Source organism: Solea senegalensis, linkage group LG8, assembly GCF_019176455.1.
Source record: "Solea senegalensis isolate Sse05_10M linkage group LG8, IFAPA_SoseM_1, whole genome shotgun sequence".
Classification (NCBI taxonomy): domain Eukaryota; kingdom Metazoa; phylum Chordata; class Actinopteri; order Pleuronectiformes; family Soleidae; genus Solea; species Solea senegalensis.
Genome location: NC_058028.1, coordinates 18,288,619 through 18,354,168, shown reverse-complemented (window position 1 = coordinate 18,354,168; position 65,550 = coordinate 18,288,619). Strand labels below are relative to the sequence as shown.

Sequence of the window (65,550 nt, the reverse complement as noted above, 5' to 3'; positions counted from 1 at the left end):
CACATCATGTTGGTGGAGGCTGCCTTGTTTGCACTTCTTCAGTCTGACTGCTAATTTTAGTTTCAGTGAAGTGGATTCAGTTCCAAAAGAAAATTGAAAGAAAAACTCTTTTTAATGGCATTTACAAAAGGAATATTCAATCCATTTTGATTCATATCATACATTATTTGATTCATATCATACATTATTATCTCAGGACCTGACAATTATGACAGAGAAACCCACTTGACCCACTCTCTTGTCAAACCCACTTGACATGAGAGGAGTGAAAAAAACTCCCTTTTAACCGGAAGAAATCTCTGGGAACCAGAATCCAATAGAGACTAGGAACATTATAATAATAATAATAATAATAATAATAATAATAATAATAATAATAATATAATAACAATTGTCATCATGATCATCTCTTCATCATCTTGTCCATGGTGTGTCATCATGTCTCTCGCCTCAACGCCATCTGAGATTAGTTCCAGCTCCTCATGTTACCCTCAGAAAACGACAAGCCATAGATTAAGGATGGATGAGGATAATAATAAAGTTAGCTGTAATGAGTAGCTATATAATATATAGTAATAGTTATAGGTATAACAAAGAGGGGGTATAGAGGAAGCTCACAAACATTACTATTTTAATGTTAAAGTAACTTGCTATATGTAGTAAAGTATAAAGTAACTTATTATACTACCTTAGTAAGTCACCCAACAATATACATATACTGCAGTTACTGTATGTGTGCATTCACATTTCTCAAGCAAACGTACGTCTACAGACTTGCATTTCAACATCATAGTGTTTTAAGCACCTGTGGTGTTTTATAGGAAACAAAGGTGATGATAAGCACTTCCTGTTTGTGAATGTGGTTTGGTTTAGGCACCTGTGTAGGAATGGATCAAAAAGCGTCAACATCCTCTCCATGCACAAACAGAATGTCCCCATGAAAACAGTCAAATCCATAAAAACACAAACATTTTGGTCTTGGATTGCCATCAATCTGGTGTTCCAAAATGCTGTATTCAAATGCTAATATGACACATAAGAAACCATTTGACCATTTTATTTTATTCTTTTACTTATTTTATTTCTGGCAGACCAAAATACAACCACCCACTTAAGTTCACCTCAAACATCAAAATCTACCTGGAAACTGTTGTGTAATGAATTAGATGGGCAATCAAAAAGGCTTTGCATTTGGTCTTTGGTTTGTGGTCAACACACAGCCCTGTTCTTGTTTCTGTGAAACAGGAACCACTCAGTTTAGAAAAGGTGGTAAGGAAGAGTGCAGACACCTTCAGCAACAGCTCCCCCAGGCTTAGAATGCAGAAACTTTCCGTAAACAACAGCAGTCGCATTCTGTACACAGCAGAGCTCACAGTGCTGGTGTTGAAGGCAAACAGTATTATCCCTCTAACCCTTCTGTCTGGAAATTACCTGGAGTTTTCTGTCAGTTGATGGCTACAGTTTTTTATCACCTCAATACAAGAGAAAACTGGGCAGCTATAATTACATTCCACCTAATGGCTTGTTTGTTGAATGAAACTGTCAGTGTAACAACATTACTTGGATGCTGGATGGTCCATTATCTGTGTGTCAGAGGTGGATTCATGCTTATGAATCAGAGCTGAGACACCCAGGTCTTTTTCATGGCTGACATTTTCTCAGGTCACAGTAGGAAATGCACACCATCGACTTAGTGACGGCTGACTTCCATTTGGGTTTCCTCAGTTTCAGGCTCCATGTGTCATATTCTCTGTGTTTACAAGACAAGTCCATGTGAATGCCCTCTCCCCTCATGATGTACGCACAACATCGTGAGTTTGAATGTTTCTAAAAGCGCTGCGTTCATGAGCTGAGACCTTTTTTGGTTTGGCTGATTAAAAAATGGGGACACTCAAGGAAGTTCACGTCCTGTATCTTTACTTGTCTGGACTGGATAATTGTGTAATTTGTCTCACTTCTTTTGCCCGTATGCCTTGGTTTATGTTTATGTTTCAAATGCTGGCTTTTGTCATTGCCTATAGCAACAATGTTCTTATGCGTCCGGGTAAAAGTAGAACACTGCTAACCCCTGTTGGTCAAGAAAAGAACCTACAGCTTACAATAAATGGATAGACTGAAGTTATCACAGCAGGAGACGGAGCAAAACATATGCACTATTTAATTATTTAATTTAATCAGGAATTGAAGGCAAACAGGTACAGTTTGAACTTGGATAATCTAGACCTCTGTTGACTGTCACTAAGATCGCAACGGTTAACTTGCAAATCTGGAATAGAGTCATTTAGTCTATCCTGTCCCTCATAAGCATGTTTTGAAAAGCTGTTGACAACTACCTGGCTTAATTTAGCATATTTTCGTAGGGAGACTCGGGGCTGGGTAAGAGTATTATTTGGGAAATTCTAATTATACTAGAAACTGTCTTGTTGTAACAAGAACAAGAAATCTGAGAGATATTTTGTCCCCCCCATGGCAGTTGATGTATAATGATTTCAAAAAGAAAAATTTAAGAATTCCAGTGTCTTTGTTAGCAGGAATATACTGACAATAGCTGTCGCGGCTGCTGTGTGTTTTAACACATGCTGGATTAAGAAAAGTATGTTTTGCATAGGACTGCAACTAATGGTTATTTTCATAATCTGTCGATAATTTAGAGTGTTTGGTCTGGGAAATGTCAGAAAATGTTCAAAAACGTTCATCAGTGTTTGTCAAACCTGGAAATGGTGGCCAAAAACTAAAACGATTCAGTTTTAATGATTCCTTTGTTTTACTGAGCAAAGAATTCCAGAAAATATTCACATTTCAACATTTGTTTTAATTATTAAAAAAAATAAATAAATACTCGAACTGATTAATCACCTATATAAATAGTTTAAGATTTGTTTGCTTGTTTATTTCGAATAAGTAGTACGATGCTTCCTGATTATAACTAAACAAATTCTTTGTACAACATACTATAGAAATGAAATTGAGGAAGCAAAATAATAAAACACAGGAAATAAAAGAAAGTAAATGACATATTTGAAAAGGAGTGAGACAAAGCACAGCTTGTTAGCTAAGAAAAAGAATATACAGTATATGCATATATATAAATATATACATATGCACATAGGCTTCTCTGCCTTTCATCACCATGCCATATCAATTGAGGAGTAATGAATGATAATCACCAATAATCATTAATGTCCATTTAGTAATTGATTAATAACCGAATAATCATTGCAGCCTACATCAGCGGAACATCCAGTGACTGTGGAGAAGTTCTTCCCCTCAAGCTGAGCCCAAGTGTGCGTATCTTCTGTATACCACTTGGTGGCAGTGTTGCCTAGATAAAAAAGAGATTCTTAGGCCCTAAAGGTTCTAACTGTCAATGTCTCACTGTGTTGCAACAGACTGGGTCATGGAAATTCTCAGGAAATTCTCAGAAGAGAGTCTATACAGCTGCCAGTGTGGTATGTGAAGATGTTAAGTATTACAAATGATCACGTTTATCTGTGTTTACAGTACTGCTGTTTAAGGATAATGACGGGGATTATGTGCGAGACATGCTGCACAACATTTTTGTCTAGTCGCTGAAACATACAGATAAAATGTGCATCGTAGAAAATCATTAAAATAACGAATTGGTCTGTGTGTAAAGGGCATTTACAGTCATGAGAGGTCGTACTGTCACCAGTAACTGGAGCATGGATACGAGATTCCTGACGGGTCAGACGAAAATTGAAAAAGGATCGACTGAGAGAACTTGAGTCAGGATCAGACACGGGTATTTCAAGTTATTTTAGTGGAACATAGAGTTAAATAGGGCAAATGCAAATGGCCTGGTTGTTTATATTGAAAGTGTGGTGTACACATTTAATAAATAGATGTATAACAAGTAAAAGTGATTGATTTAGTGTTTCTGTTCAGAAGTGGGCACACTGAACAAAACACACAGGATATTGAAGCCATCTACTGTGGCTGCTATCCATTTCTTCCACAACGACTCAAAATTAACCAAGATGCTTGGATTATTTAGATGTTATCAGTGACTACAGTTCAACAAGAGTTAAATCAGATTAGCCGATGGTCGTTAACGGCAAGTCTGAGATTCTTTTAGACTCTTAGGTTCTGTCATTTGTCGTAACCATAAATAAACGCCAACAACCACACGTGTGTGACAGGCGGACAAAAAATACAAGACACATGTCTGGTTCAGGTCAGGTTTGGTCAGATGTTCTCTCGGGCTTGGACGATTCAGACAGAGAAATGTGTCCATCCAACCTCATCCATCCCCCCTCCAATGTCTTTAAATAAGCGTGTACAGATGCAGAACTGGGAAAAAAAATAACCTACCCTTTGTACAGCGAAGCAAACCAACATACAAATGAAGATAAACCTTTGGGCTCGTTGCCGTGCAGCCTGCTATCATGGATCCGTTGTGTCGTAAAAGTGCACCTGTCTGCACTGAAGCTTCCATGCGAGATGCTCGGCCCGATAAATATGTGTTTTTAAACGTATCTTAATCCTGCTCCCGTCTCACGGGACATGAACCCCGATGTCTCTTTTTGTAAACATGTTTGTATGAACGCGTGCCCAGACCTGCTATCTAAACAAACACACACACACACAGGGAGGGAGTGGATCTTTGTTTTCTCTGCTGAGCATGAGTTTAACAGAGCATTTCAGGATTTTTCGTCTTGTTGTTTTGGTTTTCTGAGCCACATCTTTACAGGTTTTTACCCTCACTGCACTCTTCAGCACTGTTTCCAGCAGCAGGCTTGTTTCTATGAGACGTTCTCAGCATCAAATGATTCACAGGCAGTGTTAAGACTACTACTACTTGGTGGGCACAGTGGAGCATTTAGCTTCTAGCCTTCTAGAGAGACAGCAGAGCTCAGAGGAGGCTGAATACTGGACTTTGAGATTTTCAACAATAGCTTCGTACATCTCGCGATTATGTGAAGACAGACTTGATGAAAACACGTCATTGGTCCAAAATTAAACCACACATTTAAATGTTATGTCTCTAAAATCCAGACATTAGGTTAAATAAAATATACCAACAAAACAGAAATGGTAAACGAATCGATTACAGAATTAATGATCAACTATTTGGATAACTGATTGATCATCGGTTTGATGTTTTTCTCCCATATTTTTCAGCTTCTTAAATATTAATATTTGCTGGTTTCTTTGCTCCATGTAAGAAATAAATCATGAACACTGAATAGTTTTGGTTTGTGGACAAAACAAGACCATTTCTAAAAAAACACTGATCAACATTTTACATTTTACACACCAAACGATAACTCGATTGATCGATTATGGAAATAATCCGTACAGCAGTTGCAGCCTTAGTTGACATAGCTGTAAGGAAATACCTGGCTGATATATTGGTTATATTTAACAGTAACAATTGGATGATTACTGATGAGGTAAAATACCAGTATGTGCTGACTGTTGTGCTCAAAACATCTCTGACAATAAAAATCATTCTCCTTCCTTTGTACTGCAATGAGGATTTTAGTGCCAAGCACACGTCGAGATGTTTTTTTACCGGGTGTGTATGTCCCTTTTGCATTTTCACTTCAAAAATGCGAAGCATGCGAGCCAATGAAATGCCCAAATTTTGTGGCCTAATTAAAGAAAGATGTTGAATTTGGCCTCCGGTGCCACAGTTAAGCCGGCTGATGTAGAGGCTTGTTGTGTGCTTTGTCTTTACTCTGGTGTCCCAGAAAAAAACAGAAAAATAATGTTGCTGTTTTCTGCAAACCACTGGAAATGTTCCATTTGTACATTCTGTACAGGAAAAAAAGAAAGAGGGGGAAAAAAAATGTTGGCTTAACAGACTTTTTCTTAAGTGACGTACTTCACACGTATTTGAGCCGGACGGCGAAGGAGGAGGAGGAGGAGTTATTAGTGCAAGATGTCCGCCAAGCAACTGTTCACAGTTCAAGACCAGTTTGAGACCAAATGTTGGAAAATGTAATAATGGCACTGTGTGTTGCGATGGAGAAGATAAGGAAGAAAAGCATGAATTCTTTCTTTTTATAGCCTCGTCCAGGTGAATTCTTTTAGCACTGGCCCATCGCTGGACGGTTATCACCCTCATTTCCTCGCTGCCACACTGTCACGATGAATTGCACGTCTGTATACGTGTAAATAACTTGTCTTTTGGTTGAGAAACATGAGCTTGCATGTCTTTTGTGGTTTACAGAAACATACAGTAGTGCAATGGCAACATGTGATCTTGCAGTTTTGAAGGGTCAGAGGTCGGGCAGCCGCGCGGCTTAACAACTCCCAGGCTTGATGTGAATTTCGATCGGGTCTAGCTCCCGTTCAGAGGCACGCCTCTCCGATAACACAGGTGACCAGCGTTTGACCTCAGTAATACACCAAAGCCGCCTCCCCGCGCTCCCGAATGCCACTCTGCATTCCAGAGGGAAAACTTGAAAAGAAGAAAAGTGCACTTAATTAATTGCCCCGACATATTTTCACAGACTTTCATGCAGCCAATTTAGTGGAAGACGTCAATCAGGTGGATTAGACTTGTTTATCTGTTAGCCTTGTACTGACAGTGAAAAATGATTAAAAGGGGAGATTATGTGACAGCAAATTTGTGTTGATATCATTAAACTTTCATCATGGACTGGGTTTAAAGCTCTAAATTGCTTATTAACTCGGCTTTTTGTGGCTGCTTGCCTATCAACACTTCAAATGAACCAGATTCAGAGCGGCAGCGGTAGCTCCCCCCACCCCCCCCCAACCCCTCTGAGAACCCACCCCACAACCCACCACACTCTGTGTTGTCGTGCTGCTGTGGAAATGTCTTCTGTATGACTGTGAGGAAAACATGTCCATGGATTATTGTCCGTCACACATACACAACCATGTAAGTTAATAAGTTAATTAAGTTAATACATATGATACAAAAAACAGATCTATAAAAGTGATTATTCTGGGTAGGTCTACAACGATTAATCGATTACTAAATGAATCGTCAACTATTTTGATGATCGATTAATATGAGTGTTTTTCCAATAATTAAACAAGTTTTTCTGATTTTGTAGCTCACAAAATGTGGATATTTTCTTCTTTCATTTATTTGCTCCATATAACAAAGAAATCATATTGGTTTGTAGACAAAAGAAGATGGTTGAGAACATAATTTTCGGAAATCTTATGGACCAAACAATTACTCGATTAATCAACTATGAAAATAATTGTCAATTTCAGGGTGAGAAAGGTTTTAACAACATTTCTTCTGTAATATTTGCCTTATATTAGATTTGTTTTTTGGAAGTTTTACCCGAAATATGTGTTTATATTATATCTTATATTGTTTTTATATAATTTCCATTGAGGTCATTGATAATTGGAAGTAAATGAACCTTTGTTGGTGGGGCTTAGGTTGCCTAATATGTCGAGCACTCATAATTTCAGTCCCACATTTCTGGTGTTTATAGTACACTTTGCTACTATTTGCTCTTTAAGATCAACAGCGGCCGGATTTTGAATCTCCTTTATGTTTATTGTAGCTGTGTTTTTACTTGATTTATCACTTATTGATCAAATAACATCCTGCTGCACCAAATGACCTTGTTGTTGTTGTTACAGTGGAAACACAGACGAGCAACGATTTGCGGGAACCTTTTTAAGATGCAGAATAAACACGTACGATTCCTAAATCTGTTTCTAGTTTCGAGACCTTTCTTTAATTGTTGAGCTATTAAAGAATGTGGTCGTGTTTTTACAATGAAGACGTGAGACTTTAAGAAGGAAAAACATCATAACACACTGCTGTTTATGAGACACAGGAAGCCGAAAAAGGGATGGAAACCACTAGTTTATCTGGGAGCATGTAGAGGATAGAGAAGCTCAAGTTCATTACATGATGTACCTCATGTATGCAAGCGATAAAGTATGTATATTTCATCACTGCTTTGTGTTCAAAGTACTAGAAACAAGGAAAACTGACTTGACGGGAGATACAGTGCTTTCATTCACGTAATCCCACCTTGGTTAACTTGTAATTAGCTCTGGCTGGTCTGTGTGAGGTGTAGTGAGCCTGCAGGCCAGGTATTCTACACCATGGGAATATCTCTTTGCCTTTGTTTGGACTGTCAACACATAATGTCATAATTTATTTTAAGACAAGAGCCGCTGCACACACACACACACACACAAGCACATGTACTCTGTGCTGGCTTCCTCCTCAGGATATATTCAGACACAATATAACATTCTCTGAAACATAAGAAAGAGTCACAAAGGGCTTTTGTTACACAGCACCTTGGTGACCATTATACAACAACACACAGCTCTGGGCTTAACAATGACTGAACAACTGATCACATTTCTCTGTGTGCAACACGGCTATGTGAACTGACGAGGCCTTTGTCCAGACTGTGCAACCAGACCTGAAGTGTCTTTCATATTAAGGAGCAGCTTGAAGCAGCAGAAAATTGGCATTGTATGTGGTTGTGTTACAGGGAGAGAGTTTCTGTACAGTTTCTTGTTTTTCACTCACATTTTCTTTTCAACAAGGAACGAGGAGATGTGCATCTTAAGCACTTTTCATTGTGATGACAGAAAATCACAACACTCACTTGCATAAACACAGTCGGGGAAAATATAAATGCGCTACTTTTGTGCTCACTTCCATTTCTCAGGTGTTACAGGGTGTATTTTTGGCTCTGTTTGGTCTCCATGAACGGAAACGGTTTAACGTTATTTGTATACTGTGTCCTCCAACTGTCATGCGATACTATCAGACCTGACTGAGGGAGCATTCGTGTGTATACAGTGGCAGAGCAGAGTACATCCCATCAAACTACTGAATGACAGGGTTTTCTCAGCAGTACAATTTGCTTTTGAAACTTTTTTGTGGGCATGTCTTTGTATTTTCAGTCATCCTCCAACCTGTTTGCAGCTGTCTTGCTTTATAGTGCAATGTCGCTATTGTCCCCACTGTTTTGGTATTAAAAGAATCACTTCCTGTGTGCAGCATGGACATTGAAACACAAACTACACAGCATGTTAGTTGCATATTTATGGCCATAAGACCATGCTCCCATGACACATGTCAGAAAACCAGTCAGTATCTGGTTTGTGACGCCTCTGCTTTGTATAGAGTTCATCAGACTATTGACTGTGGCATGTAGAATATTGCTCTACTTTGTTGGAATTGGAACCCTCTGTCATGCACGTCAATCCAAAGCATCTTAAACATGCCGAAGTGTGGTGGGTGTGCAGGCCCAGCACTTCCTCTCAAAATACGAGTACTGACCTCCCTGCAGGTCTTGGTCAGCAGCTGCCTGTACTTGTAACAAACATTTTCACCACCATCTCTGTATATGTAGGACTGATTTTACCCCTGAGAGCTCCAGGTGTGAAAGCATTGGATTTGCTCACTGTGCAGCTATTTCTGGAGATTTAATATGTCCCAAAATAACACTGACCAAAGAACTGGATATCATGTGCCAGGAATGAGAAAAAAGAAGAATTTCAGTTCTGGTTAATGGTTCCTATAATATGTTTAATTTCCTCTTTTTCTTTTTAAAAACCAACTTTATATATCTGCAAGACAAGATGTTTTTCTACCAGTTTTTGTACCAGTGTCAGATACAAGCTAGCACTTGTGTGGTGCTAACATCGGCAATGGGAATTAATAAGAACTGGATGTGATAAGCATATAAAGCAATAATACATTGATTTACTAAATTAATTGTCAACTATTCTGATGGTCGATTAATCAGTTTGAGTGTTTGTATTAATTATTAAATCAAGTTCACTGATTTTCCCGCTTCTTATATGTGAATATTTTCTGGTTTCTCCATATAACAAAGAAATCATTACATCGTCACATCATCGTTTCAAGATTTGGGAAACACAGATCAACATTTTCTGACATTTTATCAACTAAATTGCACTTACTATTCAACAGATGAATCATTTATGAAAATAAGCATTAGTCACGGCCCTATTGGAATTGATAAAATCCAAACAATGCCCAACCTTGTCCAATGACCTGAATCTTTGACCTTTGACCTGCTAAACATCACTGAGGGACAGTTGACAACTGGTAAAAGAAGACAAGGTTGGGTTTGGAGTCAAATGTGTTCCTGTGTCGGTGATCAGAGGGAGAAAAAGCTGGCTAAGGGCAGGAACTCTTATCATGTGCGCCGTGTCTCATGTGCATGCATAGATGTCATAGTATTAGCATAGTAATGGATGGGAAAAAAAGCAGGAGAACTAACGGGAGATATTTGACAGCTGATTCTCGGGGCCCAATTACAAGCATTCGCCTGCATTCTCCTTTACACAGGGGCTTTCTCATCTCACAGGCCTGTGCTCGGCTCGGCGCTGCTCGGCACAGTGGGCCTATCTTCAAACCGTCGGCCTGTTTAGAGCTGGAGATTGTGTGTGAGAGAGACGGTGTGAGGGTGAGAGAGAGAGCAGCTCTGCACTAATGAGGACAAGGAAAGAGACAGCTCGAATCCTCCCTGCTTCACCCCTGCAGCATAATGGTGGAATGTAAATAAGCTTTTCCATATTCTGACTGTGTGAGGGCAGGCGGGAGATCTGGAAGGTGTTCTAGAAAATCTTGACATTGCCTGTGCTTCTGTCCTTCTATCCCTGCACCTGTTTAACCTTCTACCCTTTGCTAGGAGATATAGGACAGTGGTGCTGCTACCCCACATCCTCCCAACAGAGACTTTTAACTAATGCATATTTATTTTGATATTTGGAGGCCTATATTTAGTACTTTTACGTATTTCATTAGACATATCTACCTTATACAATGTATTCAATGTTTTTTGTGCAATTTATTGACCAGAGCCATTTGTGTTGCTTCTCTGGTCAAACTTAAACTTTTATATCGTCTGAAAAACCACCTCATGAGAGCATAAAGAATGTTTCAGTGATATTTGAGAGGTTTTGAGATGTAGGTGTTTCCATGACCAGTTTTCAGTAGTGGAAACCCAACTAATAGCGCTCTACTACCGTTGTCTATCCATCGTTTATCTGTATGTACAATTTCTGAGAAAAACACATAATCCAGATTCCATCCCTGGCCTCGTTATCGAAGATGATATCTTGACCTTGAACCCTTGACTTTGATCAGCTTCAAAACTTTATCACCAGGACACAGAAAAAACAGCCCTCTTCCTCATTATGTGTTTTTCTCTTTCATTTTGGGGTTCTACATTGTTTAGCATGAAATTAAGGTCTCGAACATATGAACAACAAAGATTTTTTTAAATGCAATCTTCAAACTAAACTGATTGAATCTGTAGTTTTTAAGCGTGTAATCTATCTTAAAGCCATACAATATGAATGTGTTTGAAGCCAATTGAAAGGTTATACATTTCACTTAGATTAATAGATGGGTATACTGTATATAAAGCACATGCAGTATTTTGTCAAGCTTGGTTTCTTTATTGGACGAGAACTGTGAAGTGATGTTGACAATAATAATTTACAGTATATCATTTTGTAACAATCTATGCAAGCAGCTGCCTGTGTTGCCTATTGCAACCTACTATATAGCCCTCACCTCACCTACCCCCCCTTTTATGAGTGTGCGTAAACCCTCTTGTGGCCTTCAAGTAACAAAAGAACACAAGAGGCTCTCTCCGGATCCTGTGTTTGGTTTGTTCGGCTGCTGAATAGTGATATACTGTATTCCCTTTCGCTCTTTGTCAGCTGGGTTTGGCACCAGCGCCTCCTGTGGAAGATGGATGGATGGATTGATGGATACTGTATTCCACTTCTGCCAATAGATGGAAAATTTATAATTCTGTGTTAAAGGAAGCATATACATTTAAGCATTTTAAAATCCAATCCATGTACAGTATGTCTGAACGATTCTAAATGACAGTATTGGATTAACTATACAATATGAGCGACTTAAATTGCACAGATACAGATTTTGGCACATTGTAAGTCACTGCAACAGTACACGACAGAGCAAATGCAACACATGAATTCCATATGTGTGAACTTTTTGTTTGACTGAGATGAAATCTCATGAATCAGAATGTCAGCGTACATAAATCAGGCATCATGCTGATTCAGTAATTGCAAGAATATCAAAACAGGCTTCACATTTCACTCTGTGTACCATATTTGTGGTAGAGAGAGAAAGAAAGAGTGAATTAATGATCTGTTCATGTTAAGGTAAAAAAAAAATCATTGCAGCTGAACAACACACATCAAAACAGACACCCCTATTATTTCCTATGTACAACCCCCACAATAGTTGCAGCTACACCACTGTCCTACTTCCAGCATTGCTGCTTGGTGTTACCAGTGTTACATGGTGTTAAAAGTGTTGCTTGTATGGATAATTCAGGGTTTTTTCAGGTTGTGTTGTGGATGTGAGGTATTAACATCCACTACATTAAATGGACAAAAGTATTTGACAACACCTGTTGTCTCTGACTGAAGTCAGGTGTTTAAATCAGGCTTTGTTTGAGGCCCCTTATCTCCAATGAAGGACAATCTTAACGCTTCACCATACCAAGACATTTTGGACAATGCTATGCTTGCAACTGTATGGCAGCAGTTTGAGGAAGTTCCTTTTCTACTCCAACAGGACTGTGTCACAATGCACAATGCACAAAGCAAGGACTATAAAGACATGGGGTGGAAGAACTTGAATGGCCCACACACAACCCCATCTTTGGAATGAACTAGAACAGACATTGTGAGCCAGGTCTCATAAATGCTATTTCCGTAGTCATACTTCAAAATGTGTGGAAGCTGTTAAAGCTGCAAAAGTGGAGTACTGTATATGTATTTGAATATGTCATTACAGTCCCTGTTGGTGTAATGGTCATTCGCCCAAATACTTTTGTCCACATAGTCATCATCAACATTGACTTTGTCATGTTCACTGCAACTTGTTGCTGGTTTTTGAACAAAAGACTTGTCAAATAAAATCTATGCCTGCTTCAGTTTACAATATACCAAAGATATTTTTGCTACTTTAAACAGTTAGAAAGCCCTTTTTTTGTGTTGAAACTAGAGTCTGTATATCACTCACTCTCCCACACCAAAGTTTTTAGCTTGTGAGGGACACAGGGGCTGCTGGTCTTCTGGGGTCCCGTTTGGTAGGTTTGTGTCACTTAGGGAAATCCAGACAAAGGATTTCAAACATTGACGTTGCAAGGTAACACAGTTAACCTACTGTTGATGGCAGTATAGTGAACGTCTAACTCCCGTGTACCATGATGTCCATATCCATGATTCACTATGGTGTATTCACTTAAGTATGAGACAAAGGAAAGTTGCACACTTCAGTTTCTGGGGTCTAGTGGTGAACAAATTGGCAAATATATTCTTCACATGTTTTAGACTTAACAGGCATTCGTATATTTTATTTAGTTTCATGGCTAAAATACTCCCCCCCCCCTTTTCCCTGCTGCCAGCCATGTTATTGGTGAGAATTAGTCTGAATGAAAAATTAGTTTCTTTCTGCTTACAGCTGTAGCCTTAGAAAAAAACACAACTTTGATGAGTTTATTCCAGAAGATGGATCTCATCTGTTTCCATCCATCAGTAAAGAATGTTGATATTCACCCCTCACATGTTTTAAGTCTTGAAATTAAAATAAATCCTCGTCTCACGCAGCTATACATCTTGCTCTTGGAAAGCAGGGCCACTGTGGGCCAAAGGTAACATATTAAACCACTCTGAATTTGTCCTGAGATCCTTTAAGGATCTCAATCACACCAACAAAACCCCTTCTCTACGCCATCTCCCTTCACATTTTTCCAGTTTTTGGAAAAGGAAAGGCTCTTTGAGAGGAACCCAGAACAGCAGGGTGGTCTCTTTCAACATACAGTTGTGTCTTTCGACATACAGCTGTGTTGTGGGGTAAGCCAAGATCAACTCTATTGGGCCAAATCACATGCAGCATCTTCCCCTTCTCCATTTGAAGAGAAAGAAGAGCCCCTGCAGCCCCAGTGAGGAGAGAAATGATTGAGTCACCTGGGATCTTGGTAAAGAACAGAGGAAGAAGCCCCCACTGGACCACAGGTCAATATCAAATCAGACAACTACTCCTATTTACACACCATCACCCTAAGGCAACATCAAACTGACCCAGAAAGCAAAACCTGGAACAAAAGACTGGGGGAAAAACATATTGAGTGAAATTCAGACTTAGGGCTCTATTTTAACGAAAAAGGGGAAAAAGTACAGAGGCAAGTACAAGCTTATGGAGCAATTAATTTGAACACTTCTTTTGGCCCGAGGCTCGAGTGAAGCCATGGCTAGAACAAAGTTAAAAGGAGCTGCTCACCTTTTGTGCATTGCTCACTTTTCTGCTCTTGCTTTATGATGATGATTTTCTTGAACCTTAAAGTGCAGTCATCCAGAATGTGTCACTGTTTTTTTCTTTTATTATTGTGTGATGAGACCATTTTATTTGTATTTCAAGACACTGCATAGTACGACAGAAACCTTTACAGTAATTATAGAGAGACGAGAAACCCAACAGTTCACACAATGAGCAAGCACTAGGCATTGGTGGAGAAAAAAAAAAATTGTAATAGGATGAAATCTCTGACGGAATCTGCATCTGCCTCGACCGGTTGGGGTGAAAGGAATAATGGGGGACAGAGGAGAGGAAGGGGGAGAGACAGAAGAGAGCGACCAGAAGGACTGACTTGCCCAAGATCCCAAGGACAATCACTCGGCCAAATGCAGAGCGTGATGCAAATCAATAAAAGAGGACGCCATGGGCAAAGCCTCTGTTACAAGCTGCTCTCCAATCTTAAACTGCATTAACATTCTGTCCTTGAATTTGAGGGAATTGGTCCTGGAAATTCATTGAAAAGCTCTTGAAATTGATGTCAACCAAGGTGTGGGAACCCTGGAGAACAGACCATGGTCATTTGCCTCGACTTCCACAGGATATGTACACTGATCACAAGGGAGTGATGTTTTTCTGTCACCCAATCAGCTGACTGTTGTGGGGTGGAGCTGGTCTAACCGTATCATATCGTTTTACTGTCGAAAAGTTTAACTGTTGGGGCCTGTTATTTTGGTACTATTGCTAATGGAAGCGATGTAAGCAATTAAAAAAAACATACCCTACAGTACTACCAAACTGACCCGTTCTATATTTTGTGTGAGATGTGCGCCAAGGCTCATCTTCAGAATTAAGTTCCGTCTATTTTGCACACAGATAAAAAAAAAAAAATAGACACTGAAAATCGTGTGACAACAGTTTTATTCTAGTCTACATTTGACATGTTTTGTTAAATATGTTACTAACACAAAACTTAAGCTTGATCATCAGAACCCCAGTCACAGCAAACAGAAATGATCAGTTCTATGTCCTCTGCACTGTTAGCATTGTACATGTGGCCACATTAGCGCGCTGACTCTAATAAATCCAGGTTCTTAGCCATGTGTGTGCTTTTCCCTTTTCCCTACTTACAGTTATAATTATTTTGTAGGACAGCAGGCATTTTCACAAACCTCTGCAATCCAAGTCATTCAAACTGCACACTGAGGGTTATATGAAGAATAATGATAATGATTATTGCTGGAAATAAAATTCAAATCTTGTGGCGTGGTTGGCCAGTCCTCAAGTCACCGCGGGATTCAATGTGCTATTTTTATTATGCAATCCTCTGTATTCACACCAGGAATCTGACAACAAATACACAAACGCTGATGTTCCATATTCTTCTCAATACATAAATGTGATTTATGAAAGACCAACACATCCATTCCCCTCAAGTAGTTGAGCACATTTCCACTGCATTCTCCCCTTCGCTTGATTCACGTGAAAACATATAAATTGCACAAACAATAGGATATTTGGTCTTCCACTGCCGCGTGGAAATTGCTGGTATGATTTCTAACAGATTATATTTTATGAAACGCTGGGCTTTGGCTTCTGAGTGTCACATGTGTTCACAATTAACTGGGAGACGGAGGTCCGGCTGTGGTCGGCCTGTGGGGAGGGAAATCATGAGTTCATGATATTTAAGGGATTAAAGCTGCTGGATCCTCTGCGTGTGTGTGTGTGTCACAGACAGCGATATTGGGGAGATCCCATCTGTTAGTACATTTGAGTTTCTCCTTGTTCTCTAACAGGACTTGATGAACCCTATATTGCTGTAATTTACCAAATGGGCAGGAGCTCCACGTATTTTTTTCTCCATACCTCTGTTCATACATTGACATACATATACATTATTGACTATAGTATATTACTAAATATCAATTGTAAGTGTACATTATTTGAGTACATATTTATAAGTATGAGTTCTAGAAGTAACCATACTTTGGCCTGTATATCGACGTTCATTACATGGGATTATTTATGCGGGGTTATTAATGAGATGTTTGTGATGAATATTACATGCTATGATCACATGTGAATTTATATTTACATAATATCTACGATGATACACGTGATTCACACAAACACACACACACACACACTGACCCAGATAGCTGATCATCTAACTTGGGCCTTTTGGCGAGTTAAACCGTGTAATGCACATGCTCCACATATGGTCCTTATCTCTGTTTTTTGTATGACTATGAAATGTAATTAACGCTACTGCAACATTTTAGAAAGTGCAAAATTGGCCAGCCTAAATTTTGCGGTCAAACAGAAAGACGGACGTGTATCTATAGACCCCAGGTGATGGTCAAACACCTGCCCTTTTGACCTCTGACCAGTTAAGGACCGTTTTTGAAAGACTTTTTTCTATATTTCTTTATGGCCCACTCACACACAGACAAACACCGGTTTGCACAGCAATTCTTAGGACACTGACTTCCATAGCCTTTTATCTAACCACAATTCAAAATATAGGCCTAACTTAACTAGTTCTGAGGTTCTGCCTTATTATAGGACCAGATTTTGGTCTTCATGTTAATGTTTATGCCACAAAATGTCCTAAAGAGGTAACAAATACATGCACACACACAAAGACAAACAAATGTATACTACATTCCTGCAGTAGATTATATTTCCCTATGTCAGGATTTGTGTGAACAGCATTGTGCAGGATAAATTAATAATTGCCTGTTTTTCTTGTTTTATACAAATTACTTGTATTCAAACCAATAGAGGAGATATCAGATTTACCACAAAAGAGAATGACTGAAATGCATCCTGCCTATGTTTGTGACATGGGGCTTTTAGGCTGTGCATTGTTAAGCCAAAGCAGATGTTCAAAAAAAAAAACATACCCTTCTCCTGAGTGCCCTCACTGGCAGCCAAGGTTGGTTTGTATTGCGCCCCCGAAGGTCCAGAGTTACACAAAGCCAGAGCTGAAAGTGACTCTCAGAAAACAGAGGATCACCCTGAGGGGTGCAGTCATCTGGGATTACTGAGCTGAAGAGGCAGAATATCGTATTGCTATTCCCTTGACAGTTACTCTTTACTCATGTCAAAAGAGAGCTGTGTGTTAGAGCTACTTTAAGTCCTATCTGTTTCAGGTCCTTGACAGGACCATGAGACTGACATTTCATTAGATCCAGAGCCTTTAAATCACTGTACAAAGGTACAGTGTGTCAAATTTTGCAACATTTATTCGTGTAGGTTCACGTTGCAGCAGAACATCTCTTCCCTTCCACGTGTAGTGCACAGAACCAAAGAAGCCTCCAGTTAGCATCAAATCTATTTAGTTTGCCCATCGTGGGCTGTTGTAAAAACATGGTGGTCCAAAATTTCGACCTCCATAGAGGTGACCCTGCTCATGATATAAATAATAAGGTACAATTATTTTAAATAACCTCAAAGGAGCTAAATGAGTTTTGGAGCTTTTGACCCTTTTAATGTCACAGAAGAACTGCTATAAAAAATCTAGAAATGATCTGTTGAGAGACGCCATCACATTTTCAGACAGCATTAATACAATTCAATCACAACACAATAACATGGGAAACGAGTATAGCAGAGTTAATATAACAGGACAATAGGCTTTATATACACACACAATAACAGTCAGGGGGGAAACCTAAACACAGGACACATAATATTGGTAGATTTTGCTTCGAAACAGCACTGCTCTTCCTGTTAAAAACATAAACATGTTCCTCTGTGTGTGAAAAGAAGAAAAAAAAAAAAAAAAGAAGAATTTTCTTTACCCAGTGCCTGGCCCTGTTCCACAAGAGATGAATCCACAAGCACAAACCAAATCGTCAGAAAACCACAATGCAAATTTCCACTAAACCACAAGCTAAACAGCAAGATGCTGGTTGGCACAGCAGAGGGCCACAGCTGCCCCCAATGATGTACTGGGCCCTCACATGTACAGTATGTGGTGAAGGCTTCAACTAAATCATGGAGCAGTGTCATGTTTTGCCAAAGTTTTTTACTTTCATAGATTGCAAACCTTAAGTTGTATAGTTGAGCTGCCACCAATCCTTTCTCCTGCGGGTGAGAATTTAGCCTCATATACTTGCATAGCTCATTCACTTTCGAAAAGTTGAAATACGTTTTTCTTGTTTTTCTGAAGCGATTGTGAAAATGCTAAATCTCCCATGGTTTGCCAAAATATGCAACATTTTTCATGTGAGACCAGGCTGTGTACATCACAGATTTGGCTCAGTTGTTGATGTTTTTTGAATTTTTCTAACACTTCTCTCACTCCAGTTTGCAGTGAAAGTGGAACTATGCAGGATTTTTGCCCTAATTAAACAGCTTTGGAGTCATTGTAATGGTTAAATGGCTTGTTGTGGGGAGATTGGGGGCTGTCTCAACTCCTCCTACTGTCTGATAGCGGAAAACCAGCCTTGCAAGATCAGGGCCATTGACCTGGCATCCTTAAAATCAGAAGCACAAATTACTTTACAGCACTACACACACAGCCAGGTACCAGTTATAAGATCAAGGCAGCAATGGCGTTATTTTAGATGTTCATCATGGCAGAGCCGGCAAGAAAGAAGCAGAGAAAACCGTTGAGGAAACCAGTGTCTGACCGACCGAGGGGCCACACACGAGTAAACATCGGGCCGGCTTTTTCGGATGGCGAGAATTGAAGAACATAAAAGCATGCAAACAGGTGCTGACTGGCATGGACATGGCTCTGCGGCTTGTGTTCACCGGCTCAGTTGAAAACAAATGCACATGGCAAGGAGAGGGGAAGAGAGGTGTGGTAGCGTTAGCAGTGAGTTTTTACAACATTGAATATAAAGCGGTGGACAGCGCATGTATGGATGGATGTTTACGGCAGTGTCGGAAAAAATATGTACTCTGTAGCGGGAGCTCCATAGAGAAAAGGACGGAAAAGCAACCAGACTTGCAAAGTTCCGCTTTAAGGCAAATGTCAATTAGCACATTTCCCTATATCCTCTCTGATTTTCTCAGATACTGCAGCATCAGAGTGTTTGTCATGCACTTGTCTGTCTTTGCCGCTGGGAACCAATTTCTTTCCACACTCTCACACAGTCACTGAATAACTGAAAATCCCCGTCTAGATTTCCCTTATTCACATCAGTTGTTTCCTCAGACATTTGCAGCTTACACTCATCAAAAGAACCCATTTTCTGTTAGTCCGATTGCACATAAAGCAAAAGGCATTGCATAAAACTTCCCTCTTTGCCTTCCTAGCATGAACTTTCTTGGGGGAAAACATTGCTTCATTCTTTCAAGCTTTATTCGCCAGTGTTATATTGATCCCTCTTGCCAAACTGTTGCAGAATTAGATTAAATCTCAGTTGCAGACAGACAAACATTCAACATTAGAATATCACACATACACAACATTGCTATTACATTGGAATTAAATGCACTTGAGACTTTTTGACTAGACACAGAAGATGCAGTCTTGACCACAAATGTTACAGCTACCTAAGGATATATTTCCTTGGGTAAAAGAGAAAAAAGAAAATACAAAAGAAGCACTGCTGTTTGATAAAAATCTTTAGTCTTTCATTCTTTGGATGCTTTTGTAGGACAGTAATGCTTACAGATTCATGGTTTTGTCATCACTGTGATGTTAAATAACTTCTAACCATCATGACCGAGCTCATGCATCATTCTCTCTTTGACGTAGCCATGTTTAAGGTAAGTGAACGGCTTCTCATAACGTTTTCATTTCACTATCTTTGGATTACAGTTATTTCTACATTTTATGAATTGGTTAACGTTCACCGGTTTGTGCTGATTTGGACTTTTCTATTTGACGCATGAATTCTTCTTGTGTTGGAGATGATTCCCCTCTGAAACATTTCAAAACAGCTCCAGCATGTGGATAACACAATTACCAACCATATATCCAGGCGTGTGCACACTTCCTACTCGTCAGCTAGCTTATCAGACTGGTGTTGGCTGTTATATTGTCATGGCAACAGCGGTCTGTAGGCTGGCTGAAGTTGTGGGTCCACGGCATTTGATGTGTGCTGCTCTGCTGATGTCAATTGTAAAATGAACAATAAAGTTATGGAAAGAATGTTCACTGATGTCACTGTTACTTTTCTTTGTGCAGATCTGGGGGATCACTGTTACATTTTTAAATTGATTTAACCACAAGGTCCATTTAGTAACTGGAGTTTTAGATCAAGTGACAATCATTAGCAGATGGAGTCACCTTTGATAGAAGCTTAATTTTCTGAGACTTAAAATAACAAGTTTAACAGCTTTTTCTTAATAGATTGTACTCATTACTTATGTAGGGCTGTATATACTAGTTACCATTTATAGGCTAACATAAAATTGCAGTCTTAAATAGTTGCAAGATAATTTCCTGCATGCAAAAATGATTGGAGAATTGAGTGCTTTTGGTTTTTTGTTTTTGTTTTTTTGTTAAGTTGAAGTTTAATTTTTGAATTATTACTGAAGAAATTATTATTATTCCTCAAAGTAAATCGCCTTTTTGAAAACCTCATCATACCCCAAAACTCATGGATTTTTGCAACCGCATCAATCCTGGTGTAAATTCACGTGTGTAAGTCGTTCACTAAGGACTCATTCTTGGCTTAGGAAACAGTCATTTCCAAACCTCAAATTATATAATGATGTAATTTAACAAACTTTTCATTGATGAGGCTCTAAACATGGCGTTGGCCTCAGTCACTGGTGCCTCAGCAGATGTCAAAGTGAAGGAATCAGTTTTCAGTGAAGAAATAATTTATTTGAAGCAAACTATTTTATTTACATATTCATTTAAATAAACTAAATATACAAAGTCATGAGAGGTAGTGCTGGTCAGGCTTTCTCTTGCTTAGTTGCACAGTTGAGTGTAGCTGGATATGACTTGCTCCACAGACGTAAAACTGTCCAGAAAATCCTCCTCTGAGATTCCAAACCTGATGTACTGATGAATATAAGCTCTGCAACAGTGTGAATAAACACTTAATTCAGAAACAGAAAAACAGGTCACCACAAGATCTTATATAAACATTCCCTTCGGTAAATATTGAGAGCATAGCTTTAAAAAAACACGACTGACTCACCTGGAGGCAAACATGTTCCAGGCTTTTCTCACCATGTTGTCCAGGGGTTTGAGCAGAGCCTGACTGTTACTGACCAGTGTGGCTGATTTTTCATATTTATTGAAAGGCACAGGTGAATTCCACCTCGTGAAAGCAGTTTCTGGTGACAGCCAGGATGTGTACAGAGCTGGATCCTCAAAGCCACCTGTGCATTCACATACAATAATAATAAAGGGGATTAATAAAGTATAAGATTTAGATTTAATATCTCACATCATTGTTTCCACATCACATGATATTAAAACAAACAGTATATTTATCAGACCAGGCTCTACTGTGCAGTATTTCAATTTCAACTGTTAAAATCTATTGATTTTTGAAGCATCTCACTGACCAGCCTCTGCACTGTACACATCTTTGCCCCTCAGAATGAGCAGGTTGGCCAGGGAGGTGTTGAAGCTGGCTCCTGTCAGACTCCTGGTTCGCTCAGAGGCTGAAGGTGGACGCATCTGCCAGTCTATACCTGAAACAGGGAAAACAAGAAGATACATAAAATACGATCCAACTCCAAACTATATAGTTAATAATCTTCTAATATCTCCAGACAAACTTAAGTGCCAAGTTCTTCAAAAGTCATTGAGTCAGTAGCAAATGGACTTGTAGGCTTCTTGAAGATGTTTCACCTCTCGTCTAAAGTCATTTCACACCTAATAGTCCACTAGACTTGGTTCAATGAGAAAAATAATTACTGAAGGAGAAGACAAGACAAAAAATTAACAAAAAAACTACACATAATATCTTCAAATAGTGGAACAAGTAGCCCCGCTGCTACTAGAGAACCATGACCTGGATAAATCAGAATCTACACAGACATTAAGTGACAAATGTTGGCAACGGAAAGAAACTTGCCATCCTCCATCTTGCTGTTGGAGATGAGCATTTGTCGCAGGTGCTTGAGCAGCCCCGGCCAGCTGAACGTGCTGTAGGCGATGGAGGAACTCGGCATCTGAGGGATCGTGCACACACTGAGCAGCTTGTACTCTGGGTGACATGCAAGGCTGCTCACCAACTCACCTGAGAGACACACACATCACAACACAATTAGTACATGAGGACTGTAGGTGCTGAGGTCAGCATTGACACAGGTGACGCCTTGACCGAGAGCTTTAACGGATAAATTCAGAGGCGTTGGACATTTTCTCTTTCCCTCCATGATGCTGTTGATGAGTCAGTGACAGAGGGATTTGATTCCATTCTGTCTAGAGACAGGAAACAGGTTGTGAGAGTATGGGATATACTGTACATGCAGAAAGGGTTCTACTGACCAGGAGTCAAGACTGCTCAGCTGCTCAGTGAATATTGCCTTTGTGGTACAAGCTCTAAACAACCTCCACCATCGTGTGCGTGCTTGCCTGTGTGCATTTCCCTCACCCAGTGGATTTCTACTGTAGACACCATGGGAGTCGGCAGTGAGTGCAGGCTGCAGCACACTGCCAAGCTGGTGAGCGATGACCCTGTTGACGTCACTGAAGGAGATGTGTTTGATGTTGAGCAGCTGACTGCAGATCCTGTGCACCGTGTCGTTCTCGTGCACCAGGATGGCGTCTGACAGCTGATAGAGATGAGCCAGCGTCAGCACTGAGTTGTAGTTCTGAACAATCACCTGAAACAAGTCAAGAGGGAGGGGATTTCATTTTATTTAAAAAAAAACATTCTGCTGTTATGTACCACTGTCCCGTTCAATGTCAGACTGACTTGACTGACATGTCATGGGCATTGATTTTGTAAATTTGACTTGTGGGTAATTTCTACTGTATCTGATAACAATAATTGCAGAATTGCAATACACAACAAGCACCCAAAAACTATGATCCACCAGCATACTGTCCCAATCTAAGTTGCCTCCATACCTCTCCAGTCCCATAAGGCCAGGTGAGGTGGTTGAGGATGAAAGACTTTGAGTAGGCGTCTCGGAGACTCTGTGTGACGTAGGTACCGACCCCAGAGCCAGTTCCTCCTGCCACACTCATCATGGTCATGAAACCAGCCAGTCTGTCACAGCGCTCCACCTCTCGCCTCACCAGCTCCTCCACCACCTCTATGTGACGAGGACCATGGACACAAAACCTGAGCGAGACAGGAATAAACAATAGCAGCGTTTTCACTCCCTACTGCAAGAGAAATTCAGAACTTTGACCACTTGTCAGTCAAGAATGAGCCTACAGGTTTCACTTTAATCTTAAAAAACTTCAACATGTAATATATCAAATTATAACAGCTGCAATTTGATTTGGATTTTTTATCATTTTACATGTTCAACAAGGAACATTTTTGGGTAAAGTTTCCTCACCCATTAGCCCAGTTGTTTCCAGAACCCTGTTTCTGGCTGAAGTGAGAATCATCTCCATATCTCCACCTGCCTGAATCTGCAGCCTTCTTCATACTCTGCTTTATCACTTTAGGCTCCATGTCTATGAGCACTGCTCTCGCCACAAGATCTGGTCACAAAAAAAGAAAAACTTAAGTCAATGTGATGTCACCACATTATTAAATATAAAAATAGACTCGCTTACTGAGTGTGGTTTACCTCCATGTTTGTTTTGGTGGAAGAAGCGCTCACAGCTGACTGTGGTGTGTGTCGTTCTCCTCTGTGCGTCCTGCGCGTCACTGCAGATGACGTCATAGAGCTCCTGACCAACCTGGTTCCCACACTGACCCAGCTGAAGCGTCACCACGGACATTTTACAGCCGACAAACAATGAACGCGCAGGAATGAACCTCTCTGAGTCACGTGCGGGTTTCCGAGCAGAGGACCAGAGCACACGGTCTGAAGTTCACAGCTAAACTCACGCGGTGTGAGGCACGTTTCATGTCCGCACCTGTGTGTTGCGCTCAGAAAGTCATGCTGCCGCCACAGCAGGAGAGACAGGAACATCCGGTTAAAGCTGTTAACACTTTCAAAATAAAATGCAAATTTAGTGAATAGTTACAAGTGAAAAGATGTGAGAAACGTATATTATGTTTATGCCTTTTATGTGTGGTTGAGCACAACTCGGAACATATTCAAGTATAATACATCGTATATGGGCATTATGTGAGTTTATTTATTTATTTGTTTATTCTCAGCAGAGACCCATAAGTTAAACTGTACTAAGTAGTAGAAATTATTTGTTGATTCAGGGTGTGTGCGGTTTCTTTAAAAATGAGTGTATTTTTCATGGTTGTTCCATGCCAATTCAAAAAATAAGGAAAGAAAAAATACATATGTTACAAACAATTCACATTTCCTATTATTATTTATACACTTGTGTTAATGCTTGATTATTTTCCCTCTTTTTACGTGAGAAAAGCTAAACAAAAGTACCATGCTTATTCTACAAATCGTCTATGTATGAAGAGCAGTTATTGTTATTTTCAAAATAAAAGCCTCGCAGGTCACCGCCCCTTGTGTTGAGCGGCGCAGACTGCGCATGCTCAGTGTAGTACCCGGTCATGGCGGCGGTGTGTGTTTGTCCATGAGGTGCGGGGGGACGCCTGCCATTCCTGCGGTGTGTGACAGAGACATCCGAGCGAAGCGCTGCCATGGCTGGAGTGTTTGACATTGATTTGGATCAGCCGGAGGACAATGTCTCCGACGATGAGTGCGAGGAGGTACTTTAATGATGCACGTAACTGCGGCAGTTGTCAGCTGTGGCTCTTAGCTGTTAGCAGTTAGCCTGCCAGGCACCGCAGGCCTGCTCTGCAGCCGGGGCTCCTAGGCCTCTGCTATCACTGTTAGCATGCACTGATGGACAGCATGACACCTTTCAAGACAGAGCTGTCACTTCTTGTGCGCTTACCTTTCTCCTAATGATGTTGGTCAGCGATGAAACGCTCGCGTTGTTGACGCTGTCATATTGTTACAACATCGCTGTTGTGCAAGCAAAGCCTTACTTGGCTAAAGCTGCTGCTGCTGCTGCAGTGATAAATGTGGCTCAGTGAGCAACAGTTTATTTTGGCAGGACAGAGACACAGTAAGGCAGTGTAGTCATTAAGCTGCTACCTGTTTGTTTTCACAGTATGAATAAAACATAAGTAAACAACATTTAAATAACATTTCAGAGCTGCAAACTACATTTACCTGAAAATAACAGCTATTTACTGAAAACAAATGTTTGTTGCATGCGTTAAACTCACCTGATCACCTGCAGGTACAGTGTATTTACACTGAAAACACGCTAACCTTCATACTAGACCATAAGAAGTTTTCTTAGACTTTTGGACCCCTGTGTCTGCCATCGTTATTCCACTAAGACAAACAACTTTTGACCTTTTGTTGTTTTCCTGCACCATGTTTATGTTCATGTTACAGTGATTGAGCAACTGTTGCATCAAAGCAACTGTCTGTGATGATTTCTTCACAGACTATGATGCAAAGCCATACCATATTTGTGTGTTTGTGGGCGGGGACATAACAATGTGCTACCAAGGTTATTTTCATGATTGCATATATATATCTCTATTAACTAATAACCAATCATAGTAATGACATGTACAGAGGGAAGTCTTTTTTGACTCATGATCATAATGTTTTGCTCAGGAATGTATTCTCCTTTCGGAAGAACGAATCACTTTGTAATTTCAAGATGTTTTTCAACCAAGTAACATATTTGTCACTGTTAGAACTCTTGACTCCAGAGAAATATGGTTTAGGGTGTATTGTTGAAGCCTGATTGACCTATGATTATTGGTTATGTGCTTTTATGATTTGAAATTCTTGTCGTACTCTGGATATATTGAATTATGTTGTTGCTATTTATTTTGTTTTAAATTTTAAGTTAGTTTTTTAAGCTTCTGTTTATAAATCACACTCTCTCTGTGAGTGTATATGATATGTATACATGGATGTAAAGAAAGGAAGGAATCAATATAGATGATTATTTGTTGCGTTTAGTGCCGATATCTTTGCACAAAGTATGTTTAAAGTAAGTGCTACAAGATGTTTTAGATAAGAAGGCATAACATGTTGAACAGAAGGAAGAATATGATATAAAAACACAAAATGCCATGACTTTAAAACATTTAAATAGCAACACATACTGACTTAATTGACATGTATGTTGTGTTTTGTTTTTGCTAGGTTCAAATCAATGATATCATGGATCAGTGCAGTGGATTTGAATTGTAAGTATTCAATACAGTTTGTTCAATTTGTGTTTCCTTGTATGATTTTATGATGCTCTAGGCAGAAAAACAGGTGTGAGTGTTGTATGTTGAATATGTCTGTGCAGCAACATGGACGACTGTGAGAAGATTGAGATATCGGAGGACAATGTCAATCAGGGGACGGAGAACATTAGACCTGAGTGCTTTGAGCTGCTGCGGGTCCTGGGGAAAGGTGGCTATGGAAAGGTACTTGTGAAACCTTGATAAAGGACATGGAACACTACGCATAGTTTGGATTATGTGTTTTATGGTTAACTTTTGAATCACATTCTTTCTCAGCTCTTCACTTGATTGTTATAAGCATGCTAATTGTTTCTTTCTACTTTCTATGCAGGTTTTCCAAGTTCGAAAAGTTGTCGGTGCTGCTTCAGGCAAAATATTTGCCATGAAAGTTTTAAAAAAGGTAACTTAATTTTTTCCTCTGCCAGCTGCTCTCAGTATGTGTTATGTTAACAATCTGCATGCTTGTTATTATAAATAAGTATTCTGCTCCTGTCTGAAAATATTGGCTGTCCTTGAAGCCAGTGGTGGGGTAAGATTTCACTGCTAGTTGGTAAAATGCCATTTGTGCTTCTCTGCTGCAGCCTTGGCACTTGCAGTTCTCTGCCTCAGTCTCTTAGATACTGCTTGATATTCACACTGCTTCCGCTTTATTTTTCTGAAATGACTACAGCTGGGTTTTGATTGAAAACTTTCAATATGATATTAATATCTACACCTGGACTTCAATGCTGATGCTTCAATGATATCATTTTATTAAATCAGTTGTAACGTAATGTTAACAATCGTAAGTTACAAATCACAGTACAGTTCTTATGTTTGTCTGGCACAGATGTCGTTTTGCAGTCAATCATGGAGCATTTTTCTGCTCTCTTCACTCTATTCACTCTGTGTGCTTTAGATATTCTTGACACACGTTCATTCATTAAATACTAACACACTCACACACACACACATGGGTTTAGCCCAGATCTGTTAGTCACTTCCTGTGCACCCTGAGACAGCCAATCATGAGCACTGTTTGATCTCGGTCAAACCGCATGCTGCATGCTTAGTGGCTCACTGACACTGATGAGATAAATTCCCTAAGATAGTGAAATTTGATATTGAGTGACAACCGTTTTGATATTTGCTGATACAGGCGGACTTCAGGGCTGCACCATTTAACGTAAATTTACCGTCATTGCAATATCAGTTTTATAAATGTAAATCAGCCTGAACAAGATGTCAACATCAAGACCGTGTATATTTCAAGCTATATTTTATTTTAACGCTTTGGTCTCTAATTACAATTGAAAGGCACTCATAGTTAGAACATGGCTGAGCGAGTTCAGATGTTTTCTTTTAGTTGTTTTAGTCCCTGTTGGCCAAATTTACCAACTGTAGAATGAGGCAAGCAGCGTGAAACATAGTGATACACAACCTGTAGATGGGAACATTGAATACCTTGAGTATTTATCACACTTCATAACATGCTGCTATTGATTGATTATTTGGGTTGGGGACACCAGGCTATGATTGTACGCAATGCCAAGGACACAGCGCACACCAAGGCTGAGAGGAACATCCTGGAGGAGGTGAAGCATCCCTTCATCGTTGATCTCATCTACGCCTTCCAGACAGGAGGAAAGCTGTACCTCATCCTCGAGTACCTTAGTGGTCAGTATAAGCAATATACACGCGGTACCAGCACACAGGCGTTCAGTCAACTTTAATGATGTTGAGAGTGTGTGACTTGTGTTTTCCTGTACAGGAGGAGAACTTTTCATGCAGCTGGAGAGGGAGGGCATCTTCATGGAAGACACAGCCTGGTGAGTTTTATTTGGTTAAGCTTTGTCGCTCATTTGTAATTAGCTCATTATTAAATCAAACACAAGCACACTTAAGACACAGTTATACACTGTTAATCATTAATGACAGTAGCACAGCATTATTTCTTACCAGTAAAGTGGTGGGAAAAAAAAAAACTCACTTCATATCAATTGTTTAATAATGGCATTATATCTTTGCTTCATTTGTCTCTAGTTTCTACCTGGCAGAGATCTCCATGGCTCTTGGTCACCTGCACCAGAAGGGCATAATCTACAGAGACCTAAAGCCTGAGAACATCATGCTCAACAGTCAAGGTAATTGTTTAATTTAATTTCTGTCATGATTTCTCTTAACTGTCATTGTTATATTTCCAAATTATATTTAACCAGTCACATTTAAATGTTTATGTGTGATATTGTTTTTTCCCAGGTCATGTAAAGCTGACAGACTTTGGTCTGTGTAAAGAGTCCATCCACGACGGCACAGTCACTCACACTTTCTGTGGTACCATCGAATACATGTAAGTCAAACCAATACTTTCTCTTCTTGAACTCCATGTGATGTCTAGAGATTTGGATGCCAAGAGTCCCAATTTTCACATATGTTGAATGCATCGGGATATTGAGATTCAATATTTGTTAATTATATTAATGATTGCACTGAGAAAATCTGAATATGAATAGAATATGATGTGTAAAGGTCAGGTCGATTCATTGTTCAACCCTAATTCTTAGTCTGCAGTAGAATCTTAGGAGGATCCTGGCACACCTGTCTTGAGCAAACATGAACCAGGACACTCGCCCATTCAACACAGACGGATTAAATGGGCGAGTGAAGTGACTTTACAGTCCATGCTGGCAATTTCCAGAGAACCTCCAGAGCAATTCATGTCAGAAAGCAGCTTTATTCATTCCCACTCTTGCATCTCTCTGTCTTTCACATTCATTGGTTTCTTTACTCTTTAATTCAAATGCATTATTGAGAAATGTGCACTCACGCTGTCATAGGGCGCCAGAGATCTTGATGAGAAGTGGACACAACAGAGCAGTGGACTGGTGGAGTCTGGGCGCTCTGATGTACGACATGCTCACAGGAGCGGTCAGTTAAAGTGTTTTTCTACTTCACTCTCATTGCTATGCTGTTACAGACAATGAATTAACATGTTTTCACGTTTCTCACTGCAGCCACCGTTCACTGGCGAAAACCGAAAAAAGACCATTGACAAGATTCTGAAGTGTAAGCTCAGCCTTCCACCCTACCTCACACAGGAAGCTCGAGATCTCCTGAAACGGGTGCGTGCTCTCAGTTCAGCAGCTCATTTTCCTCCAGTTGAACAAAGTGAATGTGGGGCTGTTGTGTTTAACATGTGACTGCTGGTTTCACAGTTGTTAAAGAGAAATGCCTCATCACGCCTGGGAGCAGGAGCAGGAGATGCCACAGAGGTGCAGGTGAGAGAGTGCGGGGCTTCTCTACTGATGTTCAAGTCACAAAAACATATCGAGCTGTAAAGTTAAACAGTGTAGCAAATGAGTTTGAATTGTTATTCCAGACTGAAACACTATATTTTATTTTTTTTATTTTGTTTGTTTCTAGGCTCATGCGTTCTTTCGACACATCAACTGGGAGGATCTGCTGGCTCGGAAAGTTGAGCCTCCCTTCAAACCTTTCCTGGTGAGTATTAAAGACACAAAGATTTCTAAAATATGGAGGTTACCTCCATAGATTAAACCAACAGTGCAAGTTTGTGTAATTGAACCACAGCTCTCCAGTTTCAGCTTCTCATGTTGCTGCATCACCACCTTACCTGCGCTCTCCTCATCTCTCTCGTTTTACAGCAATCGGCCGAAGACGTGAGTCAGTTTGACTCGAAGTTCACCAGTCAAACACCAGTCGACAGCCCTGATGACTCAACCCTCAGTGAGAGTGCCAATCAAGCCTTCCTGGTAACTGTCCTGATGAGTCAACAATCCATCTGTTTGTCTATGAACACATGACAAGATGAGGTTTTCATAAAATAAAATCAATCATATGTACATGCCAAATGGAGCTTATAGAGAATTTCCCTCTGTAAAATGCTGAGGTTCCTGCATTAGCTCTGCAGTCTGGCCCAAAAATGTCCGTTTACCTCTGGTGTCTTCACTTCTAGGGTTTCACATATGTAGCTCCATCAGTCCTTGAGAACATCAAGGAAAGGTTCTCATTTGAGCCAAGAATTCGCTCACCTCGACGGATCTTGGGCAGTCCAAGAACACCTCTGAGGTAAGTCAGCCAACCTTCTTGCTGTAATCCCTCCATCCATCTTCTACCACTTTATCCTCCATATAAGGGTAGCGAGGGGTGCTGTGCCAATCTGAGCTGACATAGGGTGATAGGTGGGGTAAATCCTGGACAGTTCACCAGTCCATCACAAGGCCACATAGAGACAAATAATCATTCTCACAATCACACCTCTGGTCAATTTAGAGTGTCCAATTTACTTATATCCCCATATTGCATGTGTTTGGACTGTGGGAGGAAGCCGGAGAAAACCCTTGCACACCGTCGTGAACCAAGAGTGCTAACCAACCGTGGCCCTTCTTGCTGTAATAACATTTTTAAAATGGTTCACTACTCTCCATTAAAAAAGGAAAACCTGTTGTTTTGACCAATTAAACAGTTCTCTATTGGACATGCTTTGGTTTCCCATGTTACATTTTGAGTTGAATTGTTTAAAAGGTGCTTCCGTTTTTTTGTTTTGTTGTTCTTTCCCCCATTAAAACCAGCGGGTTATGTTGTTTTGCTGGTCCATTGCCTCTTTATCGCTGCACATGTTGTCATTTCTATAATCATGAGTTTAAGGTTTAGGTTCGTCACTGTTTTATTATTAGTTCATGTGTAAAAGAACACGTTCAGTTCTGAGCATCGTCTTCGCTCAATAGTAGTGCATATTTAGGTTTTTAATTTTTATTACTGTATTTTTAAACGTGGTATAGGGTTACACAATACCATTTATACCTTTGTTATATAGCAGTGCTCGCATTCACATCTGTCAAGATGAGAGGAGAGCAGAGTCTTTTCTGTCGGGCCATGTAGAGTGAAGAAGAAGCGAACCCTGAAGGATTAATGTGCAATAAATAATGTGAGCTCTCACATCAGCATCTGCAGCATGTGTGAGGGAGCACCTGTGCTCTCACAGCACCAAGAGGAAGTGGCATCCACTATCTTTACACTAAATAGTGCCCATTCTTAAATCAGTTTGTCTCGCTTGCCACGGCAGGGCGACGGTAACTCAGTGGTCGAGAGAGTCGTCTTTCAACTTGTAGGCTGTGGGTTAGATTCCCGGCTCCGGTAGTCCACTTAACCCCACGTTCCTGATGGAAAGATGAGTGATAGAAAAATGCGCTATACATCGATGCCCTGTATGAAAGTGTGAGTGAATGGGTGTGTATGGCAAAACTTTGAGTGGTCATCCAGACTAGAGAAGCACTATATAAATACAGAACATTAACATATTACAGTATGAACTCTGATAAACACAAATTTCATTTTAATGTTTTAACAGAGCTTTGATCATGGCTCCTCCTGATTCTTTTTTGTCCTCTCTCTCTGTCACTCACGCAGACACACACACACACACACACACACACACTCTGGACAGGGGATATAAATAACTGATATATATGGTATATTGCCATTTAGTCCATATCACACAGCACTACTCACTTGTGTAAAAATGAAAGCAAAAACAAGCATGAAAACCAGTTTACTGTGTTCTTGTTTGTTGTGAGCAAACTTGTAACAGCCTCTGGTTTCCCACCTTTTTCCCTTCAGTCCAGTCAAATTCCCAGGGGGGGAATGTTGGCCACGAAGCCCCCTTCTCACTGCCGGTGGACCTGGTGTCCTCCAGTCTTCTCAGGACCAGGCCATGGAACTGTCCGCACCTGAGCAGATGGACGTCACCAACAGCTCCGAGGCCTCGGCCCCACTTCCCATCCGTCAGCCTGCCGGGGTCAACCTGGGTCAGATGAAGCAGCAGGCCTATCCCGTCATGGCTAAGCGGCCTGAACATCTACGTATGAACCTATGACCCGCCACGCCTGTGTAGGAGAGTTTATTTCTTGACTTTTTTCTTTATTGATATTTTTTAAGAAAAGAAGCAAAAAGAGATGAATGCTCTGGAGACAATGCAAATCAAAAAATTGCACACTACATTATTGTCACAAGCTGGAGTTTGTGCGTGGGTCTGGGACTCGGTGTGTGCCGCAGTAAAAAAGAGCTACCGACAACATCGCCATCTCACCACTTCTCCCCCTGACTACCCCTCCTCTTCCTCCTGAAGTGGACTTCGAGGACTGGAAATCTTTGAGGAGCTTCAGCCTTCGTGTGATCAGGAAGTCAAAGGCGATAATGTGTCACACAGTATGCAAGCGATTTAAAACAGTCTGTTGTACAAGATGACATCCAAAGTGCTTTGTGCTGTTTGAATGAATGCCAGTGAGGTAACTTTTGACAGTATTTCTTCGTAGACAAAAATTCTTCCTGGCTCTGGTTTAAATTATATGAACGAGGTTTATGATTAAAAAAGATCGTCAGAGAGAGCAGCGGACGAGCCGAGGGTCTGGTGTTGATGAACCTAGCTTTACATCTTATGATGTTTTAACTGAATGGATGCATTAACTGTGCTTTACATTGATGATGAATCAGAGAGCCTAAATTAAAGAAGAAGAAAAACCATGTTGATTTTTTACATTCTTTGAATGCTGCTGTGGAGTGGCTCATAAGTTGTGGGATCCATACATTAATTATCTCAACAAATATCCCCCAAAGTATCAAACTACTGCTTTGTGGGACACACACTAAACCTCACTCCATGTGTTTCCTGGAGTGAATTCATAGTGGGAGCCAGTGGATGTGGATGCTGTCTGCAGTGGTGAGTTAGCTCGGCAGCTTCTGCATCAGCATTTCATTTTTAAGAATGGAAATTTTACATGGCATGAGAAGCACGGAAGGTCATAATGAAATTCAAAACATCTGTGCAGTGTGTGTATATAATATGTATTCAGAATCAGAGGCCTCACAAATTAGCATTTCTTGTTTATTTGCATAAGATTTGCTTCCCATTATACAGTCACCCTGTTCATTTATTGTGTGTGATTGGGGATTTAATGGTGAATTACTTTTTTTTACAAAGTATGGTGAACAATATTCTGCAGCTGAAATTAAAAAGAAAAAAGTCAATTTAACACAGATATGAACCCCAATCTGAAATGTATGTGTTTGCAAAACAACAACAACACTCACATTCAAAAACGATTGAAAATGAAGCAGACAGAATATCATATTCATTGTGAATGAATATCAATTTTACAATTGTGTAATCACAAAATGTTTGACCTTTAACCTACTGTTTACAGGGAAGATTGCAAAATGAGTCAAAAGTTATGGTCCTCAATGCTGGCTTTAGAGAAAATACTGTAACAATCGGATCTCTTGTATGTACAACATGAAAAACAACAAATGGCAGTTGGTCTCATGGTCTGGGATTTGAATAGTTTTTTGGAACGAGAAAGAAAATGTGGCCACAGAAAGTAATAAAACCCAAATCCCTACAAGTAATTTGGCCATCTAGGCCTAACTAAAAAATGTATTTAACTAAACTGATTCATGGAAAGTTGAGTAAAAAATTTTTTTAAGATTGTTCCTTCAAAAAAAAGAATAAATGTTTAGACAATTCAGGTCATTTAATCAGTGATGATATAATATTCATTGTGCAAATGAAATTCTTCAGTAGGAATGTGTGCTCACAGACAACTTCTAACAAAAATACAAAGAACTGACATAAGAAGTCATATTTAAGGTAACTACAGTACATAAAAACAACGGTATCTTTAAATAATATTTGGATTATTTCACTAGAGCTGGTTGGCTTTGACATGTTGCTGCTGGACGTCTTTGATGTCAACAGAGGTTGAAACACAAAACTTAACAAGGCACAAAGAATTTCAGAGGAACAAAACTATTGAAATAATCCTTAAAAATAGCAGGTTCGTAAAACACAGTATGAATCTGTATTATTTTGTCTTAACAGCAAAGCTGAGTCCCTGCAGAACAAGTGCCCGCTAATATAAATCATAGTTGTGTGTCAATGCTCAAACACAGCATCTTCTCCACTGTGTTTGTGGGATCCTTCAAAACAGATGATTTTCCCTTCAGTATCCTCGAATACAGGATGAAACAACTACTGCGGTATTGATTTAACTGAAACCGGCCTCTAAAAATAGTTACTTTCACTGCTGGAGTAAAAGTAGTAAACCCAACAATCTGGCGATCCATGTATGTTAAACAGTAAAATGAAATGACCCTGCTCTGGTTTGGTAAAGTTATTTCAAGTAGCAGATTGTGGTTAGAGGGAAGAGAACTATTTTAAAACTTTTACAAAATGTCCTAACAGGCCTGGATGTTCATCACTGTTAACTGTTGCAGTCACAGGTATCATCAGGGGGGTTTTACCACCACAGAAGACAACAGCAGGGCAGTAAAGTTTTTCGGATTTACAGTATGTACTGTACTTGAGGTGCGATCGTGAGAGAGAGAGGATGTTTTCTGACCGTTGAGCGTGTGCAAAGATACAGTGCATCAACAAGAGTGTGTGGTATGACAACAGGCGGTCACGATTGGCTATTTCTGCACCTCCATGCAGCGGGGCTTTGGTCCTGCAGCCGTTTCATTTTTTTCCCCAACCACAACCACCAGGCCAAACCAATCACAACACAAACCACCGACTCCACGTAGTAGCCGTCCAGTGTCGTCACACAAACCCCGCCTTCCTTAATACAGAGCTGGAGAGGAGAAATAAGGACATGGGGAGGAAAAAAAATGAAGTCAGATTACAATTTTTAGATGAGAACACAGTCTTGTTCCATCCTCTGGCCTGCTCACTTACCCCTTCTTCTTCTGGAGAACCACAGCTCTGCCCATCTGCCCCCTCACACACCTTAGACGTCAGTGGATCCACCAACCACAGAGCCAAAGTGGAGGGCCAGTTTCCACCAAGGTTAGTGACCGTGTTCAGCAGCGTCATGTAGGTCCCACCGATGAGTGGGTCACTAACTTTAGCATGGAAGGCCATGCAGGCCACATACATACTGTACAATGCCACCTGTGGTGGAAATGAGAGAAACTTGTTAGAGCTGAACTTTTCTTCTTGAACCAGTGACCTCTGGTGTGATGATTTATTGATCTCAATAAGAACTAGAACTATGGTTGTAAGACTTCTCATAATGGAAAATCCCAGGTGTTGATTACATCAACAACAATGTGACGTGTCACTTGGAGACTTGGAGACTTTAAAAATGCAGTTTGTGCAATCTGTATTTCTGCTCAATATCATATCACTTATCAAAAACATATCACAAGACCACTGAGGTACACTGGGCATGTGCATGCCAGTGTAAAAAGGAAGCGGACCCTATGCCCTGTGGTCATTGAGTTCGTTTTAGAAAGTATTACTCAAAAAAAAAAACAATGGTGAAGAGAAAGTACAGGGATTTGTTTTATTAGGCCAGTGAAGAAGGAAACTGTTCGTGTTTAACTGATCATTAGTTGAGTTGTGTCTGATAACAAACAATCAGGGTAACCCGTAATCATTTCCAAAGGCCTCAGTTTCTGCCTGCCCAGACTAAAAAAATCAGACCTAAAGTCAAACTCATTTTCAGTACTCTAAAACACCAGGGTAGCATGGACGGCAGGCGTATCCAGAGCAGAATCTTTAAACAACAGAGAAGTGTGGATGCTGCCTGTGCCAATTACTATCCTAGGGTAGTATTCATGTACAGGTAATAACAGAGAAATATCTAACCTGATGCGCTGCGTAGCTAAGCAGCACTATGGCGTAGTAGTAAACGGGGAAACCTCCTTCTTGTTTTAGACTGGGGGTCCACCACACCAGCAGAGCATACTCTAGGCCTATAAGCAACCTGAAATCACAGAACAGCAACACTTTGTTAGCCGTTCATTTAACGTGTGCATGTACAACTTTGTGTGGCTGTGTGTGAGAGTTTGTGTTACAACCTCCAAGGAAAGGCCTTGTAGAAGACGTCAAGAGGTCGGGGACCTGCTGTGTATTTACTGATGATCACTGGTAGAAGAATTTGCAGCGGCACCATGGGCACTGCCAATAAAGCCAGCTGCGCTTTAGGAACTCCAGCCTCCACCAGTTTCAGACCTGTAACAGCATCTGCAGCAGAGAAACCAATCTGAAACACACACATGAGAAGAAATATGAGGTTTCTTTAACTCACAGGAGATAAGCAAGCATGTAAGGCCAACTGATCGTTCATCAACCAGCAGTCACATGGAGCACTACAGATGGTTGGTTTCTGTTGTATGTCATCACCGTCAGTCACTTACTTTTGCAGTGAGAAGCAGGACACAAAAGTTAAAGACTGTGGGCATCTTGATTATAGTCAACAGCAACCTATACGTTTCCAAAACGCCGTGTTTCTCCTCATCCTGGACTCTCCTCTTTCCTCTGCCTGGCTCATTTTCCCTTTTAAAAATGGCAACGAGCGTTGTGGAAACTAGGAACACCACTCCCCAAAAAAACAAGAAGTCTGTAACAGAAGACACCAGAAAATGTTGGTTTTTTTCTAGTGCAGTACCCAAACTTACCTAAGCTTGAGTAAAAGGCAGTAGGACACATAGTGATAAACAGGCTATGTTCTAGTTGTTAATACCTTTAACACCTCACTATAATAAGTAAATAAACCTACGGATTCAGTGAACCTCCACAAAACCTGCACACACTGGTGCCTTTAGTGATGTACTGTAGGTTACTTGTCAAGTTTGAAGCCTGTCAATCAACCTGCTAGACAGTTATGTGATTAACAGACAGACAGAGAGACCTTCCTTGCATTTATAGATAGATTACCCAAATTGTTATGCGGCTATCTTAGAAACAATCAGAAATACTATTTGCGTTTTTGTTTTGTTTTTTTAATTTAAAAATATTAAATACCTGACAAAGTAACAATGCCTGTGTCCTTGGGCTCTGCTCTGAGGTACTTGTTGCAGAAGTCAGGGGACTCCAGAGCCAGAAAGAGCACATTTCCCAGGAAGTAGCCAGCTGTCTGGCCCACAGAGTTGCAAGTAGATGCATAACCCACATTTTCTCTGGACAACATAGTCAGGGCCCAGCCATCCACAGCTATATCCTTGAAGACAGAAAACATAAAGCAAGTGAAGGATGGGGAAAATAAAATAATTTCTTCTTTCTGGATACATGTCTATGTCACAGTGTTTATAATGGGTCTACCTGTGTGGCTGCCAGAAAGGCAAGCATGAAGAAGACTGCAGTAAGTATCAACACATTTGGTCCTGCCTCACTCTGCAGCAGTGAATCCACTTTTGCTGAAAGATAGAGCATGAACAGGCCCAGCAGATACTGTGTGGGCACCAGCCATGACTTTCTGCAAAAAGAGGTAAGAGGTGGAGGAAATGACGAGGAAAGAATATATAAATAAATAAAACAGTGACATAAACAACACGTCTTTCTCACCTTCGACCAAACCTGCTGAAGTAGAGTGCATCCACCAGTGGTGCCCAGAAAAGTTTGAGACTGAATGGCCAGAAAACAAAGCTGAAAAAGGCTTGGTCTTTGTAGCTGACGTGTTTGCCCTGTAAGATCAGTGGGATGCTTCCAGCAAGTCCCAAAGGAATTCCTTGCAGCACATAGAGAAACAGAAGAAGAGACACATTGCCCAACTCGCCCTGGATCCCAGGATGGACTGCATGTCTCATGTTCTCTGAATCTGATTCTCTAATAAGACCCTCTGTCTCCTCTACATCTGGGTCAGAGTCACTTGTTTGTCCTTTGGTTATGTCCTTCATGTTTACATTTGTGACTGTGAAACCTGCCAGCTTCCTCTGCCGCCCATTCTTGTGAATCATCATGTCTAAAGGCTCCATGTTGAAGTAGTAGACATCAAACCTGCAGTTTAGTCAGCAAACCTGAAAAAAAGAAATAGGAAAATGAGTGAAACAACAAAACTGATAGCTAATCAAATGCATGTCACTAAAACTCCCATCAATATAAAAATATGAATCTTCTTGAGATGAACAGTACATGTTTAGGAGGCAAAGATTCAGAAGAAACAATGCACATGGCAATGGCAGATGCTGATATTTAATCAGGGCAGTGTTTGTTTGTTTTTAAGATATTTTCAGACACTTTTGGCATGTCACTCCAATTTGGATTTTGTGTCTGAGTTGCAGTGCAATTACATCATATATTTTAAATAAAAAACATTTATATACTGAATATTAAGTACATGAAACAGGTAATCAACAATTAAACTGTCATATAAATGTTTGGAAGGCAAAATAGGCTACAGTGAAAGTAATCGCCAGATTAATCGATTATATAAATATTATAATATTAAGTATTCGTTAGCTGCAGCTCTACTTTAGTTTTCACTATTACTGCCATAATTCTTTGGATGATGACCAACAGATATTAACATACCTACTGAATACAACAGGTAGAAATAGTGCCTTCAGGTGGATGGTACCTGTGCATATGGTTTGAAATCAATAGTCACTGTGAATGAAGGGGGAGAAATTTAAATAAGTAGGCCAAACAAATTTCCTGGCATCCATATGATAGAAGGAAAATAAACTGTGTGTACAGCATTTGGCTCACTGACAGCATCAATGTGGAGCTAACTTCAGACAACAACTGTCACCTTCAAACGACGAGCTACATAACGATAAAAGTCAGGAATTACATTATATATGTATATATAGTATATATATAAAAATGCTTCAAAAAACATTTCATTGAGACAAATGAGAACGAGGTGATCAGACAAGCATTAAGATCATCGTACCTGCATGTGACGACAGCATGACAAGCACATCTTTGAAAATAGTAAAGAGTAAAACAGCAGAACCAGGCAAGCGGAAATCACACTGAATCAAATATCATTATTCTTATTATTGTAATATAAATGATTCAGTCGGACAGCGGTGGCATGAAAAGAAAGAGAGAAAGAACACACAGAAAGACTAACGGCTGTAAAACACGAGACAGATCTCACCGGTCAACATCAACACACAAGAGTCAGGAAGTGCGGCGGTTGCAGCAAACAAATGTGTCCGCCACCTACGGCTGACGTGTCAGAACAAGTGAATGGAGTTCCGCGCCAATGTTTCTTCTACGCAGCATCTTATTCTACGTATTATTATCATTATTACTATTCTGCTTCTTCTTTCGGCTTCTCCCTTTAGGAGTCACCAAAGTGGATTATCTGCCCCCATCTTGCCCTATCAGTTTTCAGTGAAAAATGTCACTGGCCTCAAACTAAGGCCAATTCTCCTACCTTTGACAAACAGTACTCAGGTCTATGTTTTGTTTTTTGGTGCTTCTCATGATTATTTTATAGGATTTTTTTTTACATGAAAATAATATAAATATATAAATGAATGCTCTATGAATGTTAATGATAGTTACAAATCCCTGGTGGTAAATTTTATGATCAGTGCTGGCCCAAGCCTTTATGGTGCAGAATTTAATTTGGGGGCCCCTCCCACCACCTCAGAGTAGCCTGTGCTTTACTATTATTGATACACATGTAACACTATAAATTGCATTAATTATAGTTGTGTTAATTACTCCAAACCAGTGTCACTCTAGTTTTTTTTAACCTTAGAGGGTTGTAAAATTACATAAGAGTCCTAGTATTAATTTGCACTTATTTGTCAGACCATAAACTAGAGTTTATTTCAGCTTTCACAAGATTCGACATCAGCTACTGCTAGTCTTTACTGTTGTACAGTCAGAGCTGTAGTAGCACAAAGAGGCCTCAAGGTGGTGCTGCTCACATGTGTTCATGTATTAATATCGTCTATCTATTCTCTACCCACAATAAGCCATGAGAAGAACTTTAGAAGAAAGAATTTTAGTGCATTTTTGTTTTCTGTGCATAATAACCATAAACAAATGTATTTTGTTTTCATGATATGTGGCATACTGACTCCAAACTGCTGTTTCTCAATTCTTGTCCTCAGGACCCCACTTGCCCTGCATATTTTCGAAGTTTCCCACTCCAACACAAATGTTTCAAATGAAGGGGTCGTTGTCAAGCTTCTGTAGAGCTTGTTGACGAGCTGACCATTTGAATCAGTTGTGTTGGAGCAGGGAATCATATAAATCATGCAGGGCAGTGGGTCCTGAGGACCAGCATTGAGAAACACTTGTTGCTTCTTATATAAATCTAGTATTCCAAAAATATTTTTTTAGTATAGCTTCCATGTTATGGCCCATTGATCTCAAAGCATTGCCAAATTGACAGCTATTCTATCTTACAAAAGGAACTCCTCCTCTTTGCCACACAAAGCAACAGCTGTGGACTATAGCACCCAAATTAATTTGCACCAGAGTCTGCTGGGCAAAGTGCTCACTATGCAACATGTTGGCAGCATTTTGATATTGAAGCCCCCTAAAAGGATCCTTTTTCCTCATTTTATATACTGCAGGGTGTTTGGCACATTCCCATATACAGCATTCAGATCATTCCTAGAATAAAGTAGGATAGACATAAGTACTCGTGTGACTGATCGAGACAGAACCTTCAAACTATTTTTGATTTGAGGACAAGTTGTACAAAACATACAAACAAAGCCTTTAACTTTAAGAAGAAAATGATGTTTGTAAAATGTATCTGGTAACATCAATAGATCTTGTAGTAAGAGTCATGATGCCACATTTTAGTTAGTGGTAATGAATGACTACATGCTCTGCCTTGTGGTTGCCATGAGTGCATGTGAAGCTGTTTATCTTCACTGATGGCATGTGACAGCACACAAGCATATGCGGGTGGATCAGCATGTGATAGCAGGAGCACTGTGACACTGTAGTGATTACCCATAAGTGCTGAGTCTAAGTCTCACGTAATACACCTCGAAATTCATTCAAAAATGATGGTGCTGCTGCTACAAAACTGTACTGTATCCAAATTGTTCCAGAAAATGTAAGTTTGGGATTATATTCTGTACACAAGGTTCTGTTCTGAACTGAATAAGCCTTTTGGGTGAGAGGTAAGGCATTTTCAATTTAACTCCAGTCGCCTACAGCTAACTAACTATGACCTGGATCAGTATTTCCCAATCTGGTCCTTGTGGACCCCTGTCCTGCATGCTTTATTCAAATAGTCATCATAGAATTTTTTTTCATTATTGATACCCATGATGACATTCTTTAATACCTGATTCCTTGTTTAGTATATAAAATGATCATCATTATTCTTTCATGTCTATGTTAATATATGCCCCTAAACAACTTTCAAAACACCCAAACCTGTTTTTAATATATTTTAGTTCATAATCAGACATTTGAATTTTGTGTCATTTTGTATTGACAGGCATATTGGACACTCTAAATTGACCGTAGGTGTGAGTGTGAGAGTGAATGGTTGTTTGTCTGTGGCAAACAACCAAACAACCATGTGGCCCTGTGATGGACTGATCTGTCCAGGGTGTACCCTGTCTATTACAATAATTCATGTGTACCGATTTATATAGATCAATCAGACTTTATTTATTCAGCATTTTCCATACAAATAGAAATTGCAGCACAAAGTTCTTTACATGATAAAATCAGAACCTACAAATATACTAAGACATCTGCCAAGCACAAAGTGGAATTTAACATCTGTTTGTGTCTTTGCTGTGACATTCCTCATTAACATCAAAGAAACTCATGGTGAAAGTTTCCAAGAAAAAGAAGTGTGGATATGCCGTGATTTTAATCCTCACAAAGAGGGTGCAAACTGACACAGAACCCCCACAGTAATCACATGTTGTCACAATGACCCTAAAGGTATCTTAATTGTATGTATAAAGACATGTGAAGGGTTACAGCGTATCATGTAACATGTGTGTTAAAGTACAGCGGATCTTCACACTTACTTGCTGCCCCGGCTGGACTGTGTGTGTGAGGGTGTAAGCACTGGGTTTGATGATATATGCCTATAGTAGCCTAACTTTCCTTTAATACCCTTAGTTGTATTGGAATTGCTTCATATCAACTTTAGAATTTGACCGGGATGATTACACAATGACTACATATGCGTTCCTCTCACAGCTCCACTTCATAAAACCTAACTCATCCATTTAAGTACTGACTTGTCAGACATATATTTTCCAGTAATAAGCCATTCGTTCATTTAGTTCGATCAGATTTGTCAGTAATGTGTCATTCACTGGGGCACATTTCTACACTTAATTAAGTATTTACAAAATATAATAATTCAAATGAATTTCAACAATTCATACATCAAAACGGTCAATTAATTCAGGAGATCCATGTGACTTTTCTGATTCTAATACTTTTAGAAATATTTAACATTTTCTGAAATATTTTCTCCACCGGAAATGATTCAGAGGGCAGATTAAAGGCAGTCAAGGGAGACGGAACACATAAAAGCCAACAGCATGATTATTTTACTTTCTCATTTAGCTTTCTTGTCTTTGAGCTCCCACGTCATTCACCGTCAGCCTTTCTTGCATAGACTGCTATGTTAATTTTGTTTGAGTATCTAACAATAATATAATATAGAAGAATATAGAAACGTCAGAGGAGGGACATTTTTAAAACAGTGTTGTTTTCGGTCATATTTTATTGTAGGTACACAAAATAAAATACACATGTACTATCTGTAACACAATTGAATCAGTCATATAGATCAGTTTCACTGCATTTTGTTGAAGTAACAGGTGTGGAGCATTGGCCAATTAATTACTGTTTATTAATACAGAGATTCACATGCATACATAAGTGGAAATACACACAGGCAGAAAATGACACGCACACGTCCATGCAGCTATCCTTTTAAAAGAAACACAGTTGGTTGTCCATTAATTTAGACAGCCAAACCAAAGTCATATCCCTAACCTTAACCATAACCAGTAAATGCCTAGCACAATTCAAATGTTAGCCCTAAACGTATCTATCTTCATTTTAAACGTATCTAAAATGTACAAGTAAGCACACATGTAAACAAAGACAGCACCAGGGAGAGGATAGAATTCCCAACTGTTTTTTCTGGAGATATGCAGATGTTCTACTTTGTTTTCACATTTGTACATAATTTGGGCAGTTGTTGAAATCAGCCAGATTCTTAGTACTTTTACTTCACATCTGACCCAACATTGTTATGGCTCTGTTGTAAAGAATGCATGTTGGCTTTGTTTAGTAGGTTTTTCAATACACTTCCACACAGTAGGAAAGGTTCGAAGGAAAAGGAAAAGGTGTATAATTATTACTTGAACCAGGATTGAAAACCTTTGCAGATTTGGGACCTCTCTGACAACCATGGATTTGGGTTTGGCATGTCTGTGAGAAGGACATATATTCATCTTTTATGGAGGGAAAAGAGAACCCACATTTTATCACGTTGAGTAAAACTCTCCTACGTTGTCTAAACCCAGCCCTCGACAGGCCACTTTCATCCACTTTTTGGGTACATTTAACTTTCCGCTCCACCCATAAAATACAACCACATTTATGTGGCGTGTTCCTCCCACTTTCAAACTTATTGCGAGGAGGAGGCGAGACTGTGACAGCCCATCTTCAAAGCTACAACCCGGTGCACTATTGAAACAGTGGTCGGCGTAGTGATTCAGGAGCTAACCGGTAGCTGACTGTCTCGTGCTCTCTCCGTGTGTGTAGTGAGTGTCCGTGTGTGTGTGTGCGCGCGCGCGTGAGTGAGAGAGAGACGTGGGACACCGAGGCAAGGGGGAGAGCTCATTCCACTACACGGCAGTCCTCCATGGCTCTGTGCAACGGAGACAGCAAGGTCAGTGGAGTGGGGAATGTCCGCGGGTCCGGTTCGGGGTTGACTTGGCGATCGAACTGTAGCTGTTGCGGCATCCCTGTCCCTCGGTTAAACCCGGCCTGTGTGCACCTCGAGGGGGAAAAGTTACGGAGAGAACGTGAGGTTACCACCAGTGAGAAGGGGCAATGAGTGTGCTGTTATCTGCCTGTTGCAGCACAGGGTTACGTGAACATGTTGCTCCTGACAGCTAATGAGCCAGTCATGATACCCCTTTGACGTATAGCACTAATATAATCTTTGAACATAACCTCTTTCCGTGGAGCACCGCGTGGGCTTTAGCATAGCCCCGCTAACTGCTAATATGCTAATGCTAATAACTCTTGTTTATAGTACTCGTGAGCTAGTGGGCTACACGGGGAAGTTCTTTAGTTAGCTTTAGCCGGGTAGCCTCAATTTGTGATGACAATGATACTAACCGCGAGTATTGGGTTGTGAAAGCTCTCGCGTCAAAATTGAACGCAAAATAATGTATTTCCTGCGACTGTTGTCACACTGTTTGAGCTAACGTACGTAAACGGTCAGGTTTTGCTAACGTCAGGGGTCACTGACCAGGGGTTACCGGTATGACAGCCTTAGCCGCCGCCGCTGCTGCTGCTGCTCCTATAGCCGATCTGCTAAGGTTTACGGTTTTCAAACTATCGAGTGTTTGTCAGACGATTGCTGTAAGAGCAACACTGTATATGATAAATCAGAGGTGTTGGCTTGCACGTCCAATCAAAGTTGTTTTTATACACATCATTGGCGGAACTGTTTCCAAGATGCACGTGGGGTTATATTACACGTGTTACCCTCCTCCGTATGTTGTATTATGGAGATAGTTTATTTGACAGGGGTCACACGGTGATACAGTGTCTAGAATTGTTACCTCAGAACAAGAAGATCACCGGTTCAGAATCCCGGCCGATAGAGGGCCCTTCTGTGTGGAGATTGCATGTTCTCCCTGTGCATGTGGGTATACCGGCTTCCACACACAGTCCAAGTACATGTTGATTAGGTTAATTGGACACTGAATTGACCATAGATGTGAATGTGAAATTGAATGTTTTGTCTTTATATCAGTTGGGATTGGCTCCAGCCACCCACGACCCTCAGTGGAGGATATAGCGGTAGAAAATTGATGGATTATCTGGCAGTTACCCGACTACTCCTGTTCTGTACCAGAAATTGTTTCCTAAACTTTGATCCGTGCACAAGCAAACTAGTGCAGTCATTTTAGTGTCAGGGGCCCCCGATTGGTCGTAGGATCGTTTTTGGGTCACCAAATAAATATTTACCATCCTTTTACCCTAAGATTTGCATGTATGTTTTTTACACAACCTGTTAAAATGATGTCTCTTGGAAATATATGGTTGATCTGTTCAAAAATAATGCTTGGTGTAATGGTAGTCAGACTGCTCAATAGTCACATGATATGCAGTTGAATGTGAAACATTATTGTAGGACCCCATTTAAAACATTTGGGAAACACTAAACTAGACTCAAACACAAACAATAAAATCTCTTTTTGAATGATGCACTCACAAACAGATAAACAAACTGATAAGTTTCCTCATTGGAGGAGGTTATTCCATTGTATTTTATTGTTTCATTGTCACGGACAGAAATGAACAGAGACCACATGGTCACAGTGTCCTTAATAAAAACCTTTTGACTCACTTATGGGCCTCATGTGATTCTGCTGATGAGATGAATGGATGCAGCATGCTTTAAAAGAGTGACTGTGTTGTAGCTCATATGCCCATAATTATGTTATGCCTTATGGAGTCTCATTATCCATTGCAGGGTTAGAGCTGTAGCACAATTAATTGCTTGGATGACCTCAATGGCTATCTCATCAATGACACTATCGTCTAAACTATATTTTTGTGTCCAAGTCAAGGTCCTGTCACTTGGCAATTAATAATTGGACTATTAGCCATTTGTTCATACATGAACTAGTCTGGTTAGTGTCCATGTCCAGACGTTCTCCAGAGTTTGCTGTTCACATTAGTGAACATTATCTGTGATATTAACACGCACAATGTTGCATATTATAAATTGCTGCTTCTTTTTTTGGCTTCTTCTTTAACCATGATAAATGCGAATGATTTGTGTGAGTTTTGACGCAGTCACTAAGCTAAAATACCGCCGAAGGGGTTGTGATGCGCTTTGCTGCTCGAGGTTGCCAGGTTTTTTGCAGTATGGTCACTAAATACACCAGACTTCTCTGATAAATATTAAGATTTAAGTGTTTATGTGTGTATACTTTTCTGCTCGATTTGCTTAGCACAAACTTCAAATAAGATGATCTGTATCTTTCCACAGCTGGAGGTCAGCAGCACAGAGCAGAATGGATCATGTGAGGGGGCGGTGGCGATCCTGGATGCTGGGGCCCAGTATGGAAAGGTGATTGACAGACGGGTGCGAGAGTTGTGTGTGCGCTCTGAGATCCTCCCTTTAGAGACCCCAGCCTTCGCTCTCAGAGAACAGGGTTACAGGTAAACATGAGAGGCACATGCACCAGAAATGTTTTGATTTTTATTAATGCACTATTCTGGAAATGTGTTTTGTTATACATTTTGACGTAATTATTTTATCTGTGTCACATATCTCTCTAGGGCAATCATTATTTCTGGAGGTCCAGCCTCTGTGTATGCAGAAGATGCCCCATGGTACGACCCTGCCATCTTCACCATAGGAAAACCTGTCCTTGGAATTTGCTATGGGATGCAGGTACTTTTGGTTTTCCATATATGCGTTCATATGGCCTTGCTGACGATGCCGTTTTTGTCACACTGTTTTTTAGTTCTCTTCAGCCTACAGGGATTTCACCACCTTTTGTCAAGGACACTTATTTTAAATAAGGGAGATAGGATCAATGTTCATTCAGTTTTTTTGATGGAAATTAAAACAAGTAACTCCTCAGGCATATTCTATCAACTGTAAATAGTTGTGCAGTCTTAGAATCATGAAACTATAATCTGTGTCTAAGTATTAACTTTGGTCTGTTTGTCTTACAGATGATGAACAAAGTCTTTGGTGGCACAGTACACAAAAAGAGTGTAAGGGAGGATGGAGTATTCAGTATTGGACTAGATAACACTTGTTCTCTCTTCAGGTAATCATTTCTCAGGTCACCTTTTATGTGGTAATGTATTACAGATGTCATTATAAAGATTTTATATTACCATTAAATATGTTTGTGAAGAGGAGATTACATTGTATGAGTTTGAGGAGAGATATTTTGTACATGGAAGGCAGTGTTACACCACAGACGAGCAAAGTTGGATAATATAGCAGTGTTTTGACTGGTTTGTCCTGGGGGCTATTAATTACATAAACTGAAGAGGCATTCCAGCAGTCACATCTGGTTCTTACACAGAGTTTAAAATAGAGGGCTGCAGTCTTTTATTATTGTCTGCCTCTCACATTTGAGTCAAATGTTCACTGTGTAAGAGTAACTTCACACACAATTGTCATGCTTTTATGGTTGTGTTTTGTTTTTTTAACAGAGGCCTTCAGAAAGAGGAACTGGTCCTGCTGACCCATGGAGACAGTGTAGATAAAGTGGCTGATGGCTTTAAAGTGGTGGCTCAGTCAGGGAACATCATTGCTGGTGAGAAGCTCATGTAATCTATAATTGGACTGTGGTATATTCAAGTCCCATATGATGTATGGGACACAATTTCACCTGAAGGTTATTGTAAAGAGAGACTCTGGCTGCATTTTCTTTTTGGCTTATAATTTGTTCATTTTGTTATTTGAAGAATCATAATTAAATGTGTGTGTGTGTATATATATGACCAAGTGTCCCATCATTACATCTGTTTTCTCCAATAGGGATTGCTAATGAACAGAAGAAGATGTATGGGACACAATTCCACCCTGAAGTTGACTTGACAGAGCGAGGCATGGAGATGCTGCGCAACTTCCTTTTTGAGATTGCAGGATGCACAAGTAATTTCACTGTACAGAACCGCCAGGAGGCCTGCATCAATGAGATCCAAGAAAAAGTAGACAAATCTAAAGTGCTGGTCAGTAAAACTACACCAAGTTTCATGTGCATTTTTTTATATTGAAACCTTTATATGGCACAGATGTAACATTAATTAACAACAAACTAAAACATTCTCAGCATATTTTAACCTATGAAGTGTGAAAATGTGACTGAAAGTCTAAAGCTCAGTTGCTGAGTGTAAACTGTGCTAGCTGCTCAGAAAGTGGTGACAGCCACAATGGTGGGAAGTTAAGTAGAACCAATTAAACTCTTAAATTAATCCCTTTTCTGTCTAAAAAGAGGTAGCTGCTTCCCTGTGCGTCTTTAAACTGGGCCTCATCTCAGGGGAGTATGAAGGCAATAAATTAGTTTAGGAAGCAGCCACAGGAGTTGTATTTCCAGAAACGCATGCAGCCTCCATTTCTTTTTCTCAGCTACACCTCTTCAGAGGTTTTGAGATTATACGGCCTGCCAGTAAATAAAACACTCAGTGGATCCTATATGACATAATTGAGAAAAGTTTAAGCTATTTTGAGCATAAAATACATGTAGAGAACAGAGGAGTGTGGGTAGCCTGGTGATTTAGCCTGGTGAGTACAGTAAAATCACAAATTTGCCTTAAAATACTTTTGGAATATATCCTTAGGTCCTGCTGAGTGGTGGAGTGGACTCCACAGTGTGTACAGCGCTCCTGAACAAAGCTTTGAACCATGACCAGGTGATAGCAGTTCACATTGACAATGGCTTCATGAGGAAGAGAGAAAGTCAGAGTGTGGAGGAAGCCCTGACCAAGCTGGGCATCAAACTCAAAGGTAGACGGCAACAAAAGATTTAGATTTGAAAAAGTATTGTATCATTTAATCTCTTGTAATCTCAGATGTTAATGTGAAGTACGAGTAATGAAATGTGAAACTAACTCTCTCATAAACCACTTGTGTCTTTGTCTGTTTTTCTCTCCTCTAAAAATACTGCATCATTCAGTGGTAAATGCGGCTCACACCTTCTACAATGGAACAACTACCCTTCCCATCTCAGAGGAGGACAGGACACCACGGAAACGCATTAGCAAGACCTTGAATATGACCACTAACCCTGAGGAGAAAAGAAAAATTATCGGAGACACGTTTGTCAAGGTGAGTACAAGGTCTTAACTATTTACAGATTTTAATTTTATCAGCTGAATGGTAGCTTCTGTATTAAGTTTAATTGAGTTGCTCTTGTATTTGACTAAGGAACTGCTTTGCTTCTCAGGTGGCGAACGAAGTGATAGGAGAGATGAATCTAAAGCCAGAGGAGGTCTTTCTGGCTCAGGGAACCTTGAGGCCCGATCTCATCGAGAGTGCCTCTCATCTTGCCAGCGGCAAGGCGGAGGTCATCAAAACACACCACAACGACACTGAGCTCATCCGCAAACTAAGAAATGAGGTACTGCTCTCACACCGGTCATTGATTATGTCCATCTGCTGCTTTAGAACATGGACATGATATTCAGTAGTTGCCATGTATTCTTAGAAATGATAGACTTTACACTAACACCATTTCAATGTGATAAGTTGACAATAGTGGGGAAGTTGACACATTGAAAGTTTAAAAATAGTGTTGCAGCCCAAAAAAATGCAGACTTGCCAGTTCCTGCTGAGTCATTGTTAAAGAGTTATGTCAGTAAAGGTAAATGGTACTATACCACATTTGCATAGTGTCCTGATGCACTGGGATTACACATAGAGATAATAACATCTATTATTATCCTACTATAATATGATCAAAAGCTGGTGAAAAATACATGAAGTTGGGGCATGAGTTGTAAAATAATGATGCTTTGAAAGCCCGTTGACAGTAATATGTAAACAAAAAAAAAAATCAACCCTCAGTTTTTAAGCTGCATGAGAGGATTATGGCAAAGGATATAGATCACTATTATTAAATTTATTCATCCCCCTTGCCTTTTAAGAGCCCTTTTTTTTTCTCTTGGTTCAAGACACAGAAACCCTCAAAGCAGCAATGAAGCTACTGCAAAAACAAACACTCTTCCCCTTATTAACTGCAGTGCTCATATTTTATTTGGTGTCTCTTTGTTGCTCAGCCCGTCTACCCAAATGCACAACAATGCAACACCTAAGCATAGCCCTGAGTCTCACTGTAACAGTGCTGATTCCACATGTTTGTGATCCTCCAGGGAAAAGTAATCGAACCGCTGAAAGATTTCCATAAAGATGAGGTCAGAGCGCTGGGGAGGGAGCTTGGCCTGCCAGAAGAGATTGTCTCCCGACACCCATTTCCAGGCAAGAACATAAACAACCCTATGATGTCACTGCTATGTCAAAACTGTACAACATAATGCTCTGCACTGTTGGCTTTTTTCTTCTTTCTTTGTTTTCTGTTTTGTTTTTATACCCACCAGCTTATGCAGATGGACTCAAAACACTCACATCACCCCTTTATTTTCCCCCCTGTAGGTCCGGGTTTGTCCATCAGAGTGATTTGTGCAGAGGAACCTTACGTCTGCAAGGATTTTGCTGAAATAAACAACATCCTAAAAATCATCACAGACTTCTCTGCAAGTGTCAAAAAGGTCAGAATTGTTCAGATGCATAGAAAATGTAATGACAAGCCATGTTTGTGTAGATTATAAAACAACCTGCAACAGAATCCTAATTTTTTTTTTCAACTCGTGTCAATCGAGGACTGCCTGTTGTTCATCACACTAAACACTGCGTTTTGAAAATACCTCTGAGCTTTTGTGCTGATTAGTGTTACATTTCTGTATGTATAAAATAGCCTAGAATCAGACCAATTCACATTTGAGAATGTTACGGAGATTTTTTGATTATCAGATGAGATGACCTATGATGGAGTCAGTGATGAGTTAAGTTGAATGATTTTATTAAAGACAGCTCAGATCCAAGGAGAACTGAGACAATGCCAGTAAGGCCAGTAAGGCATCATCGCAGACTCTGGCGAGCAGCGTGCCCAGTCTGATCCATTTAGTTGGTAAGCCTTGAGATAGTGTATCCAGTCCAGATGCCTGGCACTTTGGTATCTAGTGAGGGAACCTTGAAATGTGCCTAGTTTGTGTCTTATCCTAAGTTATGGCTGTTAATATTGTACTTGAACTGCTGTTGCTGGGAAATTGAGAGCGGCGCTTGTTTGTTAATCATACACAATGAACCCTGCCCCCTTTTAGACTGATGCTCGAGTTTGACCCAAAGTTTTAGGACAGACAGAAATCCATCTGCGAGGCCAAATAAACATGAGCTCACGGACTGGTCTGGTTTCCAGTCTGTAAATCAACTCCAACCATCACAGACTACTGGTGGAATAGGTGAAAGCATAAAAATGCTGTAGGAACACAAACTGTCTCATTTGTTAAGCAGGATTAATGATCTGAGGAGAATTTAGGAAAAGCATCAACACAACAAACATGACCAGTACCTCAAACAGTGCAGTGGAAGCTCAGCCTGGTTAGTTATGCATTTTAATAATTAGGAGCCTCTGCTGGTTGGTTGGTCACATTACACCAGTGAGACCAGTGACCATGAGAATAAGTGCTTGTGAGGTTTCTGCTCTTTGATTTTGATAATTACTGACACCCCATCCATCTCTCCCCCCCAGCCCCATACCCTGCTGCAGAGAGTCAAGTCATGCATATCAGACGAGGAGGAGGAGAAGCTCATGCAGATCACCAGCCTTCATTCACTCAATGCCTTCCTGCTGCCCATCAAAACTGTTGGCGTCCAGGTAGTTCATTCCACCAGTGTGTCTGCATAACATAATGATAATGTAATGAAAACACTACTTCTGATAAACAGCATAGTTCAGTTAGATGTTTTTTTTCCACTATAATGTAGAAAATGCTCACAATGTGGTGCCAAGTGATGCTTCTGCCTCTGTAACAAGAAACAATGTAACATCATTTATAAACTGTGTCCTTCATCTGAAAACAGGTTGTGTAAAGCAATACTATTTTACTTGACTATGGGAGTGTTTGTGTGTTTACACCAGCACCACAGGGGCGGGTGGGGACAGCTGACTGACGGGATGATGGGGGTTCTTTTTAGCAGTAGAATTCACCTCTGAAACCCTTCTTTTCAGTCAAACTCCAACAATGTTGCTCTACCTAGCACAATGTTGCTCTACCTAGCACAATGTTGCTGCAGCGCGAGAATTAATCACTGGTCTACAGAGTCTATTAGATTAAAACTCCAACAAGTTTTACGCACTGCTGATTGAGTCATCAGCAGTGTGTAAAACTAGTTGGACAAAGATTTTAATCTAATAGACCTTCATTTATATTTAAAAGCCATGCAGTACAAGGATATGTGGAGAATTCTTTTGTCACTGAAGGGCAGTGAAGGCTTGAAAGAGTTATGTGTCACTCTTGCTGTTTTTTTCTTCTTTTGTTAAAACGTACATTTTGTGGGTAGCCATGAACACACCCACACACAAATGGTATCTCGGTTTTGACTTTTTGTCTCCCAAATCTGTCTAGCCAAGGAAAGGATCTGTTATGGCTCATGTCATTGTTTTCCACTGAGTTGCTGACGTGTACAAAGGACTTGTTCTTTAGTAAAGGTTAAACATGGCAATAGACAAAGAACACTAGTGTCATAGTAGTGGAAGTTTATCCTGATCTTAAGTGTTCTCTGGTGAGAGTGATGGTTATGAGTATTTACTTCCTCCAATTGCTTCAGTCGGCCAGCGGCTGTGTCGTTGTGTGGGTGTTTCCTGTTACTTCACGTCTAAAGCCCAAGTTTTAAATTTATCCCAAACCTCAAATTGTGGGGCAGACAGGAGACTGTAGACAAACATAGACAGGTCTCACTGCCTGTGGAATTTGTTGAAATGAAAAAGGGCACATTATGTCAACTTAGTAACATAACTGTTTATCTTAACACAAAACAAAATGGAAGGAAAAATGTTCTAATCCTACAAGCATTGATTTTTTTTTTTCTTAGGTGCTTTGTTAAGATTGAAGTGTTAGAAATTTGCTCAAATGGTTTTCCATGTCTGTCTCAGGGTGACTGCCGATCCTACAGTTACGTGTGTGGCATCACAAGTAAAGAGTCTCCACACTGGGAATCTCTCATGTTCCTGGCCAGACTCATCCCTCGCATGTGCCATAGCATCAATAGGTAATACACAAATCCTTCCATTCTTCATATCTCCTTAGCGACATGCCCCATTGGAAACGGGTCAGTACAACACACAGACCCATTCATTCATTCCTCCGTGTACGTCTATGTTTTTCCAGAGTCGTGTATGTATTTGGGTCCCATGTGAAGGAGCCTCCAACAGACATTACTCCAACCTTCCTGACCACAGGCGTTCTAAGCACGCTCAGACAGGCTGACTTTGTAGCCCACTCTATCCTTAGAGAGTCTGGTAAGTGTGCGTGACATTTAAGTTAACACTGTGTAACTAAGGCACTGTTGATAATTGAGGCGTATTTATATATTCTGTCACTATGTGTCAGCAGTATGAATAACACGGCAAGAGGTTCTGTTGAGCCATACAGCTTTTTTCTTAAGCCTGGATTTGGTATTTCAACTTGTGTAACCAGACTAGTGTACTTGGGTGCATACTTGCGTCTATAAAGGGAATTTCACATCTCCAGTGTCAAAACAAATATTTGTGAAATGTACACAGGGGGTTACAGAGAAAGTAAATGTGTCACTGCCACAATCCACCAAATATACATGAGTTTGTTTTCAGATGATTTTCAGAATTGGCGTTTCCACATTAATTTTGATGCACCCTCAATATTCACTACAGAGAGAGTGAGAGAGTGTATTTTAAAGACCAAAAAAAAATTGGATCATGGAAAGAAACCATGTTCACTCATTTTTATTTAACAAAAAGAAGAGGTGAAGAAATACATAGGTACAGCCGTCACCAAATAAGAGAGCTTGCTTGTTTTTGGAGCTTAAACTTTGCCACTTTATTGCTTAAGGACAAGATGTCAGTCAGACAGTTTAAAGATTTATGAAAGGAGCCATTTGTTTCGCATTCACATAGTTAGATTTTTACCTGTCGGAAGCTAAATTATCGCTTTGTGATATTCTGTTGCTGATGTGATAGCTAACTGGGTGTCTTTTTCATTTAGGCTACTCTGGTAAGATCAGCCAGATGCCGGTCATCCTGACCCCCCTGCACTTTGACCGTGATCCACTACAGAAGCAGCCATCCTGCCGGCGGTCTGTGGTGGTGCGGACCTTCATCACCAGCGACTTCATGACTGGCATCCCCGCAATGCCTGGCAACCACATCCCAGAAGAGGTATGGAATGATTCACCAACTTAGGTTGAGGGATTGATCCATCGTTTTTAAATATACAGTTATTTCCATCCATTTTTTGAGTGTTTTAGCAGTGCTTTATCTTGTTGTCTATTTTTTCAGGTGGTGCTAAAGATGGTGAATGAGATCCAGAAGATTCCAGGCATCTCCAGAGTCATGTATGATCTGACCTCCAAACCACCAGGCACCACAGAGTGGGAGTAAAACACCGATGTGATGTCACACCAACAGGACACACACGCACTCACACACACAATGCACAAACACACTCAACATAATTCAGAGAGAGCTGGTGAACTCCTCTGCTCCTCTTCTGTACTTCCTCCCTTTCAACCTCTCTCCTTCTCACCACTCCTCTCCCCTCTAGCTCCACCCCCACCCCTCGCCCTCCTCTTTAACATTCCCAAGGAAGGCAGACTGTACTGTGATGAGCGCAAAAGCAAAGGCGCTACCACTCTGCTCTCCCCATCACTCCTCCCTAGTCTTAATATTTTTGGTGATAGGGATTGATAAATGTTGGTTATTGATAATGTATTGTTATTTTGATCCATATTTTTCTCTCTGTGACAAAAAAAAGATAAATTGCTGCTTCCTTTTGTGAGGTTAACCATTAAAGGCAAGTGGCAAGAAGCTGTGAAAGTTCAGAAATTGAACTTGATGTTGTGCCTCAGGTTATGGAAAGAGCTGAACATGAAAGAAGCAAACAGTGTAATGAAATAGAAAAAAAAAAACAGTAGTATTTGAAACTCAACGCAATTGTTGTCTGTCTTTTGTTGTCGGATGTTTTTGTTGTATTACTGTGGGTCAGATTGTTCTCCGCCCCAAGTCTATCTCAGTTAGTTAATTTTTCTCTTTCTGCCTGTATACTGTGCTCTGAAATAGGTTGTTTGAGCAGAAGTACGACAGAACAGACAACCTGTTTGACCAATCAACCAACCTTAAGCTTTTTGTTTTGCCAAAAGTAGAATATACTGTGCTGATGTATAATATTGTGGGCTCCTCTGGTGATCTCGCTGTATCCACTGGAAGAGCAGTCATCAAGGGTATCTTCAGCTTGATGGCCGCTGTGCAGGAGGCCAGAATGATGGGTAAATGTTTGTGCCTGTTTTTTTTGTTTTTGTTTTTTTATATAACCCAAACTGGACTCTTGCTGTTTCCAGAAAAGAGGATATAACACTGTCACTGTTTCTCCTGATGCTGCAATCTGTATGCTTTTTAACAAAACTAAACATGGCAAGATCACTAATCTCAAATTTAGGATTATGTTACAGTTTAAATCCACATTGTCTAAATTGCTTTTGTCAATTCATACTCGCGTCATGTTTTTGCATATTTAATTTTTTGTTTTTTCCCTCGCTCATTCATCCCTGATTCTTTATCAACACAACAGAATCAAACATCCAGTGGGACCTTCTCAAATGTATTACTGTCTAGTGTCAAAGATCATCTTATGAGAACTGTTAACATGTGTTCACTGTCATTCATTTCTAGTTTTTCAGCCAGGTCAATGAATACAGTGCTCAGGTTTAACTGAGTGTTAAAACGTTGTTGTTGTGCCCCATTAGAAACATTTTACTTGGACACGATGGTTCTCTCACCTCCAGAATTTATCTTCATCCCTCTCCCTCTCTGTTATATCCTCCTCCCCATTTAGTGACAAAATACCCCTAATGCAAAAACATTGGTTTTCTTAACTTGTCTTAACTGCTTCCAGTGTTTCTCCCTCAGTTCTGCCTTTTATGCGTGCGTTTTATGTTGCATATATCTCCATAGAACAGCTCGGCGATAACCGACATAAAATGTTTGTAGGCTGATTTACTTGCAATATTGATAAGATTAAGTTATGCAACTCTTTGTCTGATGTTATATTTTGTTTTTTTTTCTGTTCAACAATGCTTGTTCTCCTCAGTAATGTGCCTCAAAACAAGCCACTGCATGCAGTTTCAACAAAGACCACATTTGTACAATGGACAACTGAGCTTTAATAAAGACCTCCATGTTGAAACTTTTCAGATTACTGTGGTCTTCCCTGTTAAATTGCTCACTTCTTAGAGTTCATATATAACATGTGATGTGGGAAGATGGTCCTAAATGATCTGGGTTATCAAATTAGTACAGGATGTGTGTTTTGTGATGAAGCATGTGATAGTGCAGGGTCTCATCCCTCAGGTCTCATTTATTCATTTAGCAGTTGTCTTGTTTTGCACTAATAAGGAGAAGAAGAATTCACAGAACTTGCTCGAGTCCCCTTTTCTTTCCTACCACAGAGCCTTTTTAAAAGTGCACGGAGCTGCCTGTTTGAAAGTAGCATCTTTGTGAATGGCGGTACATAATTGATTTCTCGCAAAACTAATCAGCATCAGTCAGGCGTCTCGTGGGCCTGAGATGGATCACAAGAGCTCAATCACACACACATACACACAATAAATACAACCTCCCTTTTTGAAATTTTCCTCAGAAAATGACATCACATGATGTAATAGTGACACGGCTATAGCGTTGGAAGGTGAAATATATTCGTTTTATAAAGAGATTATTTGTGTTTATTGGGCCCCTCCTTAGTCAGCAGATGTCCCTCTGTGAGCTGTGCATTCATGTGTGTTAGTCCCCACTGGCTGAGAGACAAGAGCAGACAAGTTCAGTCACCCATCAACACACACAAGAAGCACACTCGGGGGACAAGCTGTGATTTTGGAACTGTAGCCATGTCATGGTGATGTGCATAGGCTGCACAAGTTACCACATGCAGCTGCTAATTAACTCCTGGCCTGTGGCACTTTGTCCTCTGCATCTGACTTGAGTGCAGACGGATGAAGTGATTGGTATTTATTTACAGGAGAAAAGATGGAAAGCAAAGAAATCATTTGAAATGTCTTCATTTGTTTCGTTTCAATTCAATTCAAAAGCCTCTATTTGTCCCCAGGGGACATCTCGATTTGACATTTAGGAACAGTAAACAAAAAAAGAATGTGTAAAAAAAAAAAAAGAAAAAAAGAACACTTTTGTTGGTAGAAATGTGTTTCAGCATGTATAATGAAAATACATAATGAAATCAAGTTTTGGTTTTTCAAATTTCAACAAAACTATTCAGCTCTAATTATTTTTGCATAATCTGACGTTCTCCTCATGACTTCTGCTCTGTTGCAACTGTTGCTTACCTTGTGCAGCACGTCTCCCCGGGGAGCAGATAAGACACCTGTCGCACTCCACTGTCTGCCACAGTGAGAGCGACTTCGACATTGTCATAGCATGGAATTCGGCCGAGTCTTGCTTGGATTATGTGCCTTTTTCTACTGTCACGGATGTGTTTCAGCCGGAGCCACATGCAAGCTGAAGGCCAAGTTCAACCTGAGCGGTTACAAGAATGTGGACAAGAAGAAGGTGGTTATTGGAGGGATGTTTCCTGTTCACATGCGTGTTGTCGCCTCTGAACGCAACACTTCCAGGGTGCCTGTGTCCGAAGGGTGTGAGGGGTGAGCTGTTCATGTCTTTTCTTTATTGTGAATGTATTGTTTGTCACACCTTTACCTTCAGCCTATGTTAGAATGTATTAAACAAGTCATAATAATCAAAGCAAAGTCAAAATGTTTAATTTTCTTTAGTTCTTGAGGAGAATAATTTCACTTGAGCAACTTAATTGTCTTTAAGGCTCACTGTGGTCTGTGAGGTGTCTGATTATACAACTCAAATTAAGACAGAGCGGAGCAGCACCTCTGGGGCCAATTATCCACATTATTATGAAGCCAGTCCACTACAGTGTGATGAGAAATAACAATATGTGTGTATTTGTATTAACATTAACACTAAAATAGTCTTAGTGTATCTTGGATTTCTAGTTTGCATGTGTACTTTTTTTTTGATTATTAAATAAAGTCTGTTTGTTTGTCACCATCATCCTCCAGGTTTAACTTCCGCACCTTCAGATGGACCCAGACCATGCTGTTTGCCATTAATGAAATTAACAGTCGGGACGACTTGCTACCAAATACTGATCTGGGCTACGTCATCTATGACTCTTGCTTCACCATCTCCAAGGCCGTGGAGGGAACCCTCACCTACCTGACGGGCCAGGATGAGGCCGTGCCCAACTACCGCTGTGGGAATGGGCCGCCTCAGGCTGCTTTAGTGGGTGCTGGGGGCTCTGATCTCTCCATTGCCACCGCCAGGATACTGGGACTTTATCACTTCCCACAGGTAAAGAAATGGTGAAAGACCAAAATAAAAGACCAGGAGTTATCAACATAATGAGACATGTTCATCCTCTTATTTGTAGGTCAGCTATTTTTCATCATGCTCTGCCCTGGAAAGTAAGTTCCAGTTCCCCACCTTCCTGAGGACCATTCCCAATGACAAGCACCAGTCTACAGCCATGGCCCAGCTTGTGCTGCACTTCGGCTGGACCTGGGTGGGCACCATAGCTGCAGATGATGATTATGGCAAGTATGGTATCAAGGACTTCAGGGAGCAGGTGGAGGATGCTGGTGTCTGCATCTCCTTCTCTGAAACCCTGCCCAAGGTAATCACTTCATCCTTCCTGCCTGTATTTTACTCTCCCACTGGCTATTTTCATCACAAGAATGCAATTTCTGTAATTTAATACTCCTGTTAAAAGAAACTTTGTTTCTAACCCTTGTATAAACTTCAGGGCGGTTCATCAGAGGACATCCAGCGTATTGTGGATACTGTAGTTGAGTCCACGGCCAAGATCATTGTGGTCTTCTCATCAGACGTAGACCTCAGTCCTCTCATCCTTGAGCTCGTACGACACAATGTCACCAATCGCACCTTCATAGCCAGTGAAGCCTGGGTCACCTCTGCTCTCATCAACCAGCCTGGGGTCAGTCCTAAGTCGAGTGACGACTTAGAGTAAAAGAAAACCAAGCGGTTACTGATGAGTCTTAAGATGACTTAAAAAAAGGTCACAGTTTGAGAGCTGAGACTGATGATTTGCCTGTTTTGATCCAGGTCAACTCATTGCTGGGTGGTACACTGGGATTTGGGCTGAAGAGAGCAGACATTCCACAACTTCAGCGCCATCTACTGGATCTGGACCCTTATGCTGACTCTCTGACTGAAATATTCTGGGAGACGGTGAGTTTATAAAGCTGTTGAAGTGAACCAAGAAGCTCTGAGTCACGACTGACCTGTTAAAATGATGAGCGTTGTTACAAGTCTGTGACTCGAACAAAAACACAAAGAAAAGTTTTCAACTAAAGTTTTTTCTCCTCACAGTTGTTTAATTGCACACTGGACATGAGCAGAGCTATGAGAGAGGCCAAAAAGAAGAACAGCACACAGTCCAGGACAGTGAGGGCGGTTCCTGACGGACTGTGTACAGGGATGGAGTCTCTGGCAAAGGTCACTAACACATACTCTGATGTTTCCCAGTTACGAGTCACCTACAGGTTAGTTCTCACCATTACTGATGTTAATGATATTAACAAGGCAACAAAAACCTGTTCATCTTAATGCTTCTGCAACGCTCACAACCTCTTCTACAAGAAATACATCAATTATTGTCCGCAATATAAAGGTCGTTTATTATTTCCAAAATTACGTTCATTAATGCTTAAATCGCCACACGGTGGTGTTGTGGTTAGCACTCTCGCCTTGCAGCGAGAAGACCCGTGTTCGAGCCCCGGTTGGAGCAAGGGCCTTTCTGCATGGAGTTTGCATGTTCTCCCCGTGTGTGTGTGGGTTCTCTCCGGGTTCTCCGGCTTCCTCCCACAGTCCAAAAACATGCAATGTGGGGATTAGGTAAATTGGACACTCTAAATTGACCATAGGAGTGAGTGTGAGAGTGAATGGTTGTTTGTCTCTAGCTCTGTGTGGCCCTGCGATGGACTGGCGAACTGTCCAGGGTGTACCCCGCCTGTCGCCCGATGTAGCTGAGATTGGCACAGCACCCCCCGCGACCCTCTGGTGGAGGATAAAGCGGTTAGATGATGACTGACTGACTGAATGCTTAAATCTGAAGATGTCTGCCTTACAAAGTCTCTGATTTGAATATTGTGCAGCAAAAAATACTGAAATATTAAAAAATAATTCTTTTAATATTAAGTCATTTAATAGTAGATATTTCTGGAATACATGCTGTTGTTGACATTGCTTTACAAAAAAGCAACCACACAACAATGGTTGCTATTTAGACAGAAACATACAAACTAGTGAATGAAATGCTTGTGATGATGTGATGATCTCCCCACAGTGTATATAAAGCTGTGTACGCTGTGGCAAACGCCTTACACAACCTGGAGCACTGTGTAGACGGACAGGGACCTTTTAAACAAGGCACCTGTGCTGACATCACCAGCTTTGAGCCATGGCAGGTGTGTGTGTGTGTTTGTGTGTGTTATAATTATGAGTAGTAGTAGTAGCATTATAAGGATGAAAACTCATCTCATCTCTCTCACATTTAGCTGATGTACTACCTGAAGAATGTGCGCTACTCGGTGCCGCACACAGGCGAAGAGGTATACTTCACGAACGGGGATGTGGAAGGCTACTATGACATCATCAACTGGCAGGTCAACAGTCAGGGCGAGTTATCATACGTCACCGTGGGACAGTTCAATGGCTCCGCAGCTCCTGAGAACAAGATGACCATCACAAATAACTCTGTTGTGTGGAACAATGAAGAGCTGCAGGTCAGGAGCATTGTTGATTAAAAGCACTGTTAGGGTTCATGTATATTTTATGTCTCTTTTAGTGTCAGCCTTCTATAAATCTATATCTACCTAAGTATATATATGTGTGTGTGTGTGTGTGTGTGTTGCAGCCTCCTCGGTCTGTGTGTAGTGAGAACTGTCAGCCAGGAACCAGGAAAGGGATCCGCCAGGGAGAGCCAGTCTGCTGCTTTGACTGTATCCCATGTGCTGACGGAGAGATCAGCAACTCAACAAGTCTGTAAACATTTTCCATAAACACATCATTTGTTCTGAAGGTCCAGTGTATATGAAAACACAACCCATAAGCGTGTTTGTATTAGTGTCTAATCACTTTAAGATAATAATCGTTTGGTTTTCATAGAATCAGCCTCTCATATGTACTTTTGTCGAGGGCCACGCTTTATTTGCTTTATTAAGGACACTCATGGACATAATGCATTCCCTAGCCCCTTACTCTAACCTTAACCATCACAACTAAATGCCTAACACTAACCCTTAACCAAGTGTCCTCAGGGACCCACTGCCCTGCATGTTTTAGACTTTTCCCGCTCCAACACACCTGATTGATAACAAGCTGATTATTCATTTTCATTTGAATCAGGTGTGTTGGAGCAGGGAAAGTCTAAAACATGCAGGGCAGGAATGGGAAATACTGCCTTAATCTAACCCTAACCTAAACCCTAAAACCTGGTCTTCACCCCAAAAAAGACAAAATGTTCTCACTTTGCTAAACATGTCCTCCACTCTGTATGATTGAGGACATTACATTGACTTACATTCATTTCCTGGTGACTTACTCTAATCACAGCCATAATTTCAACTGGACTCATTCTAACCCTGACCTCAGCCTAACATTTAAAACGAATGTCTTCACCTTAAAATGTAGTAATTTTCATTATGGGGGCTTGATTTTTGACAAGTCCCCATAATGTGACTGTATAAACAGATTTAGGTCCCCACAACATAAGGAACACACATGTACACACACGTGTTATGAGTGCAGACCCTGCTGCTCTCTCATCATTCTCTCTTTCACAATCTCGGCAGATGCTCGTGAGTGTATTATGTGTCATGAAGATGACTGGTCCAATGATGCTCATGACACCTGTCTACCCAAAATCATTGAGTTTCTGGCCTTTGGGGAGCCACTCGGGATCACACTCATTGTCATCTCTGCTGTTGGAGCATTAATTACCATCGGTGTTATGGTGAGAATCACACTTGGTGAAACATACTTACCTTGTGGTGTAAGGTGCTACATCACATCGTCCTCTCATGTCGTGGCTGTGGCCTTTATTTTCCAGGTGTTGTTCATCATAAACATTGGCACTCCTCTGGTGAAAGAAAATGATCCTCTGTTGAGTTTCTCGCTGCTCTTCGCGCTGGTGGTGACCTTCCTCTGCTCCATCGTCTTCCTCGGGGAGCCTCAGAACTGGAGCTGCATGACCAGCCAAGTAGCTCTTGCTCTGGGCTTTGCTCTTGCCTTGTCCTCCTTAATGGGTGGGGGCAATATCTACAATATCTTCTTTTTTTCTCTTTAGCATCCTACGGTATTCAATGAAACAAGATGCTCTGTGATCCTGATGTGTTTTTACTCCAGGTAAAGCCGCAGTGTTGATGCTGAGAGCCCAGGGTTTGAAAAAAGCTCGTAATAAAGCCAAAGCTGCAGCCAAAGCAGCCAAAGAAGCCAAAGAAGCAGCTCAAGCAGCGGCGAGCAGTGGCAGCCCTGATGTCATTGTGACCAACACAAATGCAAACAACAACAATGATACCAATGCCTCTCCTAACCCTGAAGTTGACGCTCTCACCTGTGCCCACCAGAGGGCGATAGCTGCTGTAGCAACATTAATTCAGGTGTCTTCATATAGAAGAGAATGGCAGCTGGTGAGTGTTGATGTGCTGATCTTATTTTACTGATGTTCTCGTCCCTCTACGCAGGCTATTGCATGCACAGTGTGGCTCATCGTCATTCCTCCTCATCCTATCAAAAACACCTCAGCCCAGAATATCAAGATCATTCTGGAGTGTGACGAAGGCTCTGTGATCTTCATCTGTTGCATCTTCGCCTATGACATCCTGCTGGCTCTGGTCGCCTTCATCTTTGCGTTCATTGCACGAAAACTGGAGGACAACATCAGGTAGGGAACACACAGGTTTCAGGGGAAACAGGTACGCGCCATCATTTCTGGTTTAAGTGACAGCTTGTACAGCTGCCCACATTATTATTGACTTAATTTTAGATTTAGTTATTTATTATTATGTATTTGATATTACTAGATTTATTTTGTGACATGTTTTTTTATTGTGAAGTACACAGCATTACACATTGTAACATGCAGGTCATTTGAGTTTGACACTCCTGATGTAACTCAAGCATTTTGCATTGCATGGAGACAAATTCATGAAATGCAGAATCTACCGTGGAAAATTATAGGTTAATGAGAGACACTAACCCATGTTTTACGTGCACAAACACACAAATAAAACCGTATCTTATAAAAGTAAAATAAGTAAAGGCCTTTGGAGCATCAATCCTTCCTTTGTGGAGCCACATAAGTGTCAAGAACCTTTTATTTCAGCGACATGATGAATGTTTGTTTGTCTGTCTTCCAGTGAGGGGAAATGTGTGACCTTTGGCATGCTCGTCTTCTTCATCGTGTGGATCTCCTTTGTCCCTGCTTACCTCAGCACACGTGGAAAGTTCATGGTAGCCGTTCAGATCTTTGCTATCCTGGCCTCCAGCTTTGGTCTGCTGACCTGCATCTTCCTGCCCAAGTGCTACGTTCTGTTAGTCAAACCTGAGCGCAACAAGGAGGAGCTGATGAGGCCCCGACCCAAACCCCGCGACGGGTCCTCAACTGGGACCTCGGCTTCACTCGCTACAACCGCCACCGAGGTCAATGCCACGACTGCATCCACCGATTAATGTTGAGATAATCAGAAATAAACTGAGCCACACATTTCTAATTGCAGTTCATGTAGGTGGGAGTGGTGAAACTGCTTCACTGGGCAACTGGTCCAGCTCGTTAGGGTTCCTGCTCTTGTTATTTGCATTTTATTTTTAATCTTTATATATATATTATTTACACAAAGTTTATATTTATAATAACTCTTGTAACTTGAGTAGCTTCTTATGTTTGATTTCAATAAGCGATATCCACGAGGAAATAAAACTGCTACCTCAATCACTAAACTATTAAACGTGCAAATTCAGTGACATGCAATAAATGGTACAAGATACAAGGCAAACCTTTACAGACAATATAATTTTTTCTTAATTAGTTTTGCTATGATTTCTGTATAACAACGCTGACTGTCAAAGCTGTTGTTGTTTCAGTTTGTGGTAGATGAAATAAAACCAAGGCAGCGTTTATCTCAGATATCTTTCTGCTCTGCTTTTAGTTGCAAATCAAATTCAAACACATCTGACTTTCTCGGTGTATAACTTTGTTGACACAAGACAGTTAATGGTGTAATAAAATATTATTTTTAGTCACAATAATGAATGCGTGTTTTTCATGTTGAAACATTGAATACTTTGTTAGTATTTTATCATGCTCACTTGTAGGCAGTGCTTTCTAATCCAGTCATGTATCAAGTATTACAGTTTACACTAAGACAGGTCTTATTTCCATTACTGGCTGCAAGGTTAATGAATGAATGAATGAATGCTAAACATGTGCAAACTGTCACTTTCTCAATCATTGATAATGTGAGTTAAAAAGTGCAATGTTTTGGTACTTTTTCATCAAAGTTTTAGAACGTTGTACCAAGAACAAGAATTATATTCGAATATCTGATCAAATGACTGAAACTACTGAGTGAGAGCCACTCCTGCAGCTTATAGTTTCTACTGTATCATACTCAAGTGGTAGGGTGAAGCCAAAGGTTCTCAGTTGCTTGCAATGTGCAACGTCACCACGAGATGCCACTAAATCTCACTCGTTCAGGTGCCAACCTGGTCTGGATTTACAGTATGTTGAGAAACACCCTTCATACATGCAGACATGGCTTCATTCCTCGGAACACTGTTTTCATTTATTTAAACTTTGTATTTCTTATCTCCCTCTCAGCTGCTCACTCTTGCTTTGATATTGTTATTTTTTGTGTCTGTGTGTCACACAGGAAGTGCATGTGTGCTCCCTAAGAGCTTTCCAGGAATCTGAGAGGGCTGTGAACTGTGTCCAATCCAAACTGTCAGTGCGGATGGTGACAATTCGTCCTGGTGACAGAGTGGTAAAGGAACGCGGTTATAATTTATTGTCAGCTGACGGGAGCCGACAGGAACAATGGTGCTAAATCAAGTGAAAATGTGTGCGTGTGGATA

At 40.5% G+C, this 65,550-nt stretch overlaps 5 protein-coding genes across 11 annotated transcripts; 3 read left to right on the top strand and 2 right to left on the bottom strand.

Annotated features, from left to right (window-relative positions):
- Positions 1 to 21,073: 21,073 nt before the first annotated feature.
- On the bottom strand, positions 21,074 to 24,686 carry LOC122773492 (tubulin delta chain-like). Its single transcript, XM_044032230.1, has 8 exons — positions 23,984 to 24,686; positions 23,747 to 23,894; positions 23,307 to 23,523; positions 22,828 to 23,059; positions 22,306 to 22,470; positions 21,791 to 21,919; positions 21,418 to 21,601; positions 21,074 to 21,294 (listed from the first exon to the last, which is right to left on the bottom strand). Exons 1-8 carry the CDS (start codon positions 24,135 to 24,137, stop codon positions 21,186 to 21,188), a joined length of 1,338 nt encoding a protein of 445 aa, XP_043888165.1. The 5' UTR covers positions 24,138 to 24,686; the 3' UTR covers positions 21,074 to 21,185.
- A 176-nt stretch (positions 24,687 to 24,862) lies between these two features.
- On the top strand, positions 24,863 to 33,126 carry rps6kb1b (ribosomal protein S6 kinase b, polypeptide 1b). The gene is made up of 15 exons (XM_044032223.1): positions 24,863 to 25,047; positions 26,516 to 26,559; positions 26,667 to 26,787; positions 26,936 to 27,004; positions 28,113 to 28,260; positions 28,355 to 28,412; positions 28,627 to 28,727; positions 28,843 to 28,933; positions 29,421 to 29,511; positions 29,598 to 29,705; positions 29,799 to 29,861; positions 30,007 to 30,084; positions 30,249 to 30,356; positions 30,560 to 30,672; positions 32,224 to 33,126. The coding sequence occupies exons 1-15, from the start codon at positions 24,979 to 24,981 to the stop codon at positions 32,477 to 32,479; spliced, it is 1,518 nt and encodes a 505-aa protein (XP_043888158.1). The 5' UTR covers positions 24,863 to 24,978; the 3' UTR covers positions 32,480 to 33,126.
- A 347-nt stretch (positions 33,127 to 33,473) lies between these two features.
- slc33a1 (solute carrier family 33 member 1) lies at positions 33,474 to 39,544 on the bottom strand. 7 transcript variants are annotated; one of them, XM_044032216.1, is made up of 10 exons: positions 39,279 to 39,482; positions 38,915 to 39,148; positions 37,949 to 38,400; positions 37,706 to 37,859; positions 37,409 to 37,604; positions 36,802 to 37,004; positions 36,463 to 36,647; positions 36,251 to 36,368; positions 35,336 to 35,551; positions 33,474 to 35,231 (listed from the first exon to the last, which is right to left on the bottom strand). In XM_044032216.1, the coding sequence occupies exons 3-10, from the start codon at positions 38,356 to 38,358 to the stop codon at positions 35,061 to 35,063; spliced, it is 1,653 nt and encodes a 550-aa protein (XP_043888151.1). In that variant the 5' UTR covers positions 38,359 to 38,400; positions 38,915 to 39,148; positions 39,279 to 39,482; the 3' UTR covers positions 33,474 to 35,060. The 7 variants fall into 7 exon arrangements, with proteins under 7 accessions (XP_043888151.1, XP_043888154.1, XP_043888152.1 ...); XM_044032219.1 differs by having other exon boundaries at positions 38,915 to 38,989; XM_044032217.1 differs by lacking the exon at positions 39,279 to 39,482 and having other exon boundaries at positions 38,915 to 38,989; positions 39,078 to 39,261.
- A 4,433-nt stretch (positions 39,545 to 43,977) lies between these two features.
- Positions 43,978 to 56,563, top strand: gmps (guanine monophosphate synthase). The gene is made up of 16 exons (XM_044032214.1): positions 43,978 to 44,246; positions 46,590 to 46,762; positions 46,883 to 46,997; positions 47,285 to 47,382; positions 47,777 to 47,880; positions 48,105 to 48,298; positions 48,908 to 49,073; positions 49,243 to 49,394; positions 49,513 to 49,686; positions 50,438 to 50,543; positions 50,718 to 50,833; positions 51,874 to 51,999; positions 53,278 to 53,393; positions 53,513 to 53,643; positions 54,365 to 54,537; positions 54,658 to 56,563. Exons 1-16 carry the CDS (start codon positions 44,220 to 44,222, stop codon positions 54,757 to 54,759), a joined length of 2,073 nt encoding a protein of 690 aa, XP_043888149.1. The 5' UTR covers positions 43,978 to 44,219; the 3' UTR covers positions 54,760 to 56,563.
- Positions 56,564 to 57,724: 1,161 nt separating this feature from the next.
- Positions 57,725 to 64,725, top strand: LOC122773482 (vomeronasal type-2 receptor 1). The gene is made up of 14 exons (XM_044032209.1): positions 57,725 to 58,028; positions 58,458 to 58,749; positions 58,829 to 59,071; positions 59,201 to 59,392; positions 59,521 to 59,646; positions 59,788 to 59,960; positions 60,764 to 60,884; positions 60,975 to 61,202; positions 61,334 to 61,457; positions 62,271 to 62,431; positions 62,528 to 62,723; positions 62,824 to 63,077; positions 63,162 to 63,361; positions 63,837 to 64,725. The coding sequence occupies exons 1-14, from the start codon at positions 57,805 to 57,807 to the stop codon at positions 64,147 to 64,149; spliced, it is 2,847 nt and encodes a 948-aa protein (XP_043888144.1). The 5' UTR covers positions 57,725 to 57,804; the 3' UTR covers positions 64,150 to 64,725.
- The last annotated feature ends 825 nt before the right edge of the window (positions 64,726 to 65,550 follow it).

Excerpts from the sequence above, each read along its gene's own strand:
- rps6kb1b (XM_044032223.1), top strand. The coding sequence starts at position 24,979 with ATGGCTGGAGTGTTTGACATTGATTTGGATCAGCCGGAGGACAATGTC. Across the intron at positions 29,512-29,597 it reads ACGACATGCTCACAGGAGCG|CCACCGTTCACTGGCGAAAA; the intron begins GTCAGTTAAAGT and ends TTCTCACTGCAG. Across the intron at positions 29,862-30,006 it reads GAGATGCCACAGAGGTGCAG|GCTCATGCGTTCTTTCGACA; the intron begins GTGAGAGAGTGC and ends GTTTGTTTCTAG.
- gmps (XM_044032214.1), top strand. The coding sequence starts at position 44,220 with ATGGCTCTGTGCAACGGAGACAGCAAG. Across the intron at positions 44,247-46,589 it reads TGTGCAACGGAGACAGCAAG|CTGGAGGTCAGCAGCACAGA; the intron begins GTCAGTGGAGTG and ends ATCTTTCCACAG. Across the intron at positions 49,395-49,512 it reads TCGGAGACACGTTTGTCAAG|GTGGCGAACGAAGTGATAGG; the intron begins GTGAGTACAAGG and ends TTTGCTTCTCAG.
- LOC122773492 (XM_044032230.1), bottom strand. The coding sequence starts at position 24,137 with ATGTCCGTGGTGACGCTTCAGCTGGGTCAGTGTGGGAACCAGGTTGGT. Across the intron at positions 21,920-22,305 it reads CAACAGCAAGATGGAGGATG|GTATAGACTGGCAGATGCGT; the intron begins GCAAGTTTCTTT and ends TCCCTGTTTCAG. Across the intron at positions 21,295-21,417 it reads TGGAACATGTTTGCCTCCAG|AGCTTATATTCATCAGTACA; the intron begins GTGAGTCAGTCG and ends ACACTGTTGCAG.
- slc33a1 (XM_044032220.1), bottom strand. The coding sequence starts at position 38,358 with ATGGAGCCTTTAGACATGATGATTCACAAGAATGGGCGGCAGAGGAAG. Across the intron at positions 36,648-36,801 it reads TCCTGCTTCTCACTGCAAAA|ATTGGTTTCTCTGCTGCAGA; the intron begins GTAAGTGACTGA and ends TGTGTGTTTCAG. Across the intron at positions 36,369-36,462 it reads TACAAGGCCTTTCCTTGGAG|GTTGCTTATAGGCCTAGAGT; the intron begins GTTGTAACACAA and ends CTGTGATTTCAG.
- LOC122773482 (XM_044032209.1), top strand. The coding sequence starts at position 57,805 with ATGGAATTCGGCCGAGTCTTGCTTGGATTATGTGCCTTTTTCTACTGT. Across the intron at positions 59,072-59,200 it reads TCTCTGAAACCCTGCCCAAG|GGCGGTTCATCAGAGGACAT; the intron begins GTAATCACTTCA and ends TATAAACTTCAG. Across the intron at positions 59,647-59,787 it reads CTGAAATATTCTGGGAGACG|TTGTTTAATTGCACACTGGA; the intron begins GTGAGTTTATAA and ends TTCTCCTCACAG.